The following is a 72089-nucleotide window of genomic DNA, read 5'->3' on the forward strand; positions in this document are numbered from 1 at the left end:
GAAAACTCATAAAAGTTGTTTATGATATGTAAAAGATGTTTTACATAGTTAAGAAATTTGGAATAAATTGACACATATGTTAGTGTTAAACCTTAAGTATTGGAATATCGTTCAGGTGATATGCCTATCTATAAGCAACTTAAAAGTAGTATATTTTTCAAGTAAGAGAAAATCAAGTGTTTGTGTTGACAAATGCTAATTTTTTTTTCTATAAAAGTATATGAGATCACCATGTATTATTTAGTTTCCATTAAAAGCAAAGTGTATATCAATAAGAGTTATTGATTAAAGCTGACATTGTAACAAAAGTTGTTTGGATAAGTCAGATGCATCTTACTCAAAGAGTTGAGAGTACCTCAATATAGTGGGAGGAATGTATAACAACCTAGCCATTATCTGGGTTTAGTGGAAACTCAAGTCATCAGGTCTTGGTGACAATATAGAGAAACAAGAAGTTATGGAAATAAGATGCATTCTTTATATTGTTTTGAATCAAAGTCCACTGTATACTAATATGTTTACAGCGATCCTCTCGACTAAATTGTTTGAGGATCACCTAGTGAGACTAGAACTACGGGTTGTATAACCTAGGGCAAGTGGGAAAAACCCATGGGTATGTGATACCTAAGGATGGGTATGTGATACCTAAGGATAGGTTTGTGATACCTAAATGAAGGAAATCAAAACAGAGATCTCCATTAGCAACAGAAGTGGATCGTTCCAAATTCCATTTATAATGAACACAACAATTACAGTCTCCATACCATTCTTATTTCACAGTGAACACAACAATTTTCTATTGAACCAAAACCAATCTCCATACCATTCTTGAAAATAAACATTTTATTCTCAGAAAAGGAAACGGTATAACCTTGTTCAATCAGACAAGAAACTGAGATTAAGTTCCTCTTGATATGAAGAACTACAAAAACATTATCCAGTAATAGATAACGTTTCTTGTCCAAAAATAACTTCAGCCTGGTTACAACAACAGCTGAAACAACCTCACCAATGCCGACTCAAAGAGTCAACTCTCCATCTTCCAATGTTTTCTAGGAACTAAATCCTTGGTAGGAAGAACTTACGTGATTAGTAGCACCTGAATCAAGTATCCAGGTAGAATCATCATTCTCTACCAAACACATCTCCAAGACAAATAAATTACATTTACTGTCTTTAGACTTATTCCTCCTCTGGAGAGTAGTGGAATTAGTATCAAAACCTAAATAAGCTCCAAGTTCCAATTCAGAGAACAATTCTCATTGATGAACTTCATCTGAGTCAGCAACAATTGCTTTCTCTTTTAGTTCGTTGACATTCAAGAAAGACTGAAGATTATCTTTGGAACTGATAATACTGATTTCTTTGTCATCCATCCCTTTTTGCTCAAAAAAAGAGAATTGACATTCAAACAATTCTTACAACGAGTCCATGATCTTACGTGCAATGATCATGTTCTCAATTCTTTTGGCCAATGCATCAGGTATGCTAGCCAAAATGTGAAGTCGGGCCATCGAATTAGCCTTCATCCACACCTCATATGCACTAGAATATTTCGTGGTGCATCAAGGGTCGGGACTTGAGGACATTCCTCAACCGTGAGAAACTCGAGGTCGTTTACCATGAAAAATGTTTTAAGAGACTCTTTCCAATGTATGTAATCGGTTAAATTAAAAGAGGCAACTAACGAAAAATCATACATGTTGTTGAAAGTACAAACACATCGATCTACATTAGATTTTAGCAAATACTCTTTAAAATAAAATCCAATCTAGTTTAGCAAAATTTAAATAAACCCCATATGACATCTAGTTTTGCAATGACGCTTCAGTGGTTTAGGTCAAAAGCCACCGAAGGGTAGTCAATTTATCCCTCCTCTGAATTGAGACACTCTCAACCAGTCATTAATACCAGAACAACTTTTGTTCCTATTACGACTAGCCATCATTGATTTGGTCAAGAAATCATTAACTTACTTAACAATTTCCCGTAAGTGTGACCTTGCATTTTAAATCCTAGAGTTCCGCCCCAAGCAGCCAATCCGAACGGAAAAAATCTGATTGGGGCAAAAACTAAAGCAACCCTATCCATTTTTGGAGTTCACCTTGATATTGACCAACCACACAAACCATCTGAAGGGGGACGCTCTCAGGGCGCCACAAGGCCCTGCAAGAAGATCTCACGATGCAAACAAATGAACAAGATCGCAGGACATGCTGACACACATTCTTCACCCACTTACTTTAAACACTCTCTCCATCCACCTTGATATTGACTCATGCAAACACCATCCGAAGGGGCATGCTCCCAGGGCACCACGGGGCCAATCATGAATCTAACGGCGTGAACATTCAAGGAGAAAGGTGAGTGGAATTGACATATCATATATATCTTTTCCTCCCACTGAGTATTTTATAACCTAGTGTTTAGTTTACTTAGAAAAAACACGGTTAATGATTTTAACTAAGTGACTTTTTAGGTTTGCCCAAAAGTAACTCATTTGCCCAAAAGTAACTCTTACTTTGGAAAGTTAAATTTTTTTATCATCATTCATTAAACTCTTTAACAAAGTCTTTGACCAATTGTTGCATGCTTACAGTAAATCTATCTTATTCACCTTTCCAGGTAGGTTCCCAAGTAGGGGTGTTCCATTTCCGTCAGCTTAAATATCCCAGCCTAGCCAGAACTAGCCTTAGACAAAAAGCCCCTTATAGATAGATTTAATACAAATTTAATATTTTATTCAAATCAATTTAATCCTATTAAACCGATTCAAAATATTAAACTTTGGTAATCTCATTAGAACCATGAACTTAGGTCTATCTCAATCAAATTTTAAAACATGAGTTCACCTAAGTTCGTGTACAACTCTTTCTTATTGATTTTAGTTCTAATTTCCATAACTCTTATAACAGGAAACAACTAAAACCAACCACAACGTGAAGCAACACATTGAAGGCATTCATAACTCTTATAAATAAGCCTAAGTGTCATGCTCCATGCATTGCTCATTCGTTACTACTGGTATATAACACTTATATAATAAAGCAATGAATCAAACAGACATGCTCTCATACACCCTTATACTATAACTCTTATAATATAAAGATGATGCATGAATATGCTTAATGCATGCATAAATATAACTCTTATATTATATGATGCATGAGCATGCTTTCTTGTAATTTCATCATGCCATTTACTATATTATAACACTTTGATGCATGAATAAAATGCATAATCTAAGGTGTGTTTTTAAATCTATATGTCATACACTATGGCATATAAACAAACATACATCTCATGTACATTAAGTAAAAGTTGATGAACCGGTATAATTAGCCTCAAATCCTTAAGAATAAAGCTAACAATTATAAAGAGCATTGAGTCCACCAGTTTAAACAGGCGAATCGGGTCTTGAACCGTCCGAGTGAAGATCGCGTCTCCTTGATCATGTAACAACTCCTTGTGATCGTCTAGCAATGCTGTATGAGCATAAACGATCGTTTAGCAATGATCGGGTACTTTTGACTATGCGATGAAGCATGAAGGTTACGCGATCGTGCAGCGCACATCATGTAACACATGCCTTAAACGATCAAGTAGACACAACAATGCGGTGAAGCATAATCGTCTAAATTATCGTTGAGCAAGCATCAAGTATCGTATACCAGGTGATCGTGTAGCCAGTGACTATGCGATGAAGGATGCTGGACTACACGATCGTTTAGTGCGCGCATCTATTAAACGGCAAGCATCAACAACTCTATGCGATTATTTACCTCAAGCGTCTACGCGATCAAGTAGCCAATGCTACACGGTAGAGNCGCGCATCTATTAAACGGCAAGCATCAACAACTCTATGCGATTATTTACCTCAAGCGTCTACGCGATCAAGTAGCCAATGCTACACGGTAGAGTAAACTCTTTACTCAATTGTTTAGCATTAGCTATACGATTGTCTAGTTAATACTACACGATCAGGCATAACTTTTCTATACGATCGTTTAGCCAAATCTGAACGATCGTTTAGCCTAGGCTACATGATGCGACCAACCTAGGTCTTCATCCTCGATGAGAACAACATCTCCATGCTTCAAAACTTCATCATGAACGACTCACAAAACTTCAAACACTTTGAATACAGACTCGATTGCTTGTTAATTATACCCAAAATTGCATAGGCCCTTGCAAATTAACACTTTGTAAACTTAAAGAAAGCTTTAAACAGAGGCAATCATCCTGTAAACATCCATCAACACATCCACAAACACATTTAACTCTTAAACGCATTGTAGAATACTTAAAACCCACCACGACTGTGAACGAAGTTCAATATAACAATGGAATTTAGCATATCAGAACAACCTGGCTCTGATACCAATTGAAGGAAATCAAAACAGAGATCTCCATGTGCAGCGGAAGTGGACCATTCCAAATTCCATTCAGAATGAACACAACAATTATAGTCTTAAATGGAAACGAACAAATTATGCATAAATAGAAATTACCGCATGCTACAAGAAAATACAAGGGATAAGTATGCGTACCTTTGAAGAACTCTTCTTCAAGTTTCCCTCGATTGAATTCTAATGCGTCCAACATGAAGGAACTCTTATCAAAGAGAATCCATGAGTGGAAACATAATCGATCCAAACTCATTGTGACAAAATTACAAGCATTCACACACATACAAACTAGTTATGCATCTTTAACAAAATTACAACATGCTTTAGAAATTAAATAAAATAGGAGTGAGAGACTTACTTTTGAAGAACTCTTCTTCCTTAGATCTCTCGCTCTCGTGAAGACTTGGACCAGCAACCTTTCGTTGTCTTTACAATCGTCTAGTCAATCGTCTGGTCAATCACGAACAATCTTCTCCACGAACAAGTAACCTCTCGGACACCACCACTCAGTAATCTTGGTATTCTCAGAGTGAGAATCCAGGAGGTGTGGGCTCTGTTATGAATTTGGTAGAGAGTTAAAGGAAACTACGATCGCACTATACGACCAAGCAAGTGGGAGAATGAACTGTCTTGCGTATATACTTGTGTGCTTGATCGTTTAATAAAACTCAGCAGGTACATGATCGTTTAGGAAAACAGGCATGATCGTTTACACGATCGTTTAGAGAATCTCGCTTGCTACGCGGTCGTTTAGTAAAACTATTGCGTAGCAAGCGAAAATTTTACTAAAATAGGGTTTAGGGTTTTACTACGTGATCGTTTAGTAAAACTTTACACAATCATTTAGTCAAAGGCGTGTGTACACGATCGTTTAGACAAACACTTGAAGGCTATCATGTAGTCTCGCGTGAGCTAAACAATTAACAGTGTACTTAATGAAGCAATTCCTTTACAAAATGAAAAAAATTTTCATTTTATCCTTCGGTTATAAAAACTAAATACAACCTCGCACTTTCGCGCACGGTCAAAGAAGAAACCACTCACAATTATCTCATAATTGTTTTAATTATAAATAAATATAATAACTAACTTATCATATTGTATTTATAACCTATAGTTTTAATATCACATCATACATAACATTTAAACCATAGTCCTCTTCTCCTTTACTTGATATAAATCATATTCATATCAAATTCCTCCAATTAATGTATCTCATACATTATATCAATCATATATAAATGAACTAGTTTAAATCATTTCGTATATAATCAAACTCCATCTTGTCAATTTAAACACTTCAAACTGACCCAAAAACTGATTCTCAACTTGAGTCATCGAGCTAGCAAGAGGACCTTATGAACCTGTAGCTTGAAGCTTCAACGGTATGTGAATAGCTGACTAAACTCTTTAGTCACGAGATCCATCATCTGTTAATTATCGGGCACTCCACTAAAGACCGACAATTGCACTCTTCTCACTACAGATATATTTCTGTGTCCATCAGATATAACCAGTTAACAATACGATAACCTTTCACAGATGCTCGTAAGTACAACTGGGCCAATTTATCATTTTGCCCCTGTAGTTACATCTAACTTCTTAAGTACCACTGATCCCTTTAATGAACAATACATCATAGTCCTACTATGAGTGGACACCTCTCGGGCCATGAGAAGATGTATGGCGCTACATCGTTCAAGTCTTGGAATTAGTGCTTAAGGCTATGTATAGGACCTGTCTCTTATACACATCTAGATGTGTATAAGAGACAGGTCCTACTATGAGTGGACACCTCTCGGGCCATGAGAAGATGTATGGCGCCACATCATTCAAGCCCCAAAATCAACCCTTAAGGGAGCAATCTATCTACTTACCCCTGAAGGATCTCTTACCGAAGAGTTCCATGAGCGCGTTCGGATCGCTCTGATCTCACAATGACCGAAATACAACAATATACATTCAAATGCACAGTTATGCAAACTAACAGTCAATTAAAGGCATGCTATGAACAAGAAATAAACGAGGGAGGGAGTGCTATACCAGTTGAAGACAGTCTTCAAACTTCGAAACTCAACGCAGCGGAACCCTCCACCCGATCAACCAATGGCCAGCAGCAGCGTCGATTATAGAAAAACGAATGCTGTGGGGATGACACCACGAGAAAAGAGCCCCAGTTATTCTCGAAGTGATAACCCAAAGCGTGGTCTTTGGTGAATATGAGGCAATGGACATGAGGATGCAGATAGGCTTCAATATGGCGACAGACGAGAAAGTCTCCTCATAGTCGACTCCCTCCACCTGGGTATAACTCTTTGTCACAAGTCTAGTCTTGAAGGTTTGCACCTTCCCATCAGCACCCCGTTTCCTCTTGTAGATCCATTTATAACCTATAGTTTTTACCCCATCAGGTTGATCTACAAGATCCCATACTGAGTTGAAGTACATCGACTCCATCTCAAGATCCATGAATTTGACTCATTCATCCTGGTCAACATCCTCCATTGCTTTCTGATAAGACAATGGATCTTCAACCTTGCCATCGACTATCATAGCCAGGATTTCAATGAAACCCATATAGCGAACAAATGGGTTTGCAACCCTCCTACTACGTCGAGGTTCCCTCAACTCTTGAGGTGGATCAGACCTACCAGATGAACGTCTATTAACAACTCTTGTTGACGGAGCAGGCTCTTCAATAACTCTTGATGAAATACTCATAGCCTCCTTGACTTGCACATTCATCAGACCATAAAGGTCTGAATGCACTAACTATAGAGGCTCTTTGGCTTGATAACCTTTTCCAGTAAAAGATCTTTTAGTCATCTTGCCTTCAAGGCATAACTCGCACACAGGTAAAGAATTTTCTTCTAACTCACTTAGAAGTCCATTCTTCACCAACCTCTCAATCCTATTGAGATTGATGTGCCCTAATCGAAGGTGCCAAAGTTGGACATTTTCTTTTGGAGAAACCTTAAGTCGTTTATTTTGAGTTACAACCGTTTTAAACATCTCTATGTTATGGAGGGAATTTGTTGCTAACGGCCTTAGCACATACAAATTGTCTTCTAGTTTACTGAACAAATCTCAACACCATCTTTAAGAATAAACACTTTATTCAATTCGAAGTGAAAAGTATATTTACATTCTATCAGATACTTTACAAAAATTAAGTTCCGCTTTAACTTGGGAACTACATACACATCATTCAAAATGATAAATTTCTTCTATAAAGTCAACTGGAGTCCTCCCACTGCCACAGTTTAGACGACGTGTCCGATGCCTACTCGCATCGTCATCTCTCCAGCCTCAAGCTGCCGCTAGGAGCTAATCCCCTGAAAAGAAGAACAAACATGATTATTGGCCCCAGAGTCAATAATCCAGGCAGAATCATCATTTTTCACTAAAAAAGTTTCCAAAACTAGTAAATCATATTTACCTTGTTTTGCCTTGGCCTTAGCCTTCTTCTTCTCCTTTATCCAACGAGGGCAGTTCCGCTTCCAGTGCCCATCCTGGTTGCAATGGAAATACTTTTCTTTGTCAATTGGCGCTAGTCGCCTACCCCACTGTGCGACAGGCTATGGGTTAGCAGATGTCTTTCGCTTCCCCTTACTACTCTTTTTTTTCTTCCACTTAGAAGTATTAGAATTAGAAGGTGCAAACTTTGTTCATGAGGTCGAACCTTTATGGAACTTCTTTGATGATGAAGTAACATTTTCCCTATCAACCTTTTTCTCCTTACTTTTCAGTAAGGATTAGAATGTCTACAACTCATTGAGGAGAGCTGTAAAGGTATAGTCAACTTTGTTCAGTATAGCATTACTGACAAAGTGCAGGAAGCTATTTGGCAATGAGTGCAGAATGTGTTGGGATTAGTGTCCTAATTCTCCTGGAGTCTCGTAGTTTGTAAACTATACACATTGTTTATTTTATTTGGCATCTACTCATATCCAATAAACAAAGCTCCATGGTTATTGTATGTAAACTTAAGCATGTATATGAGATATACAAGTAGAGCATGCCTTAAGTGATAACCTAAAAAGGTCTGTAGTATAAGGATTAAGGAGGGATACCCGATCCTAGTGACACTACGGATACGACCCGCTTTATAGAGGTTTACAAGTGTTGTGAACTACTACAGATGGTAGATCCTGACCATTCATGTGGAGACATGCGAGTGGGGGTGCCCTATACAAAGAGTTTGTATAAGACCAGACCACGAGATGACTAGTCTCTTTATATAACGTCGTTGATACTTGAGACTTACATCTCACCTAAATGAGCATAGGTGACATGATCTCTGAAGGAAATTGGAACTGAGATTTCCATAAGCAGCGGAACAAGATGATTCCAAATCACAATCATAAATGAACATAACATTTACAGTCGACTTTAAACAAATGGTTATGCAATTCATACAGAAATTACAGCATGAAAAACACAAATGCACAAAAAGCAAACTGTACGAACAATCGAAGAAGTGTCTCCACGCTCCGTTGTGCGACCGCTAGAATAACAACGATGAACACTCGATCTACACGACCGAACACAGCAACGAACACAGCATGAACACTTCGCGCTTGTCTTCAACGAATGCCTCAATTACGAACTCCTCCGCAACATGAACGGCCTCCACACAACCACGAACAGCCTCTAGAAAACCTCGACGGTGTCAAGTTGAGTCTGACACCACCAACAAGGAAACCTTGGTATTCTCGATGTGAGAATCCAGAGGGTGCGCTCTGTTTGGACTAGGTATGAGGCAGACAAAGGAGGAAACACTGATTGCGTACACGACTGGGCAAGTGGGAGATGGCAAAGACCTATCGTATAGGTTGATGCCCAATCGTTTAGATAAATCTAAGTGATCTTCTAGCAAAAGCTATGTGATCGTTTAGCTCATCGTTTAGCTTGGTATGTCGCCTACAGACTCTACACGATCATTTACTTTGGGCAAGCGATCGTCTAGCAAAGCTATGCGATCGTTTAGTAAATACTGCACAATCGTTTAGCTCGCTACTGCACGATTATTTAGCTCACCCAGCCGTCGTTTAACAAATTCGTATTTACTTGACGACTCGGTGAGTTTCTTTTTCACGAGAGAGAAAACGCAAAATCTTTTCAATCGTTTAAAAAACCTTTTTTTTCAAAATAGGAAAACCAAGTTCCTTTTAAACTGGCGGTTACCATGATCCAATAACCACCCACTCATATGGTTATTTAAAAGAAAAAGAATTAATTATCCAATAATTAATATTAATTATAAATATAAATGATAACCAACTTATCCTACTATATTTATAACCTATAGTTTTAATATTTCATCTCATGAAACATACAAACTATAGTTTTTATTCTATTCCATGGTACTTAATGTAAATCTCATTTACATCAATCCTCCACTAGATGCATCTCATACATCATACCAATTATATCACATATAATCAAAATACCTTTTGTCAATTTGAACATTTCAAATCAACACCAAGAACTGATCCTCAACTGAATCCATTGAGCTACCAAGGCGACCTTATGGACCTGTAGCTCGAAGCTCCAACGGTACGTGAATAACTGACTAAACTCTTTAGTCATGGGATCCACCATCCTTTAATTGCCAGGCACTCCACTAAAGACCGACAGCTGAACTCTTCTTACCACAGATATATTATGTGTCCATCTTAACCAATCAGCAGTACGACAACCCTTCACAGATTACTCGTAAGTACAGCTAGGCCAATAACCGTTATGCCCTTATAGTTACATCTGTCTCCTTAAGTACCATTGATCCCTCTAATGAACATAAGTCATAGTCCTACTATGACTAAGTCTTCACTTCCAAAGAGAAGCTGTGGCCACTACGTTCAAGCCCCAGAATCAGCCCTTAAGGGAGCAATCTCTCTACTTATCCCTGCTTCAGGAAAAGAGTGAATTCCATCTTGTGGATTGAGTTCCCAGCTCCCAGATCAGACAAGTCCCCAAAAAGGTAGGCATGTTGAGTTGACAATCTGGCCACTCTCATCCATACTAATCAAAGGACCACCCTCAAAGGCAGAAGTTCCCAAAACACTCAAGATTGAGGTCGTGTCATCTATGATTGTTTAGGTGAGATGTAAGTCATTAGTATCAACGACGTTATATACAGAATCTAGTCATCTCGTGGTCCAGGTCTTATACAAACTCTTTGTATAGGACACCCCCACTCGCACGTCTCCACATGAATGGTTAGGATCTACCATCTGTAGTAGTTTATAACACTTACAAACTTCTACAAAGCGGGCCATATCAGTAGTGTCACTAGGATCAAGTATCCCACCTTAATCCTTATACTACAGACCTATTTAGGTTATCACTTAAGGCATGATCTACTTGTATATAATATATACATGCTTAAGTTCACATAAGATAACTAAGAAGCTTTATTTATTGGATATGAGTAAATGCCAGAATTAAATAACACTTATTTTATTCATTAAAAAATGTGTATCTTTACAAAACAACGAGACTTCGGGAGAATTAGGATACCAATCCTAACAACCTCAATCTTGAGTGTTTTGGGAACTTTTGCCTTTGGGGGCGATCCTTTGATTAGTATGGGTGAGAGTGGCCACATGCCTACCTTTTTAGGGGTTTGTCTGATTTGGGAGTTGGGAACCCAGTTACACAAGATGGAATTCACTCCTTCCCCGAAGTAGGGGTAAATAGATAGATTGCTCCCTTAATGACTGATTCCAAGTCTTGAACATAGCGGCCACAACTTCTCTTTGGAAGAGAGGACTCAATCATAGTAGGACTATGACTTATGTTCATTAGAGGGATCAGTGGTACTTAAGGAGTCAGATGTAACTACAGAGACATAACGGTTATTGGTCCAGTTGTACTTACGAGCAATTTGTGAAGGGTTATCGAACTTTTGATTGATATGGACACAGAATATATCTATAGTAAGAAGAGTGTAGCTGTTAGTCTTTAGTGGAGTGTCTGGCAGTTAACGAATGGTGGATACCATGACGAAAGAGTTTAGTCAGTTATTCACGTACCATTGGAGCTTCAAGCTACAGGTCCATAAAGTCCCCTTAGTAGCTCAATGGATTCAAGTTGAGAAACAGTTCTTGATGTTGATTTGAAATGTTCAAATTGACAAGAGGAAATTCGATTATATATGATATGATCGGTGTGATGTATGAGATACATCAAATGGAAGATTAATATAAATGTGATTTACATTAAGTACCATAAAATAGAAAAAGAGCTATGGTTTATATGTTTCATGAGATGAAATATTAAAACTATAGGTTATAAATATAATATGGTAAGTTGGTTATCATATATATTTATAATAATATTAACTATTGGATAATTATTTCTTTTTCTTTAATAACGAATTGAGTAGAAGGTTATTGGTGGTTTTATGGTAACCGTGAGATAAAAAGGAAAAATATTTTCCTAAATTTAGAAGAGTTGTTATCTCAGAAAAGGAACTCACAGTTTGATGTCAAGTGAATTGGATTCACTAAATGATAGCTAAAAGAGAGACTAAACGATCGTGAAGTGTTACTATACGATAGTTCACTCAGCTAGTCGTAGCTAAATGATCGCAGGGCATTTGTTATACGATAGCTTGCCTTATTCTACACGATTGAGCATTCGTTTATACGATAGATTCTTGTCATCTCCCACTTGCTCAATCGTTTACACGATTGTTATTCCTCTGGTCTCTTCCTTTATCAAGTCCACACAGAGCCCACACTTCTGGATTCTTACACCGAGAATACCAAGGTAGCCATTGTGGTAGTGTCCTCACTCAACTCGACTGAGTTTGAGGTTTTAAAGGCCGTTTGTTAGGTTCGTGATCTTGGAGATCGTCGAGTTCATGTTTGCTGATTGATCTTGCTGTGTTGCGGTCATTTTGTTCGAGCGTTCATGTGTTGCTATCTTAGAGACTGAACGGGTATTCGTGATCGAGGGAGTTTGAAGCATGAGTCTTCAAAGGTATGTATTTGTTATCCCTTGATTTTATTGTAAAGCATGTTGTAATTTCGTATTGTGCATGACTTTTAAGTTTCCGTTTCTTGACTGTAATTGTTAGTGTTCAATTTTGAATGGAATTTGGAACGATCATTCCACTGCTCATGGAAATCCTCATGTCTGATTTCCTTCAGAATGATGCTAACCTGGCCGCTCTCATCAATGCATGACCCATTCATCTCTGCCACATTGAAGTGGACCATCATGTTCAAAACATGTTCACGAATAGATGTGCCTTCTTCCATTTTGGAGTTGAAGATGCATTTCAGAGCTTCATGCTTGAGATGTCCAAACGGTTGTCCGAACATTCCCCGCATGGACTTCATGATGTCACGCGCTGAGACCATAGGCCCATGCTTCTTGGCCAAAACGTCGTTAAGACTGGCCAAGATGTAAGCTCAGGCCTTCTCATTCGCCCATGTCCATCTCTCATAAGCCTCTCGAACATTTCGAGTGGCGTTTTGAGTCAGAATTGGAGGACACTCCTCCATAAGGATGAACCGTAGATCATCAATTTTTCGGTCCAGAACTGTTAACCTTTAACAATTCCATGTAAGTGTAACCCCTGATTTTCGGCCCTAGAGTTCCACCCTAATGCGTCCACCGTAGGGAAAAAGCAGATTAGAACAAGAGACTAAAACGACCTTATCCTATACAGAAGATCAGATAAAGAGTCGTGCAAAACTGCCATTCTATAAAGGGGACACTCCTAGAGGCGATGCACATAAACATTATCCAACCTAATGAGAGAGACTGTGGGATATGTTGTCACACGTCCTGCTCCCACTTACTATGAATATTCTCTCCATTCACCTTGGTATTGACCTACCCAAACATCATCCTTTAGGGGGACACTCCCAGGGTGCCTCGAGGCCAAGGATATATCTCATGGTGTGAACATAAAGGGAGAAATGTGAAGAGGTTTAAGTGAAGTATCATATACCTTAAGTACCTCCCACTGAATGTTCTACTTAGGGGTTCATTAACTTAGATCATCCGGCTACTGATTTTATCTAAGTGTGTTTAATTTGCTAAACAAAAACTCTTGTCTTTGAAATTAAACAAGTTTAAGTCAAGTATCATTAAACTTTTTAATGGACTATCCTCAAATTTGCATGCATGCATCAAATCTATCTAATTCACCTTTCCAGGTAGAGGTGTTCCGTTTCCGTCAGCTTAAGTACTCCAGCCTAGACAGAACCCACCTTAGATAAAAGGTCCCTTATATTTGCTACATATTTAATCTTTTATTAGTCAATTTAATCCTATTAAACTTATTAAAATATTAAACCTTAGGTTGCTAATCTCATTAGAACCGTACTCTTAGGTCTATCTCTATCAAGTTTTAAAACTCTTTTGAAAACATGATTCAAGCCAAAGTTCACAGGCATGCCTTTCTTATTGATTTTAGTTCTAATTTCCCTTATAACACTTATAAACGAAACAACCAAAATCATTCATATTCTATGCATAACTAGGTATTTATTGAAGGAACTCTTATTCAAGAGTACCTATGAGTAGAAGCGAATCTTTCTAATTCATTGTGACAGAATTACAACATATACATTCAAACATACTAATATGCATTCATAATACTAAAGAGATCAAGAGATCATACCAGATGAAGATTTCTTCTTAACAGTGAGTCTAAAACCCAACTGTTTACCTCGAACAATCACCACTCGGACAGAAGGAAATGGAGAAGACACCACCACTTAGAGCCCTCAATATTCTTGGAGTGAGAATCCAAAGTGTGGGCTATGTTCGGATTTGGTAGAGGGAAGGAGGAAGAGAGACTGTACACAACGATCAAGCAAGTGGGAGATAAGGTCGTCTATTGCATAGACAAGATGCTTGATCGTTTAGGTGAAGTATACGATCGTGTAGGAAAAAGTAAGCGATCGTCTAAACAATCGTGTAGGAAAGGGTAAGCAATGGTATAAAGGATCGAGTAGGAAAAGGGTGAGCGATAGTCTAAGCGATCGCGTATACAATCGTTTAGTTAATAGCACGCGAAGATGTAATCGGTAAGCGATCGCTTAGCAATATCGTATATGTAAGCGATCGTGCAGGCACTGTCGTATAGGCACTAATTTTCTAAACGATGACACTCTCTTTAACACAATGTCCGCGCCTCTATGCTAAACACACCGTCAGCTATTTATGCATCTCAAAGTGATCTTTCAAAACGCTCATTCGTTATTTAGAACAGAAGAGACGCCGTTCCATTTCCTTTATAACTGTCCATTGAATGTGATCTCATCATATTCATAACATATAAAATTAATATCATATATTAATTATAATATTTTCCTCTACTAGATATAAATCATATTTATATCCAATTTCCTCTAGATTATTGTATCTCATACATAAAGTTAATTATATCATATTTAATTAACTCGTTCAATTATATCATATATAATCGAACTCCCTCTTGTCAATTTGAACATTTCAAGCTGACCCAAAAACTGACCTAAAAACTGACTCTCAATTTGTATCCAAGCTACCAAAGGGACCTTATAGACCTATGGCTCGAAGCTCCAACGGTACGTGAATAGTTGACTAAACTCTTTAGTCACGATATCTACCATCTGTTAACTGCCAGGAATTCCACTAAAGACTAACAGTTGAACTCTTCGAGGTCAAGTCTTATACAAACTCTTTGTATAGGATGCCCCCGCTCGCATGTCTACTACACGAATGATCAGGATCAGACCATCTGTGACAAGTCACAACATTTGTAACAATTCCACAAAGCAGGCCACGTCCATAATGTTACCAGGATAAGGTGTCCCTCCTATATCCATATACTACAGACTATTTTTGTTGTCACTTAAGACATGATCCACTTGTATGTCATTACATACATGCTTAAGTTACATAAAGACAACCAGGGATATTAAGTTTATTGGTTTGTGGTAAAATAAAAAACATCTAAATGTGCAAAGTCAAGTAGTGAAGTAAATATAATTTATATTATACATCACAAGTGTCTGTACAAAGTTGTTTACAAACTACAGGACACGAGACTTTAGGGCACAAATCCTAACAATCTCCCACTTATCCTAAAGTGAAGTGGGGAGTACAAGTAAACATGTACAAAACAATAAACTAGGGCATAAAAACCCAGTGCAACAAAATCTCCCACTTGCCCTAGTCCAGCCGCGGGTGGTCCTGTAGACCCATGCTCTGAAGGTGACCCTCAAACATTGTAGTCGTGAGAGCCTTCATAAATAGATCAACAATGTTTTGATCAAAGCCATACGATTTGATCGCAGCATCAAACCAAATATTCCAAGATCGAGACGCCTATTTCACCCATAAATGGACTGATTCAGTTTGAAAACTTTTTGCTCTTGACTTTGGGCAACGAGTCCTTCGAGTTGCACCATGTAAATGGCCTCCTCAAGATTGCCATTCAGAAAAGCCATCTGGACGTTCATTTGCCAAATCTCATAATTATAATAAGTTGTAGTGGACAAGAGGATGCATATTGACTTTAACATGGCAACATGTGAGAAAGTCTCCTCATAGTCGACTCCCTCCACCTGGGTATAACCCTTTGCCATAAGTCGAGTCTTGAAGGTTTGCACATTCCCATCAGCACCTCTTTGTGCTTATAGATCCATTTACAACCTATAGGTCTTACCCCATCAGGCTGATCTACAAGATCCCATACCGAGTTGAAGTACATCGACTCCATCACGAGATTCATGGCTTTGACCCATTCATCCCGATCAACATCCTCCATTGCCTTTTTATAGGACAACGGATCATCAACGTTGCCATCTGTCACCATAGCTAGGATTTCTGTGAAACCCAAATAGCGATCAGGCGGATTTGTAACCCTCCCACTGCGTCGAGGTTCCCTCAACTCTTGAGGTGGAACCGACCTACCAGATGAACTATCATCAACAATTCTAGTGGATGAAGCAGGTTCTTCAACAACTCTTGTTGAAGTTTCAGTAATTTCTTTGGAAAGCTCACTTAACACGACTTTACTACGTGGCCGGTGCTCCTTGATATGATTCTCCTCCAGGAAAGTAGCATTCGTGGAAACAAACACCTTGTTTTTGGACGGATCATAAAAGTAACCTCCTCGTGTACCTTTGGGGTAGCCTACACAGAGGCATAACCTCGATCGTGATTCCAACTTCTTGGAATTTGCTTCAAGCACATGTTTTGGGCAACCCCATATGCGGAAGTGACATAAACTAGCTTTACGCCTGTTCCACAACTCCAGAGGTGTTCTTGCAACACTCTTAGAAGGAACACAGTTGAGAATGTATACCGTAGTCTCCACTACGAAACCCAAAATGAGTACGGTAAGGAAGTGTAACTCATTATCAAACGAACCATGTCCAATAAGGTTCTGTTTCTCCTCTCTGCTACACCATTTTGCTGAGGTGTACCTGGTGCCGAGAGTTGGGAAACAATTCCATGTTCTAATAAATAGTCTTAGAACTCAGAATCCAAAAACTCTCCACCTCGATCTGATCGAAGTGTTTTTATTCGTCTATCCAAAGCATTCTCAACTTCGGCCTTAAATAATTTGAACTTTTCAAAAGATTCAGACTTTCGTTGCATCAGATAGATATACCCATATCTCGAGTAATCATTAGTAAAACTGATAAAGTACTTATAGACTCCTCAAGCTCGCACATTCATAGGACCACGAAGGTCAGAATGTACTAATTCAAGAGGCTCTTTGGCTCGATAACCTTTTCTAGTAAAAGGTCGTTTAGTCATCTTACCTTCAAGGCAAGATTTGCACACTGGTAAAGAATTTTCCTCTAACTCGCTTAGAAGGCCATTCTTCACCAATCTCTCAATCCTACTGAGATTGATGTGCCCTAATTGAAGGTGCCAAAGTCGGGCATTTTCTTTTGGAGAGACTCATTGCGTTTAGATTGAGTTATGATAGATTTAAACATCTCTATGTTATGGAGGGAACTTAAGGCTAAAGGTCTTAGCACATACAAGTTATTTTCCAGTTTAGCTGTACAAATTTCAAACACCATCCTTACGAATAAATGCTTTATTCAATTTAAAAGAAATAGTGTAATTTTATTGTAATAGACACTTTACAGAAATAAGGTTCCTTTTTAGTTCAGGAACTACAGAGACATCTTTTAATATAAGAAACCTATTCTGTGAAGTAAACTGGATGTCTTCCACTGCCACAGCTGAGATGACGTGCTCGGTACCTACTTGCAATGTCATCTCACCAGCCTCCAATTTTCGCTAGGATCTAATCCCCTGAAAAGAAGAACATATATGATTAGTGGCACCCGAATCTACTATCCAAGCAAAATCATCATTCTCCACTAAACAAGTTTCTAATACAAGCAAATCATATTTACCTTTGTCTACCTTGGCCTTAGCCTTGGCAGCCTTCTTTTCCTTTAGATAACGAGGACAATTCCTCTTCCAGTGTCCGTTCTAGTTACAGTGGAAACATTTTCCTTTTTCAACCGGCGGTAGACGCTTCTTCTGGGCGACAGGTGGCGGGTTAGCAGGCGCATTTCCTTTCACTTTACCACCCTTCTTCTTCTTCCCCTTTCCAGAGTTAGAAGTTGAAGGTGCAAACATTATTCTTGAGGTCGAACCTTGATAGAACTTTTTAGAGGACGAGACAACATTTGTTTCACCTCTCTTTTTCTTCTTACTTTTCAGCATGGATTGGTAAGTCTGCAACTCGTTGAGGAGAGTGATAATGGAGTAGTCCACTTTGTTAAGAATCATATTGCTAACAAAGTGGAGGAAGCTCTCTGGCAATGAATGTAGGATAATGCTAACCTGACTGCACTCATTGATTTTAGATTCATTCATCTCCATCACGTTAAAGTGGACTATCATATTTAGCACGTGTTCACGAACAGAGGTGCCTTCAACCATTTTGGAGCTGAAGACGTGTTTCAGAGCCTCATACTTAAGTTGTCCAGACGACTGTCGACTCCATGATCTCACGAGCCGAGACCATGGACTCGTGTTTCTTAGCCAACACGTCACTAAGGCTGGCCAGAATATAGGCTTAGGCCTTCTCGTTTTCCAGTGTCCAACGCTCGTACGTCATCCGAACATTTTGAGTAGCGTCCTGAGGTGGAATAGGAGGACATTCCTCCATAAGGAAAAACTTCAGATCCTCGATGATGAGTATCGTCGTGAGTATATGTTTCCAACTTGAATAGTCTAGGCTATTCAGTTTTTCGGCGCTAAGTAAATTTATAGTGGCTAATGACATTAAAAATCGTTGCCGAAAAAAATGAATAACCTTTTATAAGACTTTGCAAAAACTACATTTTTTTAATTAACCAATTAATTTTTAGCAAAACAGATTCCAAGTACCCTAATTGAAAAGACTTCTGTTTTGCAATGATGCCCCAGCGAGGCAGGATAAACGTCACCGGTGGGGTGATCGGATGTTCCTTCACTGGGATGAGACATTCTCAACCATTAGGCAGAACCAACTCTTGGAACTAAACCTAATAGCCACCATTTATTCAGTCAAGAATAGTTAACCCTTAACAATTTTGCTTAAGTGTAACCCCTCATTTTCGGCCCCAGAGTCCCACCCTAATGCGCTCATCGTAGGGAAAAAAGCATATTAGGACAAGAGACTAAGTAACCTTATCCTCTTACAGGAGATCAAATAAAGAAACACGCAAAACAACCATCCTATAGGGGGACACTCCAAGGGTGCCTCGAGGCGATGAGCACAAACTTTATTCAATCTAACGAGAGAGACCGAGGGATATATTGTCGCACTTCTCACTCCCACTTACTATGAACACTCTCTCCATCCACCTTGATATTTACCTACCCAAACACCAGGGGACACGCCAAAGGTGCCTCGAGGCTGAGGGTAGATCTCACGGTGTGGACTATGAGGGAGAAACGCGAGAGGTGAAAATGAAGCATCAAATGCCCCTAGAACCTCCCACTGAATGTTCTACCTAGGGGTTTATTAACCTAGACAATCTGACTACAGATGATGATCTAAGTCATTTATTAAGTTTGCTTAAAAACAACTTTTGTCTTTGAAATTAAAAAAAAAAAAAAACAAATCCAAGTAGTCACATTAAACTCTTTAATGGACTGGCCTTAATTTGCATGCATGCATCAAATCTATCTAAATTACCTTTCCAGGTAGGTTCCCAGGTAGGGGTGTTCCGTTGCCGTCATCTTAAATACCCCAACCTAGACAGAACCTGCCTTCAACAAAAGGTCTATTATAGATAGACTTGCTACATATTTATCTTTTACTAATTATTTTAGTTCTAATTTCATTTTATGACCATTTATAAAATAAACAACTAAAACACTCATCCCACATAACGAAGTATTTATAACGCTTATAAATATAAAGTTAAATAAATAAAGCATACATAAATATAACCCTTATATTAAATGATGCATGAGCATGCACTTATGTAAATTAAATCATGCTTCACTAAATCATAATACTTATAATAAAGAGAATATGCATAACCTAAGGTGGGATTTATCTATATGTGCATACCATATGACATATTAAAAACATACATCACATGTAATAAATAAAAGATTAATGGATCGGGATGAGACTTTACAAAAATCGGAATGAAATAACCTTATCTATTACATTTTTCATCGACCAAACCGGTTCACAGGTGAATCGGGTCCCAGGCGGACTCCATCGTGTAGTAAACGCTATAGGCAGACGATCGTCCAACACGCACTAGGCGATAGAAGCAAAATTAAACGATTGCGTAGACGACAATGAGGCTGCGAAGCCTGATCGTCTATGCGACGTTTAACGCGGCGACAGGTAAACGGTTTACCTTGCATTACTTAGCGATCATTTAGTCAGTTACTAAGCGATGAAGCTTGCTGACCTAAATGATCGTCTAGACGATTCGATACTCAGTGATCGCGTAACCGATCGTCGACACGATGCTATCAACCCTTGATCGCTTACCCGATCGTCTACACAATACGATCATCAGTGATCCATACCCTATCGTCTGCACGATGCGATCAACAACGATCCCGTACCTCATCGTTTGCACGATACATCAGCCCTTGATCGTCTCCTTTCTTGAAGAACTGCAATGCTTGCTCCGATTTTCTTCATGAACAACTCCAATCTCAAACAGACTTTGAATACAGACTCAATAATGATTATTAATGCCTAAAAACGCAGGGGCCTTTACAAACAACCGCAAATGTAAAAGAATTAAATCAAACCGAGGCTAGCATCCATGAAACCATCCATAAATCCGCACATCCATAGCAATTTAACGATTAAACAGTGTAGAAATGCACCCACAAAGAACGTATTTGCAATTCTTTTGCAGCGATGAATTGGAATATCAGAAAACTAAGTGCTCTGATACGAAATGAAGGAACTCTTATTTAAGAGTACCTACGAGCGGAAGTGAATCTTTCCAATTCATTGTGATAGAATTACCACATATACATTCAAAACATACTGATATGCATTCATAATGCTAAAGAGAACAAGAGATCGTATCAGATGAAGATTTCTTCTTCACAGCGAGTCTAAAACCCAACTGTCTACCTCAAAAAATCACCACTCGGACAAAAGGAAACGGAGAAGACACCACCACATAGAGCCCTCGATATTCTTGGAGTGAGAATCCAAAGTGTTGTCTTTGTTCAAATTTGATAGAGGGAAAGAGGAAGAGAGACCGTACACAACGATCAAGCAAGTGGGAGATGAGGTCGTCTATCGCATAGACAAGATGCTTGATCATTTAGGTGAAGTATACGATCGTATAGGAAAAAGTAAGCGATTGTCTAAATGATCGTGTAGGAAAGGCTAAACGATCATATAAACAATCATGTAGGAAAAGGGTGAGCGATCGTGTATGAAAAAACTAAGCGATCGTCTATCGATTGTTTAGTAAATATCAGGAGCTAAACGATCGCTTAGGAAAAAGGTAAATGATCATTTAGTTAATAGCGCGTGAAGGTGTAATCGGTAAGCGATCGCTTAGCAATATCGTATATGTAAGCGATCATGTAGGCACTATCGTATAGGCACTGATTTTCTAAACGATGACACTCTCTTTAACACAATGTCCGCGCCTTCATGCTCAACACACTGTCAACTATTTATGCATCTCAAAGTGATCTTTCAATACACTCATCCGTTATTTAGAATAGAAGAGACACCATCCCATTTCCTTTATAACCATTCAATGAATGTGATCTCATCATATTCATAATATATAAATTAATATCATATATTAATTATAATATTTTTCTCTACTAGATATAAATCATATTTATATCCAATTTCCTCCAAATTAATGTATTTCATACATAAAGTTAATTATATCATATTTAATTAACTCATTCAATTATATCATATATAATCGAACTCCCTCTTGTCAATTTGAACATTTCAAACTAACCCAAAAACTGACTCTCAACTTGTATCTAAGCTACCAAGGAGACCTTATGGACCTATGGCTCGAAGCTCCAACGGTACTTGAATAGCTGACTAAACTCTTTAGTCACGAATCCACCATCCATTAACTGCCAGACATTCCACTAAAGATTGACAGTTGAACTCTTCTTGCCATAGATATATTTCTATGTCCATTGGATATAACCAATCATCAGTACGATGACCCTTCACAGATGCTCGTAATTACAACAGGCCAATTTACTATTTTGCCCCTGTAATTACATCTTCCTCCTTAAGTACCATTGATCCCTCTAATGAACAATACAACATAGTCATACTATGTGTGAACACCTCTCGGGCCATAAGAAGATGCGTGGCGCCACATCGTTCAAGCCCCGGGATCAGCTCTTAAGAGAGCAATCTATCTACTTACCCCTACTTTGGGAAAGGAGTGAACTCCATCTTATGAAGCTGAGTTCCTAACTCCCAAATCAAACGAATCCTAAAATGGTAGGTTTGAGTTGGCGCTTTGGCTACTCGCACCCATGAAAATCAAATGACCGCCTTCAATGGCAAGAGTTCCTAACTCACTCAGGATTGAGGTCATGTTACCTATGGTCATCCTAGTGAAGTGAAGTCTCAGTCATGAACGGAGTTATATGACAAGACATTAACACTTCGAGGTCAAGTCTTATACAAACTCTTTATATAGGACGCCCCCGCTCGCATGTTCACTACACGCATGATTAGGATCAGACCAGATGTGACAAGTCACAACATTTGTAACAATTACACAAAGCAGGTCACGTCCGTAGTGTTACCAGGATAAGGTTTCCCTCTTATATCCATATACTACAGACTATTTTTGTTGTCACTTAAGACATGATCCACTTATATGTCACTACATACATGCTTAAGTTACATAAAGACAACCAGGGATATTAAGTTTATTGGTTTGTGGTAAAATAAAAAACATCTAAATGTGTAAAGTCAAGTAGTGAAGTAAATATCATTTATATTATACAACATAAGTGTTTGTACAAAGTTGTTTACAAACTACAGGACACGAGACTTTAGGGCACAAACCGCAACATTTATAACTCTTATAAATTTAACCTATGTGTCATGTTTCATGTTTCATGCAATGTCCATTTATTACTATATATAACTCTTATATACTTGTAATGAACTAAGCATACATGCTTCCATACACTTATACTATAACATTTATAACAAAAGGATGATGCATGAATATGCTTAATGCATGCATAAATATAACTCTTATATTATATGATGCATGAGTATACTCTTGAAGTAATTTAAATCATGCAAACTACTATATCATAACACTTACAATTTAGAGATGATGCATGACCAATGCATAAGTTAAGGTGGGATTTAAACTATATGGCATATTATATGACATATAATAAAACATACATCTTATATACATTCATAAAACTAATGGACCGGGATGATTAACCTCAAAATCGGAAATTAAATTCTATCTAATACATAAAACCATCGAGCAAACCGGTTCACAAGCGAACCGGGTCTTGAACCACCTGCGCGAAGTCTTCCCTGATCGTTTAGTAAGTCGGATGAGTAACCACGATCGCTTAGCTACGATCGTGTACCATTTACAATGCGATGAATCCCATATATATATTTTGCGAAAACACAACTTTCAGAATTAAGAGAACATAATGAAGGGATCGAATCCCAATGCTAGAGTGTGTGAGTGTCGGTGCCAATGAATTTCAAATTTTCAAAATCAAGGAAAAAACAGAGAAGATATAAAAGATACATGATAAACATTCTAAAACATGCATTTACAGGGGAAGAAATCTTACCTTTGAAGACCGCCTTCAACGAAAATCCTTCCTGTACGAACTCTCACAAACTCCAAACCTCTTCCTCGATCAAAATCAAGAAACCACTACTTGGCAACCTTGCTAACCTCTAGCAAGACTAGATTGTGGGATCCGTATTTTGGAAGAACAAAAGGGAATAGAAAGTCTTTGCAGAAAAATCTCTCTGTAAAGTTAGATGAGAGATTTTTTTTAGAGAGTAATTTTGCAAAGAGATTCTCTTCTTCAAAAATGGATGATCCCTCACCAAAATGTAAAACTATTTTTACATTTGAAAAGAAAGAGGGAGAGTTACATTAACTCCCCATTCAACCTCCATCCATTACTCCCATGCCATTAGAGAGTTAACGTAAAATTAAATTAAATAAAAAATAAATTAAATCATATTTAATTCAAATTTTAATTTAATTAAAATATTCCAATTATTTAATTAAATAAATAATTATTTAATTATTTAAATATCTCATATTACATAATACTTTATTTGAATCATATGCAAATAAACATCTCCCATATAACCTATAGTGGTTTTAATATGAATCATGTTCATATTAATTTTAACTTATTGTTTTTATATGAATCTTATTCGTATAATTACTATTTGAATCTTATTCAAATATTTATCTCTTTTATATTATTTAGTTTAATGTTGAATCATATTCAAAATTTAATTTTATTTATAATGCAACCATATATATTATGTTAGTTGCATCTCATACAATTAATTTACATTCCCTAATATAATTTGAACAATTCAAATTATTCCAAAATTAATTAATCCTTGTTTTACACTTAATAAGCTAGCAAGGGACCTTATGAACTTACAGATTAGAAGCTCCAATGATTCAAGACTAACTAATTAAACTCTTTAATTATGTTAATCAAAATTTATTAACTGCGGGTCACTCCGTTAAAGACCAAGAACTACACTCTTCACACTATAGATATATTTCTTTGTTCATTGATATAACTAATTATCAGTAAGTCAACCCTTCATGAATTGCTCGTAATTATAGCAGGGTCAAATTATCATTTTATCCCTGTAGTTTACCTCTTACTCCTTAAGTACCATTGATTCCTTTAATGAACAATCAGTTTATAGTTCAACTATAAACTAAATCCCTCTCGGGCTAATGAGAGGGCCAGGCCTCATTGTTCACGACCCAAAACTAGTTCAATTCATCTACTTAACCTAAAATGGGAAGGAGTAAACTCCATCTTGTGTAGCTATGTTCCTAACTCCCTACTTGGACAAATATCCAAAATGGTAGGCTTATTGAGTTGGCGATTCGGGTCAATCTCATCCATATAAATCAAAGAATTGCCCTTATAAACAAGAGTCCATAACTCACTCAGAATTGAGATCGAGTTACTTATGGTCATCCTATGAAATGTTAATCTCTTCAATCAACGGTGTTATAAAGATAGATTAATCATTTTGTAGTCTGGTTTTATACAAACTCTTTGTATAGAATACCTCCACTGACATGTCTCTACATGAATAATTTGGATCACAAAGATAAGGCGTCCAACCTTATCCATATACTACAGACCATTCAGGTTATTACTTAAACATGATTTACCAGTATGTTTACCACATACTATTCAAATTACATAAAATAACCTTGGGTCTTAGTTTATTAAATTGAGTTATGCACAAATAAAATAACTCTTTATTTTATTAATTAAACAATTTATTTATATAAGATTACAAACTACGAGATCCATAAGATTTAGGACACTAATCCCAACAGAGAAATCAACATTTTTAAATAAATTTGGAAACAAGCGTCTAAGATAGAAAAAATTTGGATGTCCTAACCTACGATGCCAAAGCAAGAGTTATTCATGAACGGTAATAAAATTGATGCTCCTAAGACCCTGAGGTTTTTTATTTCTGGAAAAACTTGCATCGAAGTAATAAAGATCATTAAGCATTCTAGCGCTTCCAATTATCCTTCCTGAATCCTAATACCGAGGAGATTAAAAGAAAGTAACACGACAATTAGAATCTTTACAAAGTTTACTGATAGATCAAAGATTACAAGGCAATTTAGGAACATAAAGAATAGACTGTAAAAAAATAGAATAAATCAATTTAATAGTTCACTTGCCTACAATAGGAGAGAAACTACCATAGACAACTCTTATTTATTTTTTTTTTATTTTCATAAGAAACCGAATACGAATCAAATTGATGAGATGATTTACATAGATAAATTATTACAAGAAAAGACATGAGAAGTTATCTATTTGTGCCAATGAAACACAAGGATTACCAGATGATGCATTGTTTCGTAACTATTGTGATAGTTGATGAATTTGCTCCATTCTAAAGTGTCACAAAAACCACAAAAAAAGTAATGAGACATTACGGTTCTTGCTTGATAAAAGAAGAACCGAACAGAAGAAAACCAAACCAACTGAACCAAGTTAAACCAAAACTGAATGAACTACTTTTTTATATGTATATATAATGAATGGATCCATTGGTAATACGACAAACCTTCTAAATCGTGTAGACCACAATTATGGCAACCGACTCGGGTTAGACGGAATCGATGGCACATCTAAGGTCCAATGATCTGGTCCATATTGGAGTTATGACACCCACGAACGAACGATGCAACGACCGAACGGACAAACACATGAACTTCTAATTAAAGCTCGCGCAAATAGAATGAGAAAAAAGGGAGATCTAACCCACACACAAGTGCCACTACTGAGCAACAACGACAAGGAAGAAGCACGACTACCTGGTAGTCCCGTGGCTATAAATGGGGTGTTCTTGCAGCTAGGGTTCGTTCTTTCTTTCTTTCTTTCTTGACATAAACTTTTATGATTTTGTTATTGGACCACCTAAAAAACACATACCAATATAGATAATTTTCTTCATTTATATACTCATGATCACTCTATTTCTATATGATGTAGGAATTTGTTTGAACTTCTTGCATTCATGACCGTTATTGAGCTAAAACAAAGTTGCATTAAAGAAGATATGATATTTGCAATTGCATAAGGCTAAAGCAAAGAAGAATAAGAATAAAACAATGCCTTCATGCAATTGCACATGAGTGCCTGTGCGACCGCACAGACATGCATCAAGCATGAATTAATTTATAGACATTTTTTTCCATGCATTGTGTATATTGTTAAAAAAAAGAAAGATAATAAATTGACATTTTTTTAAAAAAAAAGATTAAAATAGACTCAAAACGAGTTAAAATGTTGACTATAGAAAAAGACAAATAAGTCAAAAAGTAGGTAATGCACTTTTATGGATAATAATTAAGTCTAATAACATTTTTAAAGAATTGTGAAAATAGTAAAATCTAAGTGATAGACTTTATCGTTGATATAGACTCCAATATTGCTATCATTGATAAACCGTAATAACGATATGATCTATCATAAATAGGCTTCAAAAATAAAATATAAATTTTACTTTTCTTTTTATTGGACTACATTATAAATATTTTAGATCTCATAATTATCTCTAGAAGAGAGAGAGAAACATTTAAAAAAAAAAAACCCTAGAAATAAAAGAACGACCAGGAATCGTCCACGTGGCTTCACGTCTTTGAACATTCAACTTCATCGTCTTCCTCATGACTGTTTCCTAATTTTCCTCCCTCTGTATTTCGGAGCTCAACTTCGCTCCCAATTCTCAGGCGCCAAAAATGCCTTTCAAAATCTTCCATTGTTCTTCTTCACCCATTCCTCGAATCCATTACCCTAATATTCTCAGACCATTCTCTCCCTCTTCCTTTCCCTTAACCCATCAATCTCTCTCCTCCCCCACCATTTCCTTTCCTTCCTGTTCCTCCCCTTTTCCGATTCATTTCTCGTCGCCGCTTCGCCGCCGACTCCCCGTTCCTCGCGTCGATATTGAGAGCGAAATTGGCATTGAAGTACAAGAAAATGAACAATTATTGGGGACTGGAGGAGAAGAATTGGGGAACCAAGGGTTGTTGAGTCAAATGAAGGAGATTGTAACGTTTACTGGGCCTGCTATTGGATTGTGGATTTGTGGACCATTGATGAGTCTCATTGACACTGCGGTTATTGGCCAGGGAAGCGCCGTTGAGCTTGCTGCTTTAGGTATTTTTTTCGTTAATTTCATTTTTCTTTTGCTTCTCTATGATTCTCGTGAAGAGCAAGAAGTTAATAGATTGGAAGGTATGAGTTGATTCTCGTTAATGGATTGAGAAAACAATAGGTTCTTACTGCTTACTTCCAATCTATTGAATACAATTCAACCGGCCACGATGATTTGAGCTGGTTACTTATTTAGAAGTCTAAAAACTATGTTAGATGTCAATTTTCCAGATTCAAACTTTAATGTATATCTGGTGGTGGGTGGGGACTGTGAGTTTTAATTTTTTGAACTTCATTTGTTTGAAACTTTTGACTGGCAGGCCCAGCGACAGTTTTATGTGATTATACGAGCTATGTGTTCATGTTTCTTAGTATTGCAACTTCAAACATGGTAGCCACAGCCCTTGCCAAACAGGTTTGACCCATTATGGAAGAACTTTGAGAAATGGTTAGAAATAACCTAAAAAAGTATTCATCTTTTACAATTAGCACCTTTTTGCAATTCATATTTCATTATAATAGTTTTTCTCAGTCCTTGGTCAAAATTGATCCTGAGATTCGATTCAAATAAAACTTCAACTTCTTTTCATCACACATCTAAGCTATCAAAACTTTTAGGCTCTCAATGGAATCTCGGTCAAGATGATGACGGGATTGTATGTTATTTTTTTGAAAAGGAAACAAGATGACAGGATTGTATGTAGTAACCCACATCAGAAAATCAAGAAGAAGAACTATGAACTCACCACCACCATTTTTGAGAAAGGGCTCAATTCAAGAAACAGCATTAGGAGTTGGGTCAGTTGTGTTTTGAAGAAGACTATGTAAGATTTGGGGTAGATTACATTAATCCTAACCTTCTTCCCTGTCAAGATTCTACTGAGAAAGTCCAGAAAAGTCGATAGTTTGGATGTGTGATGAAAAGAAGTCAACTTTTTATTCGAATCTCGGGATCAATCTCCGCCGGGAAGTACTAAGAAAAACTATTATAATGAATTACCGAAAAAAGGAGCTCATTGTGAAAGAAACTTTTTAGAGTTATTCTGACCATTTCCCAAGAACTTTTTAATACAAATATGGAGTAATTGTGCTGCATTTCTTGACTAGAAGGGTTGTTGCAGGATAAAAACGAAGTGCAGCATCACATATCTGTATTGCTGTTTGTTGGGCTGATGTCTGGCTTCTTGATGCTCCTAATTACCAAACTATTGGGTTCAGCATCGCTAACTGGTACTCAACGTCTACGTTATTGCTTAGTTAAATGAAGAATCCGTTAGTTTCATCAATTTTATGAACTATTTTTTTAAGTTCTTCACCACGTAGACAGGTAGAACTTTTTGTCTCCTAAAAGTTGGAGGAATAACGTTACCAGGATGTTATTGAAAATTTTCAGCTTTTGTGGGGACAAAGAATGCAGACATCATACCTGCAGCAAACACGTACATTCAGGTTTGAACTTGGTATCTATATTCAAAAGGTGCAATAGGAGTTTGTTCAGTTTTTTAGGAATTGATCATTTTACTTTCATTGGGGCCTGTCTACGTGATATTGGATTTTTTTTTCCCCGAATCTTTATGTTTCCTTTTCATTAGTGCAATAGAATCATTATGACTTTAAGTTGAACATAATCCTTTTCGTTGGTAGATTCGAGGTTTGGCATGGCCCGCAATTCTTACTGGCTGGGTCGCTCAAAGTGCAAGGTTCCTATTACTAGATCCATGCCAATGCTCCATCTACTTTTCCTGTCATGGCTTTGGTCTGTCTGTTTTATGATTGCTGTTGGCATATGAAACCATGGGCTTGCTTGCTTTGTCATCCTTGCATTGAATTTGAAAGTGAAAGAAGTAAAAAACTGATATCCTTTCAAAGCTATTGGTTTGCCTACTGGTTTTATTCATGAGTTTGACATCTTGTCCAATGTAGGTTTTAGACCTGATGCCCTTACAATTGTGGTTTATTTCATAAGTTTTGTCAGTGAACTTGAGCACAGATTGCAATGAGGTGTTCAATTATTTTCTTAATTGAACCGGGGTAAATCCCATACATTGTTCACAACATTGTCGAAATATTTTCATAAGCTTTCAGATGAGGTGCCAAAAGTGAAATAGTATAAAACACCGTTTGTGCACAGCTCCCGATAACTCCACCAGTTGCTTGATAATTCACCAAATTTATTAACTTCCAATATTTTCTTTAGTCTTGGCATGAAAGATTCTTGGGGACCTTTGAAAGCTTTGGCAGTTGCGAGTATTGTAAATGGTATAGGTGATGTGGTCCTATGCATGTTTTTAGGATATGGTATTGCTGGTGCTGCATGGGCAACTATGGCATCACAGGTATGCTTCTTTCTATTTATGTTAATGTGCCTACCTTCACTGCATTTGTACTCGTTCATACCTCAAAACGATCTCATTTGTCCCCTGCATGGTTTTTAGGTTATTGCAGCTTATATGATGATAGAAACACTGAATAAGAAAGGATATAATGGATATTCTCTATTGGTTCCCTCATCTGGTGAATTCTTGTCAATACTTGGACTTGCTGCTCCTGTATTTCTAACAATGATGTCAAAGGTTCTATTTTATAAACTTTTTTACATTCATCTGTTTTTCTTTAAATGTCTAAGATTATTTTTTCTTTTAGGTGGTTTTTTATTCTCTCCTCATTTATTATGCTACATCTATGGGCACACACACCATGGCTGCTCATCAGGTTATGTTACTTGGTTCTTTTCATTGTTATCTTCCTATGCAAGTATGCCTCTTCCTTTTCCATTAAAAGTCATTGGCCATGTCAAATTGATGTCTTGTCATGTAATTTCAGGTCATGATTCAAACATTTTGTATGTGTACCGTATGGGGTGAACCTCTTTCTCAAACTGCTCAGTCATTTATGCCTGGATTGATAAATGGAGTGAATCGTAGTTTGGACAAGGTGAGAATTGCAATTTCTAATGATATGCCTATTTATTTTTCTGATAATTTTGGTTGCATGGTACTATAGCAGTTACACCAATTTCATGTAGCTTAAAACAGTTCCTGTTAGGTATCCAAACTTCCTGCACACAGAAATACACAAACATTTCTAAAAAGGACACCTAAACACCACCAAAACAGGGGATATCAGTCTCCCTGTGTTCTACTATTATATATCAACAAGAACTACAAAAGTTCAATGATCAACAAGCCAAAATATCACAAGATCAGAGTAAATACTAGAATATGGAAACTAGCATGAAAACAAAAATAATCAGTTGGCTATTCGAGAGAGCCGTCTCTCCCCAAATGACCTCTCACTCCCAAAACATCCCCCCAAATGTACAATATTCTTCCGCTGGCCCCCCCTAACTTTCTGCTTGTCGAGTTCCCTTCTTGCCCTTCTTTCTTTCATACAGTTTCATAATTGGAGGTCTCATACATAGTTATGGATACTCATAATTATTAGAAACTTCCTTGCATTGACACTCAGTCAAGCAACGGTGGGTAGTTTATGGCTGTAGAGCCTACAATGGACAGTCATTGTATTTATTGTGGAAATCCTTTATATTGTGTAGGCTTGGATGTTGCTAAAGTCACTCTTGATCATAGGAGCTATATTTGGCTTGGTATTAGGGACTATTGGAACATCAGTTCCTTGGTTGTTCCCCAATCTCTTCACACCCGAAGAGAAGATTATTCAGGAGGTCAGTTATTAATATATATATACCCTGCCATTTCAATCTATTCTGTTCTTCCCTCCCCCCATTTTTATGACAAACAATGGCATTATTGCCACAGATAAGTTTTCGAAGTTCAGATTGTTCTATTTCTTGAGATTTTGCATGAGAAAATGTGTTTTATTTGTAGGCTCAAACTACATTTAGAATTCCATCTTCAACTGATGACCACTCGGAGGCCATTCAAAGTCTTTTGAACGTTGTCTAATTGATATGTATATCAATTCAAGTTTATTTTTAACAATGTAAAAATTAAAATGGTGGTTGTTATTTAATCACAATGTGGTCCTATTTTATCTCAATAATTATGATGGTAAAAATATCTCATGGTGTTAAGGATTATGTTTTCTGTTTATTGTACATGCAGATGCATAAAGTGTTAATTCCATATTTCTTGGCGCTAGTCATAACACCTCCGACTCATAGCTTAGAGGGGACATTATTGGTATGTTTGCTCGCAACCCATAACGATTTTTCTGAAGTTTTTTTTTTTACTGAGTTGTACGTTCACTTGTTTTTCTTATTGCATAGAAAAGATGAATCCTCTCTTGTAAGTCGTAACTGATTTTTCTACATGCAGATTCATACCCATATCTGGTAAATTATTCACTCCTCTTTAATTTTATATCAAAACTCTTTACCGATAGTTAATAACCTAAAAAGCACAAACATTGACACGCCAACATGTCGATTTCTAAAATAGTAGGACACGACACATTATTATTATTAAGCTACCGGGTGGTTCGATCACCGGTGCCCTTGGTTGTTGAGTTTTGGCGAAACAAAAAGAGAAAGGAAAGAATATTTGGGTTTAAACTTTTGAGGATGGATGAACAAGTGGCTAGTGTGTTTTGAGGATGAAAACGCCAGTGGGCAAGTGCTAAAAACCCCCCCGACCCCTTAAGTGGGTGTTTGGGATGCTAAGTTGAGTTGTGAAGCATGAAGTTAATATGTTGGAGTCAGAAGTTTGTTTAGGGTGGAGAGTTATGAAGATGGAGTTATTTGATAAATGTGAAATCTTCAATAATGAACACTATTGGAGTTTGTGAAGTTGAGTTATTTAACATTGACGTATGAAGTTGATGGGCAAAACACCCCTAAAGATTGAAAGAAAAACGGGTTGGACCTTAATGACCTGACAAAACCATCGTTTTTATAATTTTTTAAAAAAGAAGAAAAATAGCAGTCGCATGTCCCAATGTATCCTCCATGTGGATCTAGTATGCCGAAAAATAAAAATATTATTGTTACCATTACAGATATTGTTATATTGTAACAATAGAAGAATTATGAATCTATCACAATTACTGTTATCGTTACAGATATCGTTACCGATTGACCCTCAACGGCAACGGTAACGGTAAGGATAATGGTAAGAAGACAATGGTACCGGCCAATGCAAAGTAAATAGCCTCAATCACAATCAAATTATGTTTGCAAAATGCTTAAGTAAACGTGATCAAAAGCAATCTAACTAAGTTTGCGATTGAGGATCATTATGATTGATTCATCAATGGAATCCTGTTATGGTTATACCAATTTTGATAATGGATTGGTAAACATGACCTTAATTCAATAGGAAATGTAAACTTTCTAGTTGCATGGATGCAACTTTACATAAGGGGTAGAACAATTCATCACGACTCAGAAAATCTTCAAATATACTTCAGGGGTAGAAAATAAACAAAAAATACCTAGTTTTGTGACTAAAATGTTCTCCGTTGTTTGCTCAATGTTTTGGCGCACTTCATTAACATCGTCTTATTCTACAAAATTTAGTTCTGTGCTGTAATCAATGAAAGAGAACTTCCATTGAAGTTAGATTTTATGCTTATGGGGGATTGACTTCAACCTCTTCATTCTCGCAGGCTGGACGAGACCTTAAATATATTAGTTTGTCAATGACTGCATGCCTTTCTCTTGGTGCCCTTGTATTGCTGGTAATGTTTCATCTCCAAAGTGTATATTTCGAAGTATTATAAAATTGTTAAAATCACTTTTGTCAGAGAGAGAAAATCACTTTGAAACATGCTTTTAATTACTCAAAATCAATTTAATATTTAATTTCACACTTTTAAATGTTCATCAAAATTGGTTTTTGATAAATTAAAAGCATGTTTAATGATTTTAAAAACGACAAAAGTGATTTAACGGTTTTGGAATCACACCTAAACATATTAGAATCACTTGTGTCATTTTCAAAATCACTTGGAAAATGTATTTAATCGTTCAAAATCAATATTGATAGTATGAAAAATGTGTTTAAAAATGTAAAATTAAATATTGGGGGCTTGTTTGGATTGAGTAGAGAAAAAAAATGTTTTTCAAGAGTCATTTTTATTTAAATTCTCTTGATAAAAATTGTTTAAAATAAACTTTGAAAGTATTTCAAAATCTTTTTTGAGTGGTTGCCAAACATTTCAATTTTTTTCCAAAATGTTTTTTTTTAAATTAAACACTTGAAAAGTTAAACTAAACGAACCCTAAACTGATTTTGAATGATTAAAGGTTTGTTTCAAAGTGATTTTGAAAACGACAAAAGTGGTTTTAACAATTTCAAAATCACTCCCAAACATGATAGTTTCACAACTTTTCCCATCCTATTCCTTCCTTTCTGCTTTAACTTTGGTACTTCTTCCAGGTTATTAGCAGTAGAGGTTATGGTTTGACAGGCTGCTGGTATGCCTTGGTTGGATTCCAATGGGTAAGAATAAGATATCCCCTACTTTGCTTATGTATAGATAGATAGCTCTTCTCACCTTCTAGAATCACTTTCGTTTGCATAGGCTCGGTTTCTTACCGCTCTTCGACGCATCCTCTCACCTGATGGAATACTTCACAGCAGTGACCTAAGCCAGTATAAACTAGAAAAGCAAAAAGCTGCATAGGTTAACAGTTCATGGGAGCTGGTGTTAACATTATTTGATAGTTTTTCGATGACTTTGCCATCCGAGTTCGATAAAGGAATGAATCTAAACTGAAAGGTTGTGTTCGCATAAGAAGCATACAATTTTGCCAGAAACTTTTGAAGGTTCTGCTCCTGAATGAAAGGTAAAACTGAAAGTAGAACAAAACTTTATGTCTGTTGTGAAGCTCTCTCTTGTGCATCACAAAAGAGTGTTGTATTTTAGGTTGCTTTTTCTGTCATAATTCATAAATTCTCAACTGTAATTGGAGTTCATATTATAATATTAATAAAAAAAATTGTGTCTCATTAAGATTTTGTTTTTAGTTTTCTGTTTTTTCCAAAATTATGATTTTCATCTTTGTTAAAGAAGCACTTGACTTTCTAATCAAATTCTGAAAACAAAAACATGTTTTTGAAAACTACTTTTTTAGTTTTTGAAACTTGGCTAGTAGAAATTGGATAACAAGACATAGAAACGTATGGGTTGGAGTATTGTTTACAAGCTTAATGTTAGAAAACAAAATAGTTATCAAATGTGATCGAATTTTGAACATTATTGGGATATATTGGTTTAACTTTTTTTGTTTGTTTGTTTTTTTTTTTGGGAGGGTGAGGGGGTGTTTAGAATTAGTTGAATAATATTTAAAATGGATTATCTAATGCTATGTTGGTAACCATTTAGTTTTTTTGTTTTTGTTTTTAAAAAATTAAACCTATAGACATTACTTTATCCTTCCTATTTCTTCATTTGTTATTTATCTTTTACTCTGGTTTAATAAACTAAGCCAATATTTGAAAATTGGAAAAAGAAAAGGTAGTTTTTAAAAAGTTGTTTTTGTTTTTGGAATTGAGTAAAACATTCAACCATTGTACTTAAGAAAAATGCAAGTCATTGTAAGAAATGAGGAAAAAATAAACTTAATTTTTAAAAATAAAAAACAAAAAATGAAATGGTTATCAAAGAGAGTAAGCAATTTAAAAAAACTTTACACTTTGCTTCATAATTCATGTTGATTCCAATGAATCTGAAATGAAATAATAGAATATAGATTGTTTAATTATCCATCAAAATGGCAAAACATCCGTATTTCTCTTGAGGTAGAGGTTTGAATTTCATCTCCATTTGTAATTTAATATTCTAAAAAATTGACAATTGATCACAATTAAGCAAGAAAGAAAGATTGATCAGGTTATGAAGCAAGAAAAAGGAAAAAAAGAAGGATTCCCTCAACATTTTAGCTTCAACAAATGTACAAGTACAAGTACAAAGCACTCATTGAATGGATGATTGGGCACCTCTTAAAGCCAACAGAGCAGCTCCATAGGCAGCCTCTGTCTGACTTGCCCGACTCACAGGCAAACCAAGAACTCTCTCTCGTATCTTCCTCCATTTCTCATTTTTGGATCCACCTCCTGCTGTGAACACTTCTTCAACTTCAGTTGCTCCTAGATCCTTCAATAACCCATAAGCCTTTCCCTGAATGTTTAAAATATACGCATTTTTTATGCTTCTAGTCATTAGATAACGTAGGATTCCATCTCAAAACTAATTGCATGTAGCTCATACATCTTATAAATATTATAGGGTCTCTTGATTTTTCTAATGTGGGATCCTTAACATGTTCCACAATTTTTGTTTTTGTATCAAATGTTTATTTGGCCTTTATATATTCTGATACATATATCTCATAAATATTATTTGGTCCCTTATTTTTTCCGATGGGGGATGCTTAACATAATCAAATGATTAGAGCTAAAGGACATTATGCTTTTTTCCCTTACCTCAATACGCGCAATAGATTCCAAAATTCCATGCAAATATTCGACATCATTTTCTGGCCGTGGATGTAATCTGCAGATGGAAACAAAGAAATCCACAAAGCAGAGTTCTCAAAGGAAGATGAAATCGTAACATAGCCAGGACTTGTAAATTCTTTAAGTGAAGCAGAAGGATGAAACCTGGGAGCCATTTGTGGGTCTGCCTCTGGAAATCTCTCTCCAATTGAAGTCAAGGGATAATAATCTAGAGGAGAACTTTTCATGGGATTGATTTGTTTGCTCAATTCTTCTAATTGCTCATCAGTAAAGATTTGCCTAAGAACAGCTCCTCCTGTGTTTGAAGCACCTCCAACGAGCCACATATTGTCAAGTCGGTGACTGTACACTCCAAACCGTGCATCATCAATCCTATTGGTACTCAATAGTTTGATGGCAAGCGTGGAGCCCAAGGAAGTGACCTAAACAGTAACAGCATTGTACAAGGGTGTGTAAAAATAATATTCCAGCCACAGCGACTCTTGTTAGAGTGTTTTCTTCCCCCTCTTTTTTCCCTTTCTTCTAAGAATTCGTGTCCAAAGATACTTTGAACGAACAGTTTCCACCGAATATTAACCTTGAAATGCATTACTTAACGAGAAAATAGGTTTAGAACAGGAGCTCATCAAAATCTGTTGGGCAAGTTAAACAAATTGTAATTCATTTTTGCTCATTTTTATAGTTAACATAACTCATAATCAAAACTCGTTGACTAAATAGTCAGACCTTGTTTGACAATCATTTCAATCCTACAATAACTATTTGGTTTTTGTTTTTTATTTTTATTTTTTGAAAATTCAACCGGCAAATACTACTCAAATTTTGGAAACTGGTGAGGGAATCCTTTTACCCAAGTGTGTGATAGAAACATTAGGAAAATAATTTGTCTACTCCAAGAAAAAGGAAATCATATAGCATCCTTACAGCTTGCCCTGGCAGGGTTGCACGTGCTGCAAGAAATGCAGCAATACTATCTGTGGTTCCTGTGCATGCAATGCAATCATTTGGAAATCCTGCACAAAGGTTCTAGTTAAACGTCAACTCTTTCAAAATGTCCAAAAACCTTTCACTAGAGGAACTCGAGATTTGCCTGTAATTATTTATGGATATGAGATGTAGCCTACACTTTACAAAGTGCTTGTATTCCTATTTATGTTATTTATGATTTTTGACCCTATAATTTGGAAGAGTGCACTATATATAAATACTCTAACTTTAGAGACATTCGTGTAATCTATAATCTGATATTTTCTTTCTAATAATAAAATTATTCTCTCATTGATTATGGACGTATTTAACATACTGTTAATGAATCCACGTAAATCTCCGTGTCAATTTTTCTACCATTTATGTTTCTATTTTCTTTGATTATCGATTCATGACACCTATAATAGAAGTTGGCCTTTGAAACAACAAACAAACATTAAACTTTTATAAGTCAATAAATTAACCATTAAAATTGTTATGTTATAATATAACCATTACAATTTTATATGTTAAATTTTCATAAAGAATCGATCTTTACTAGACAAGGCGTTCTTCCACTACAAATTATCCTCCTTTTATTCTCCCTTACATATACGAAAATTTCTTGTACTTGTTTGATTTCTGGAGGCAAACTTTTCATCTATCATAAGTGGCAAACTTCACGCAGTTTCACATTTTGGAAAGCAGAAAGTGATTGTACTTTTTAGAGTAAAAGATGGACAATTACCAAATTGTGATCTAATGTCCTCTTTCAAATATCCAATATAAGTTCCAGGAGCTTTGACGTGTGGTAAAAGTTGAGAATATGGTTGAACAAGAAGCCAGGGTGGGTAAGAGTCAATTTCAGGATCGTAGCCAACCTGTGATGCAGAAAGAAAAGCTTAATTAGCTATAGGCTATTCTAAAATGATCGTGATAACATAAGATACACTTAAGTGCAAAAAACTTATAAAGAGCACCTTTAAAGCATTATTATAATCTGAAACCCCAAGCTTTCCATGTAGAAACCACAATAACCAATCTGCTTGATGTAACAATGTAGCAGATTCTTTACTCGAGTCAGTACTGTTCCACCATGAAACCAGCTTGCATAAAGTAGATGACGCAGAGCAGACTGTATGGTTCACTGGAGCAACAGACTTCACCAATGGTAAGGCATCAGGACAACTCTCATTGTACAATAATGGCTTTGACAATGGCTGTCCTGTGTTGCTGCGCAAGTATAGGCTGCTTCAAATACAGACTTTACATGGAAGGAACAGAGTCTAATGAAGGGAAGAAATTTCTAAAGCATGTTGACCTGTCCACGATTAAGGTAGTTGCAGATGTGCCATCTATAGAAATTGATGCCACCAAATGACGATAACGATTTGGAACATCTTCAAGCAGTGAAAAAAGTGTTGTTTTCCACGATCTTGCCCAATCGATTGTTTCATGGTTCTTTCTAGACAACAGTAAAGTAACATCATTCCCAAGAACTGTATTCATGATGCAAATGAATGAAATCTACACTACATGAATTCCTTCTTTAACACAGTTGTTACAGACCAACAAAGTCAACCAGTACAGTCATTATGGAAACAAAATTTTCCTTGCAGTATCGGGAACTGCTTCCTTCTTAAGTATTCTCCATATTCACCAAGGTTGGATCAAACTATCTGGTTTGCCTCTCACTACTACGGTAGGAATAAGTAAAAAAATAATCAAGAAATTAAAAGAAAACAACAAAACTATGAAACATAAGAATTTATGTCAAAAACTCTAAACCAGAAGAAAAACCACTATGTGAAAAATTGTTACAATCATAAAGAATATTTCTCTCCCTGATCCCAAATATAAGAGCACTCTCTCAAAACTTTTATGCTACTCACTCTTTAATTTCACTTTCAAACTAGAGTTAGCACACCAAAACTTAAAGTGTTTCTAATTAGGACAATTTGAAACAAAAGTAATAGGGTTCTTTTATAGTTCTTAAAGTCCATTACTTCCTTCAATTTTTTCGATGTGAGACAACCATTCTTTTAATATTTTACCAAAAATCCAACAAGTGAGTCATCCAACTCCATAGACAAAGACGAAATGGGATACAGGACATCTCACATCAATCTTCTCCTCTTTCGAAGCAATCTTCACTTGCCAAGATTCCAAATAGTTAATTCATAATTGATCACATTTTACTGTTATCACATCGATGTCCCTTCCCCACCAAATAACTCTAGAACACACATAGACCAATTTACGCAAACCTCTATTAAAAACCTTTATATAGGCTGAGTTTAGCTCATCCATCAACTAATTGAAAACAAAAATTCACCTGATATGAAAACCCTAAAAATATAAACAAAACTTCAAAATGATCATCATGATTCGTAACTTCTGTACTCATGTACCTTATAAAGCGGATACTCCCTCTTTCCCTCCGCACAAACATCCCCTTCCTTGTCAATGAGCGCAAATCTTGCGCCAGAGGTACCAAAATCCATACCGAGGTAAAGCCGGTTCCCTGATTGAGGAGACACCACGTTGGTTTCAACACTCATTGTTGTCCTTCTTCGTTTTCTTGGACTTTGATTCCGCGAAATCCAAATCCCTGACGCGTGAAGATCATACGCATTGATGAATTTGAGCTCATCCACTTAGCTTCAAAATGCAATTGTAATTAACATGAAATCAACATACAATTACGGCGAGAAGAAGACTTTGAACGATCAGAACAGAACATTGCTCAGATATAATTCGTTATTAAAATATAACATAACAATACTACAAAAAAATCATACAGTATAGAGAGAAAGAAAGAGAGAACCATGTTTAGAGGGCGAGTATGATGTTGATGGAAGCAAGAACAAATTTTCAGCAGGAGAACGAAGATTGGAAGGAAGCATAATTCTGTGAAGTTTTCCAGTTTCTGAATTCAGCCGTGTATCTAATCGGATGAGAGGGAATTGAGCCTCTCAATCCTCAGCTCGTGGATTTATTATTATTATTATTATTATTTTTGTAAAAAAATTATTTATCTTTATTATTAGTGTTGGTGGTGTGGGAAACTCGCATAGGTCGCTCCTCTTCTGACCCACATCTCGGGTCGAAGTACTTTGTTGGAGCTAATCAGCAAGAGTACTCGGTATCGAGTCGACCGTGTCTAATAGTACACTAATTATTTAGCTCGACTAATTACAGAGAGTATTGCTTACCCCCTCGAGGATGATGGTGTGAACTATTTATAAGGTTCATCCTCTAACTCCCCTTTAGGGATATGTCCAATGTCGATGGTATAATAATAGGTATGATCCTCGAAGTTGAGAGTGTTGACGAGCTTGACTCGATCATTTACCCTTTGATGAAAAACTACGAGCTCGATTGGTAAACCAAAACCTAAGGGTTTGCCTTTCCTTGTGGATCTGGGTTTGGGTCTTAGTTGAGCAACCATCAACAATTATTATTATTAATATAATTGCAATGAATAATACTTTTAGGGTTAAACATTAAGTATATAGCAACATTTTTAAAGAAATGTAAATATAGCAAACTTTATTAGTGATAGAATCTATCGCTGATAGACTCCTACCAATGATATAGACATTTACTGATAACTCCAAGAACTAGATCTAAATTTTGTTGTGTCTGCAAAATCTTTTGCATTGTGTTACATCGATTAATACTTTGAATCTAATTTCTATATTTGCAATTACTCTTTCTTATTATTATTATTTCAAGTTCAACCATTGGAAAAAATTGAACATCTATATTTGCAACTGATGAATCTTTTGCTCCAACATGAATTTACCTGGTTGCTTCCATCTTAATTCTAGATTGAGTGATGAGTTAATTTTGGACATAGTAAATTAGCAGGTTGGTTTGATGGCTTGCTACTTTATTGACTATAAAAAAAAAAAGGTGTTATGAATTTGAGGAACACAACGGTGCACAACGAGAACATAGAAATGGAGAAAATATGATATAATAATAATATATAATACAATAAATAAGTATAATATAATATATAAACATATAAAATAAATAAATAACAAAAAGTAAATAAAATAACAAAGAATGAATTTCTCCACTTTCTCCAATCTTTTTAGATTGTTCACCAATATGTGTATCTTTCAAAACCAAATGTCACTATTTATAGGCAATTTGGCAAGTAGGAGCCAGGAGGTGGATTACATGGACACTAATAGTGTGTAATCTTGAGACACATGAACAACAAATGGGGTAATGAATAAGTGACACATGGCCAATGGACACTAAAAATGGGCATCTACATTACACCTAATTTAACATATTCATAATACTCCCCCTTAGATGCCCATTATATATGAAATATGTTTCGTTAAAATCTTATTAGGAAAAAATTCACTGGGAAAAAAATCCTAGTGAAGGAAAAATAGTACATATTTTATATAATATATTATTCTTAAAAAGTATATTTACTCCCCCTCATAGAAACATCACTTGAGATCTCTGAGTCGCCGCATTTTAATGTTGTGCACTAGTTTTTCAAAGGTTGCGGTAGGTAATGCCTTTGTAAATAAGTCTGTCAGGTTATCCTTCGAATAAATTTGTTGTATAGTGATGTCGCCATTTTCTTCAAGATCATGAGTGTAGAAAAACTTCGATGAAATATGTTTTGTTCTATATTCTTTAATATATCCTTCTTTGATTTGGGATATACATGTTGTGTTGTCTTCATATAATATCATTGGAAGATTTTTACTAGAAGAAACCACATGTTCCACGAATGTGTTGATTCATTGATCTTAGTCATACACATTCTTAACTATCCTCGTGAATTGCAAGAATTTCAACATGATTTGAGGAAGTGGTTGTTATGGTATGTTTCACCAATCGCCATGATATAGCAGTTCCTCTAGATAAACCTATTTGAGATCTAGCTTTGTGTGATTAGATAAATATCCAGAATCTACACAACCAACTATGTCAAAATTTGATTTATTTGAATAAAACATACACATGTCGATTGTTCCTCGGTGATAAAGGAGTATATGCTTAATTTTGTTCCAATGTCTTTTTGTTGGAAAAGAACTATATCTTGTTAATAAATGTAATGAAAATGAAATATCTGGTCTTGTATTATTAGCAAGATACATAAATGCATCAATTGCACTAAGATATGGTACATCAGGACCAATAAGTTCCTCATTATCATCTCGAGGTCGAAATATATCTTTCTTCACATCTAGTGAACGAACTTCCATTGGAATGTTTAATGGATGTGGTTTATCCATATAAAATATTTTCAAAACTTTTCCTGTATAAGTTGACTGATGAACAAATATCTCATATGCTAAATGCTCAATTTTCAAGCCAAGACAAATTTTTGTTTTTCCAAGATCTTTCATCTCAAATTCTTTCTTAAGATATTCTATTGCTTCTGAAAGCTATTCAGGAGTTCCAATTATAATTATGTCACCAACATATACAGTTATAGTAGCAAATTTTGACTGTGATTTCTTTATAAAAACACATGGACATATTGGATTGTTTTGATATCCTTCTTTCAACAAATATCCACTCAGGCGATTGTACCACATTTGTCCTGATTGTTTCAATCCATATAACGATCTCCGTAACTTTATTAAATACAATTCTTGGGAATTTGATTTATATGTTTCAGGTACCTTAAATTCTTATGAGATTCTCATATAAATAGCATTATCAAGAGATTTATATAAATATGCTGTGACTATATCTATAAGATGCATATCCGGACTTTCATATACAGTCAGACCGATTAAATATCTTAGTGTAATTGCATCCACCATAGGAGATTACGTCTTTTCATAATCAATACCAGGTATAATACCAGGTATTTGTGAAAAACCTTGTGTAACTAGTCTTGTTTTATATCTTGTGACCTCATTATTTTCATTTTTTTCTTATAAATACCCATTTGTATCTCACAAGTTTGACACCTTCTGGTGTTCGGACTACTGATAAAAAAAACCTAAGTTTTTTAAATGAGTTTAATTTTGTCTCAATTGCTTCTTTCCACTGAAGCCAATCTTTTCTATATTGACATTCTTCAACAAATTTTGGTTTAAAATCCTCATTTTCAGATATAATATTAAGAGCAACATTATACGCAAAAATGTTATCAATAACTACATGAGTTCGGTTCCATCTTTTTCCTATTGTGGCTAGTTTATTGAAATCTCATTATTATCTTTATATATTCCACCTTCCTCATTAGTTATGTCATGAATTTCTTCATGGATATTTACATCCTCAACCAAGTCTTTTTGACTATTAATTATTTTTCTTTTTCGAGAATTTTTATCTTTGAAAAACACTGATCTACCACGCTTTTAACATGTTCCAGACTCATTGATGACAACTTGCTGCATTGGGATATCAATTTTCGATGGAGCATTTGCAGTTGGTATATGTGACTTAGTTATTTTCTTTGCATCTATAAATGCATCTGGGAACTGACTTGCTATATTTTGCAAATGAATTATCTTCTTAACTTCAAGTTCACATTGTTCTATACGGGGACTAAAATGAGACAAGAACGATGTATTCCATGTAATTTATTTTTCCAACTTCCTCCCCCTAATATTGGAGAATTTGTCTCATTAAAATGACAATCAGCAAATTGTGTAGTAAATACATCATGTCACACTCCCACCCAGATTATCCTCTGAATCCGAAAAGGGATGTGAAGATAGCAGTCACCAACCCTCTTATGGCAACAACTGTCCAATCTGTTCCTGTTTACCTATCTCCTTAGATCCTGTTAAACTTGATTAGCAATTTATAATGTCTACAACTTATCATAATCTCATCATCAAACCACTGCACATATATATATATACCTGCTAATCAGCTACCAAATCAACATACATTAATAGATTTTGAAAACTTAAATTTAATACAACAATAGTTTAACAAAAGTCCTACCTTTTTCCCCCATGACATGTACAGAAAAAACTAGGGTCTAACAGAATATAGTGGACCACTTAAACTATAAAATGTTGGGAAGATCTTGAGTAGTAACTGGCTGGCAAATCTGCAAAGTTTTAGGATGTCGACCGCTGCCTGGGGAGATAAAACATTTAAAGAATGAGCTTAAAATTCCCAACGAGTGACTACTTTAAGAAACATGCTTTTATACATAAAACAACATAAACATGCTTATCATAAAACCATTGCATACTCATTTTTCAGGGTTTGGAAATACAACTAAAAACATAGAAACATAGTATATGGAAGCCCTGAAGTAAAATTCATCATTAGTCTCCTGAGGCATTAGGACAAGTGGGAGATTGTTGGGATTGGTGTCCTAATTCTCCCAGAGTCTCGTAGTTTGTAATCTGTACACATTGTTATGAATAAAATAAGAGTTATTTTATTTGACATTTACTCATATCCAATAAACAAAACTCCATGGTTATTGTATGTAAACTTAAGTATGTATATGAGATATACAAGTGGATCATGCCTTAAGTGATAACCTAAATAGGTCTGTAGTATAAGGATTAAGAAGGGATACCTGGCCTTTGTGATACTACGGATACGACCCGCTTTATAGAGGTTTCCGAGTGTTGTGAACTACTACAGATGCTAGATCCTGACCATTCATGTGGAGACATGCGAGCGGGGGTGTCCTATATAAAGAGTTTATATAAGACCGGACTATGAGATGACTAGTTTCTGTATATAAGGCCATTGATACTTGAGACTTACATCTCACATAAACGACCATAGGTGATATGACATCAATCTTGAGTGTTTTGAGTTTGCAGTGTTCGTGTGGTGGTCGCTGTGATCGTGCTGTGTTGCGATCGCTGTGTTCGAGCGTTCATGTGTTGCAGTCTTGGAGATTGAACGAGCGTTCTTGATCGAGGGATTTTGAAGATGAGTCTTCAAAGGTATGTATAATTCTATCCCTTGAACTTATGTAAAGCATGTTGTAATTTCGTATTATGCATAACCTATTAGTTTCAGTTTCTTGATTGTAATTGTGTATGTTCAAATACGAATAGAATTTAGAATGATTATTCCACTGCTCATGGAAATCCTCATGTCTGATTTCCTTCATTTGGTATCAGAGCCAGGTTGTTCTAATATTCCAAATTGCACTTCTGCGTTTGTGTTAATTTTTAAATGCGTTTGTGGATGCGTTTGTGGTGGGTTTTCTACATTGCGTTTAAGTTTTAAATGCGTTTGTGGATGGCGTTGATGAATGTTTATGGGTTAATTGCCTCTGTTTAATTTTTTTTTAAATTACAAAGTGTTAATTTGTAAGGGTCTCTATGTTTTTTGGCATAATTGACATGAAATTGAGTCTGTAATTCAAAGTGTTTGAGTTTTTCGAGTCGTTCGTGATGAAGTTTTGAAGCATAGAGATGCAAATCTCAGCGAAGAAGAAGACCAAGAGTTGGTCATGTCATGTAGCCTCAGGTAAACGGTCGGTGGGATTTGGCTAAACGATCGTGTAGTATTTACTAAACGATGGGGTAAAGCGTTTACTCTATCGCGTAGCGTTGGTTGCCCGATCGCGTAAATGCTGGAGGTAAACGATTGAGTGGGAGCATTTGATGCTCATCGTTTAATAAAAGATGCGTGCACTAAACGATCGTGTAGTTAGCATGCCTAATCGCATACTTACTTACTACATGATCACACGATATACGATACTTAGGTGCTTGCTCAATGATCGTTTAGACGATTGCGCTTCACCGCGTTGTTGTCATTTAGAGATTGCGTTATGTGTTGCACGCTGCACGATCGCGTACCTCATGCTTCATCGCATAGTAAAAGATACACGATCGTTTAGCTTTGGAAGCGTAGGTAAACGATGGATAAAGTGTTTACTCTTTTGTGTAGATGATCACATGTTTTTTGGTACATGATCAGTGGAGACGCGGATTTCAACCGGATGGTTCAAGACCCGGTTTGCCTATTTGAACCTGTGACTCTTTGTTTTTGTAATAGTTAGCTTGTAGTTTTGAGGTTTTGAGACTAATTATCCTAGTTTATCAACATTTTGTTTTATATACATGAGATGTATATGGTTTATATGGCATAGTGTATGACATATAGATTTACAACCCACCTTAGGTTGTGCAATTATTCATGTATGATGTATTATAAGAGTTATAATATGGCATGTTGAAATTACAAGAAAGCATGTGCATGCATCATGAAATATAGGAGTTATATTTATGCATCCAGTAAGCATATTCATGCATCATCTTTATATTATAAGCGTTATAGTATAAGGGTGAATGGAAACATGTTTTGCTTGGTTCGTTGCTGTTTTGTATAAGTGTTATATAAAAAGTAGCAATGAATGAACAATGCATGAAGCATGACACTTAGGCTGTTTGTAAAAGTTATGAATACCTTGTATGTGTTTTCTTTGCATTGTGAATGTTTTTGGTTGTTTCTGTTATAAGCGTTATAATAGAAATTAGACTAAAATCGATTAGAAATAGTTGCATGCGGACTTAGGCAAACTCATATTTTAAAGGGTTTTAAAACTGGACTGAGATAGACCTAAGTTCAAAGGTTTTAATAGGATTAGCAACCTAGTTTTAATCTTTTTAAATCGGTTTAATAGAATTAAATTGATTGACATAAAAGATTAAAATTGTATTAAATCTATCTATAAGGGACCTTTTGTCTAAGGTGGGTTCTGTCTAGACTGGGATATTTAAGCTGACGGAAACGGAACACCCCCTACCTAGGAAGCTACCTGGAAAGGTGAATTAGATAGATTTTCTGCAAGCATGTGACATTTGGTCAAAAACTCTGTTAAAGAGTTTAATGGATGATGATCAAAAGTTGATAAACAATCCAAGGTAAATGTTACTCTTGGACAAACCTAAATTGTCACTTAGTTAAAATTCTTAATCGTGTTTTTTCTAAGTAAACTAAACCCCAAGTTATAAAATGCTCAGTGGGAGGAAGATATGTATCTGATATGTCAATGATTCCACTCACGTTTCTCCCTAAATGTCCATGCCTTGAGATTCATGTTTGGCCTCGTGGTGCCCTGAGAGCATCCCTCTTCAGATGGTGTTTGCATGAGTCAATATTAAGGTGGATGTAGAGAGTGTTTATAGTAAGTGGGTGAAGGGTGTGTGTCAACACATCCTACGGTCTTTGTCATTGGTTCACATCGTGGGATCATTTTTTACTCCCTCGTGGTGCCTTGGGAGCGTCCCTCTCGGATGGGTTTTGTGCAGTTGGTCAATATCAAGGTGAACTCCAGAAATGGATAGGGCCACTTTAGTTTTTTCCCCAATCAGATTTTTTCCATTCAGATTGGCTGCTTGGGGCGGAACTCTAGGGCCTAATAGCCTAAAATGGTGGGTCACACTTATGGGAAATTGTTAAGCAAGTTAATGATTTCTTGACCAAATCAATGATGGCTAGTCATTATAGAAGCAAGAGTTGTTCTGGTATTAATGGCTGGTTGAGAATGTCTCAATTCAGAGGAGGGATAAATTGACCACCCTTCGGCGGCTTTTGTCCTAAACCTTTGAAGTGTCATTGCGAAATTAGATGTCACACGGGGTTCATGTTAGTTTTGCTAACCCATATTGGATGTTGTATGTTTTTCAACAGTTATTTGCTTAAAACCTAACGTAGGTCAATGTGTTTTTGTTTTCAACAACATGTTTGATTTTCCATTTAATGCCTCTAATTTGACCGATTACATACAGTGGAAAAAGTCTTGTAAAACGTATTTCGTGGTAAACGACCTCGAATTTGTCATGGTTGAAAAGTGTCTTCAAGTCCCGACCTTTGATGCACCGCGAAGTGTTTGAAGTGCATATGAGGTGTGGATGCAGGCTAATTCATTGGCTCGACTTCACATATTGGCTAGCATACTTGATGTTCTGGCCAAAAAGGTTGAAAACATGGTCATTGCATGTGAGATCATGAACTCGTTGCAAGATTTTTTTGAATGCCAGTTCTTACTTTTTGAGCATAGAGGAATTGATGACAAAACCAGTAGTGTCAGTTCCCAAGTTAAACTCTAGGAAGAGGAAGCAAGTGTTGCTGACTCTGTTAAAGTTTATAGAAAATAAGTGTTCTCTAAAATGGGACTTCGAGCTTATTTAAGTTCTGAGACTGATCCCACTACTCTCCAAAAAAGGAGGATGTCTAACGACAGTAAATGTGATTTATTAGTCTTGGAGACGTGTTTGGTAGAGAATGATGATTCTGCCCGGATCCTTGATTCAACTGCTACTAATCACGTCAGTTCCTCTTACCAAAATTTTAGTTTCTGGCAAACATTGCCACAGGAAGAGTTGAATCTTTGAGTCAATACTGGTGAAGTTGTTGCTGTAGGTAGGATGAAGTTATTTTTGGACAAGAAACGTTATCTAATACTGGATAATGTTTTCGTAGTTCCTCATATCAAAAGGAATTTAATCTCGGTATCTTGTCTCATTGAACAAGGGTATACCATCTATTTTCTGAGAATAAAGTGTTTATTTTCAAGAATAGAATGGAGATTGGTTTTGGTTCAATGGAAAGTAACTTATATGTACTAAGGCCATTAGTCATAGAAGCCTTGTTTAATACTGAAATGTTTAGTACAACGAGAACAACTAAAAGACCAAAGGTTTCTCCTAAGGAAAACGACCATCTTTGGCATCTAAAGTTAGGTCACATCAATCTCAATAGGATTGAGCAGTTGGTGAAAAGTGGACTTCTAAAGAGTTTAAAAGAAAACTCATTGTCGGTGTGTGAATCATGCCTCAAAAGCAAGATGACCAAATGACCTTTTACTGGAAAAGGTTACAGAGCTAAGGAAGCCTTGGAACTTGTACATTCTGACCTCTATGGTCCGACGAGTGTTAAAGCTCAAGGTGGGCATGGATATTTTTTCTCATTCACAGATGATTATTCAAGGTACGGGTATCTCTACCTAATGCAACATAAGTCTGAAGCTCTTGACAAGTTCAAGGAGTATAAGTCTAAAGTTGAATATTTGTTATGTAAAAAGATAAAAACACTATAATTTGATTGTGGTGGAGAGTATACGATCTCCAATTCCAGAACTATATGATAGAACATGGGATTGCATCCCAACTCTTGGCCCCAGGTACACCTCAGCAGAATGGTGTATCAGAAAGAAAAAACAGAACCTTGTTGGACATGGTTCGGTCTATGATGAGTTATGCTCATCTTCCAGATTCGTTTTGGGGTTTTGCAGTAGAGACTACATACAACATTCTAAACAACGTTCCCTCGAAAAGTGTCTCTGAAACACCTTTTGAGTTGTGGAGAGCCCGTAAAGGTAGTTTACACCACTTCAGGATTTGGGGGTGTCTGGCACATGTGCTTGTGACTAACTCGAAGAAGCTGGAACCGCGTTCGAAAGATTGCCTCTTTGTAGGCTACCCCAGGGAAATAAGGAGTGGATACTTCTATGATCCGAGTGAGAACAAAGTGTTTGTTTCTACAAATGCTATCTTCTTGAAAGAAGACCACATCCAGGATCATAAACCACGAAGTAAGCTTGTTTTACGTGAGATTTCTAGTGAGACCGAGACTACTTAGGATTCAACAAGAGTTGTTGAATAGATTGACAGATCAACAAGAGTTGTTGAGGTCGGTACATGTAACACCCCGAATTTTTGTTCTTAATGTAATTTCAGTATTTTCAATTATTTGAGGACATTTTTGTCAAAGTTGGATTAAATTTTAGTTAATGTCAAAATAAAGATTTTATTGGGAAAATTGGATTAATTCTGAAATTTAGGGTGTGATGACATAATTTTAATCTAAGCTACAAGTCCATGTTCCCGTTACCAGTTCCCCGGCAACGGCGCCATAAACTTGACACGCAGATTTTTAAGTCTTTATCATCATACAAGCTCATCATAAACTTGTAATGCATGTATGAATATGAATGAATCCTATGTCATACAACACATGGATGATTGCGATGATATGCAATATTACTTCTAGATATGCGTTATTAATGAATGTTCTTATAGTATGTTGTGCGTTGTCACAAGTTTCCTTGCGTTAAAACCAAGTATAATTTCACCACAAATTTTTCAGTGTGATCCGAGGTCGAACACAGGGATTGTTTTAGGTTGATTGCGTCATATTTGTGATATATGTGACCGAGGGTTTTTCAATTTAATAAAAGTGTTGTTTGTACATGCGATAAAGTAAATTGTGCATTAAAGTAAAGATAAGCGATAAAAATGTGATAATAAAGTAAATTGAGATGAAAGTAAAGTGTGATAAAATAAACCTAAATTATGATGATACAAGATACAGGTTACATGATACAAGATATCAAGGTTGAGACTGACTGTGAAGAATATACAAAGATCATGTTATACGGTGGCAAGGCTTATGTGCAAAATAGAAAGAGAAAAGATAATTAATATAAACAGCGCAAGTTTCTTAATTGTGTTAAAGATATAAGTACACCTCTCGGTGATCGACCACATTTCCTACATCTCTGTGGTGAAACAGGGACGAACGTAGTGAACGCAAGGTTGCTTCCATCTCTGGAAGTACTTTTTGCTTTAGTTAATGCATTCTTCTAACCTTCTCTCGACAGACCAGAATGGCATCTTCACTTCTACTCTCACAGTTGAAGATGTCGTCTAGCATGCTTTAGCTAAACATCTTTATTTCTTTAGTACAGATTAATTTACTTGTTTAATTCATATTAATCACTAAGGGATTAAGAAAACATTGTGGAGAAAGCGATTAATGGAGGAACGGAAATAGACAGAAATGTGGAAATGAAAGTGATCATGACATTTAATTATAAAATCAAGCGTCTGATACATGGTTGTGAATGATTTAGACTAAGAAGATGAAATACAATTGATGAATAAGAGTTAGAAACAAATACAGAAGAGTGCCAATGTCTTGACACCGATTTGGATGGAGAGATTGCTTGCCGGCGTAGATGGAGTGAATGGAAGGATGAGCTTCCCTCTCAGGCTTGCTCAATCGGTAGAGTTGATCTAGGTATAGAGCTTCACGGTGGGGATTTAGAATGATTCGCCCTGAGACTCACCTCTCGACCTTGTCATTTTTCTTCCCGGATCTTCTCCGATCAGCACTCAGATCAACCTCTCTCTCAATAGCCTCATATCAATTATCCTGTGTATCAAGTATATCTTCCAGTGAATTCTTTGAGGGTATTTATAGGTGAAAGCTTTGACTCTTTGACTTATGGTCCTCGCTGTATTTTTATGGAAATTTCGAGAATGGTGGAATAAGTATTCCTTCTGTTATGCAAACAGTTTGTCGAAAATGCACAAAGGTTAGTTGTACACGTGTCAAAATCCTCCGTGATTGTGCTGCTCATTTGCATCTTCGATTTTGTGCCTGCATGCAGTGTTGTTTTTATTACCGCATGCGGTTGAAGTTCAGCTTTGGATCAATTGTCGCATGCACCGTCATTGCGTTGATCGTTTATTCATTCTTGAAAGATGAGCGCAATGCGACGTAGATGCGTTAATCTTTCTCTCTTGAGCCATGAGCGATTACGGTGACTGGATATCTTGCAAAACATACTTGAAATATTCTTTTCTACCATCGCAATGGTGTTAGTGGGTGTATTGACGACAATTTATAATTATTGTATTTCTTAGCTAATTTCCATACAATTGATGCAACGTTCCTCTCTTTTGGCCGCAATATTTAAATAAAGTAGTATAAATAACTTGTATTTCTATAAGTTATCACACCCCCAAATTTAGATATATGCTTGTCCTCAAGCATATCTTCTACTAAGGCAATAAAGCTCAATTCCTATCCTATATTCTTGCGTCGATTGGTTGCTCCGAATGCTCCACTTAGGTACATTACTTGACAATGCAATTTCCTTCTATCCTTGCTAATTCATAACAAAGCCTTACTTTATTCTTCTATACTACAAATTTCTGCTCAAAAATGCTTTTCTAGTTTCGAAAAGAATGTTCACCTCTTCTTTATCAAAACAACTTGATGCGTCTGTATGCGGTAGTCAAACTTTGCGTCATTTATTAGAGACTGTTGATCATGGTTACACTCTTCATTTTGTCTTGTTCCCACGGGTGTCATGCGAACATCCAACCACCGTTGTGTGCCAATTTCAACTTTAACTCATGAATTTCAGAGGAGTTGTCTCTTGCATTCTTTTATTTATTTTTTCTTTTCTTTTTTCTCTTTTCATATTGCATTGTTCTTGGAAACTCACCTTCGTTTTGACTTGCTCCCATGGGTGTCATGCGAGCATCCAACTACGAGCAGGTTCCTTTCACAACTAACTCTTATCAGGTTGGGAATGTTTTTGGGTTTTCCATTGCGCTGACATTGGAGTTGATATGAAAACTTTTTTTTTTTTTTTGGAAATGAATGCATTTTTCTTAATGAACGCATAATCTTGATCTCATCTGCTCAGATCTTCCCCACCCCCAAATTTAGAGATGCGCAAGGTCCTCATTATGTTGTTTGGACAAACTAGACAAACACTTAGAAAAAATTTCAAAAAGAAGGTTTGAGCAGAACTTTGAAGGGAAAAAGGTAAAGTATTGCTAAACTATGAATTAACTAAGTGTTAGTTAGAAATTACAAAGTGTGGAAAATGTTACTAAGTGTAAACATATTATACATCATGGCAGGCAATGAATAACACAGAAAGAAAGATTAAGAACATCGCAAATTGACAAAGGATGATAAAGAAAAAGGCACATGCAAATAGAGAGAATTGCTACTTAGTTGTATTGAAAATTAATTAAGTATACAAATAATTAAAAATTAACGCAATACAAAAATTATTGGCCTGTACAAAGAATCAAAGAATTTCATTAACTTAGAAAAATAATGAATTGAATAAAAATACAGAATGGCCGCATAAAAATGTAAAGATTATTGTTGAAGAGCAGGAGGGTCTAGAGGAGGGTTCTGATGCGGTACGGGTGGAGTCTCTTCGAACATCAGACACTGCCTGAGATGCGCAGGCACCGTGGGACCATGAAGATATGCTGTTAGAAAATTAAAGTACTCATGGTTGCGCTCTGCAAGTTGTCTTTGGTGGCGATGGATTGTATAAATGTTGCGCTGAATATTAATCAATGCCTCCATTGACGTAGCAGCACTGCGCTTTTTATTATCGATTTGCTCCATTACCACATCAAATTTCTGGTTGAAGAAGGCCTGTTACTGAGCGAAGAGTTTTTGTTGTTGGGAGAAAAGGGATCGGATTTCTGCTAATTCAGCAGCGAACAAGGTGATAGTGGGTGGTGCCTGCGATGTCTCGCCAGCAACGTTTTGGGTTGGGCAAAGGTGCCTTCACCCAAATCATGTGGGTCATCAATATGCGACGATGGAAGGGAATATTACAGTGATGATGCTGAAGGTGAGGATGGGGCTGCTGGATATGCGGTTGGAGAATTTGGGGCAAGGAGAAGGTTGATAAAGTGCTCAGGAAGGGAAGAAGAAGAAGGTTGTGCGGGAGGGCTTAGAGGGCTTGGAAGGCGGATTACTAAGGGTAAAGGGTCCAAAGGTTCTATCTCTTGCGATGGTAATTCCTGGACCTTTTCTTTTCCCTTATCATCTCTATGCTATCTTTTTGGCTTGAGTTCTTACGGCGCATTGAGATCGATTGCGAGCCTCTTTAAAGGTAACTCTAGGCAATATGGGGAGTCTTTGAGGAGCAACCTCAGGATTTTGATATTGTTGAGGCCGTGGACTTCTTGCATGGGCTCTTCCTCAATGCCTACGCCCATTGACAGGCACAGACTTGAGATAGTCCATGGAAAGAAGTATTGTCCTCTAATGTGCCCCACAAAGCCTCAAATTTGACTTGCGATCAACCGGCCTATATCGATTGGAATGTTGTGCGCAATGCAATATGCGGCCATAACTCGATCTCTTGAAATTGTCTTGTCATGGGAAGTTGGGATCAGCCACTTTTTAACTAAATAATCCCAAAGCCTTGCCTCCGAAAGCAGTGTCTTGGATGCAAGGGTTTTGATGCCTTTTAAAGAAATCGACCACTTAGTGCCCGGTTGCGTTAATACTCGCAGCGCATCTTCCATCTGTTCTTCCGTGGGATCATCAATGACTTTGTTGCTCGGTGCATCTGGGTTATCCTTCATTTGGTATAGTTCATTGATGTCCCTTGCGCTGAAAGACATCACTTGCCCTTTTATGGTCACCACATCCTTGGTGCCATGTAGTCGTCCATGATAGAAGTCGCGCACTACCTTTGGAACAACAATGGCTGGGCACTGGCAAAATGTATCCCAACCATGCTCCACGATCACGCTCGTGATTAGATCTGGTAGTGGCGTTGGCGTAGGGAAAAATCCCATCTCCATCAACAAATCGTCATTCTCTTTCTTTCTTGATGGACGTACCTTTGCCAACGCGGGCTTGCTGCTTTCTGTGATCGCTTTGCCCTTTCCTTTGGCCAACGCAAGGCGGGATTGTTGCCTTTGTTTTCTTTCCCATTCCTTGCATTGTCCCTTCTTTTCTCGCTCGACAAGTTCCTTGCCCTTCTTCTTAATTAAACATTGCCTATTGGCTTCACGCTTCCTTTCCTTCTCTTCTCTCATTCTCTTTTCTTCTTTTGCTTTCTTTTTCTTTTCTTCTTCTTCCTGTTCTCTCACTTCTCTTTCAAACTCTTCCACCAACTGCTTAGAGGCCAACAAAAGGCGTTGTTCCTCTTTGATCCGCCTTATTTCTTCAAGCCTCGAGATCTCGTTATTGTGGCAAACCTTCTCATCATGCAGTCTTCTTCTTCTATCACCTTCTATGGTGATGAGTTTCGCCTGCTCCATTTTCTCTTGTCTCTCTTCCTCTTCCTTTCTCCACCTTTCCTTTTCTTCTAATGCGATGATCAAAATTGAAGGGTCAACGATAGACCCCTGCAACGCATTTTCCTTGCGACGCCGCATCAGGGGGGGTAACTTCTCCTTCTTCGCCTTCATCGGCCGCAACCAATTTCGTTGTTTCAAGTTGCGCCGAGGTTGCAAGTTGCACTGGTTCCCCCCTGTCCTCCCTCACGGAGGTGGATTCTCCATCCATTTCTGGGCTTGCAACCCTTTTCTTCTTTTCTTCTTCCTTCTNCCTGCAACGCATTTTCCTTGCGACGCCGCATCAGGGGGGGTAACTTCTCCTTCTTCACCTTCATCGGCCGCAACCAATTTCGTTGTTTCAGGTTGCGGCGACTCCCTAAGTTGCACTGGTTCCCCCCTGTCCTCCCTCACGAAGGTGGATTCTTCATCCATTTCTAGGCTTGCAACCCTTTTCTTCTTTTCTTCTTCCTTCTTCAGGCGCCTTTCCTTATGCCTGTGCTCTTTCCTTTCTTTCTTCTCTTTCTTTTTCCTTAGCTTGGCCTCCTCATCTTCTTCATCCTCCTTCTTTTCTTTATTCTTTTTCTCTTTGTGATGATGGGATGGCTCACCTTCTCCAATATTCTTTCCCTTGTTCTTCTTTTTCTCCTCTTCCACCTCTTATTGCTTCTCTGCTGTGACTTCTTCTAATGCGACTTTGATGGGTCCGTCATAGGATTCTACTTGCGTAGTTTCCTCAGGATCCCTTATGGCTAGAGTGCTTCTCCTTGTCTCATCTTCCATCATTTTCTCTACCACCACAACTTCCTCCGTCACTGCCACTTCCTCAGTCACCTCCACCGTCACCTGCTTTGTAGACAGGGGTTGATTTACAACCCCTACCTCGGGTAGTCCTCCTCCTTCCTCCAAGTTACTCAGAATGTTTTCGAATACCTCATTGTCATCTCGTCTCTTCTTTTCGCTTTCACTGGAAACTGCTGGAGTTGAGAGTGGGGTGCTTTCAGTACTTTTCCCCCTTTTGAACTATAGTGGTCTAACGGCTAAAGGGTTTCACTAGGGTCTTACGGCGATTCTAGGAACAGTGTGAGGTTGAGCAGCAAGATGGCGACTAGCAGCAAGGAATGCTGCTTCTCGCATGGAAAGTTGGTCTGTTGAAGGTGTTGAGGGTGAAGCGGAAGGTTGGGAAGTTTGGTCGGCCATGGATGTTGAGGTGAAAGAGAGCTGGAAAACGTTAGGGTTTTAGGGAAGAAGAAAGCTCGATATGCAGGGGCACTAGGATTTCAGATTGCAAATGAGGCAAAGTGTGCTCACAGATGGGAAAGTCCTTTTTATAGGTTGGGCCTTAGTGGGCCCAACGCTATTTTTGCAGTGGCAGACCTCGAGACACTCAAAAGGCCCACCATTTGAACTCCCCTCATTTATGAGGTTTGAGAGTAAATGTCCTTTCGTCTGCAGACTCATCATTTCTTTGGAATATGGAACGATTGGACTTCTCAATTTTACAAAAAGAATTATCTTTAATATTTTATTAGAATGGACGCAAGGAAAAGATTAACGCAATGTGTTCACCAATGCAAATGCATCTTTGCAGAGGATGGGCAACAATGCATACATCCCCGCAACACACCCCTCAGCTAAACGCATTTCTGGAGGATCGGGTGCACGGTATTGCTACCAGCGCAACACTACCTCAACATAGTGCATTTTGCTATGGACGGGCGAAGGACACACGCGCGCGCAACACACTCCTCAATGCAATTATTTGAATTGGATGAACGCAAAGTGTACCTTGTTGGTTTAGGATGGGTCCATTATCGCCATGCATATTGGATGTGTTTTATTTTATTATTATTAAAAATTTAATTTAATTTATTTTTTTTTCATCAACGCAAGTTGCTATGACTTACGGTAATAAAATTTCTTCTCATTACTCAATCATTCACCAATTAAAGAATAAGGCATTAAATATAGAAAAGTTAAAGGAATTAAAGCAAACACAGAAATAAATGCACGGACAGTAAATGAAGAATAAATTCATAAAGTCATGAAACAAATTAAAGGAAGCAGTAAAGACAAAGTTCAGAAATTCATAAAGACGAGAATTAGAGAAAGCATTTAAACATAAATGTGAGATATGGACCGGAAGATGACGTTCTTTGCATGAGCATAATCCACACCTCTGCAGGCGATCCATCTTGCCTGCCCAATGTCCTCAGGGACATTGCTCCTTTCCATGAGATCCTGGGGCTTCGGAGTTGCTGGGCAACATACCAGGTGTTCTATTTCTAAGCTCAGAGGCCAGCTGGCCCACTTGAATCTCTAAGTTTCAAATTCAAGACGTCTGCGCTTGCATCACTGCATCATTTCTGTCTATATACTGTTTGAGCAGGGCCTCCAATGAGCTTCAAGATGTGTTTGAAGATGAGGGTTGTTGATTATGCAATTGCCATGGTTGCCCCTGATTCGAGTTATGGTGAAAAGGATGAGGGTTCCCTCGATTTCCACTTTGATGGTTGCGAGGCCTCCCTTGGTTAGGATTCCCTCCCCAACCAAAGTTAGAATGGTTCCTCTAACCTGGATTGTAGGTGTTGCTGAAGGGGTTTTTTTGGATGGCGCATACTTGTTGGATATTTGATGGGCACATTTCTGCTACATGAGCCCCTCCACAATTAACGCAACTTATTGCAGCCACTTGAGCTGGTGCAGCGGGTTGCGCTAATTGTTGGGAGATGGCTCCTTGATTGATTGCCATCGATTGGAGTATTGAGGTCACTGCGGCCATTTGAGCTGCCAAAGTGGTCATTGTCTCCGCAGGGACAATGGCAGTGTCATTCTTCCTTCTTTCAGAGCCTCTGCCTCCATAACCATCATCAATCCAGTCATCCATGTTCCGCGATATATGGTCAAGGATGACCTTGGCCTCGGTATACGTCTTGTCCATAAAACCTACCGTCACGGGGTATCCCGATATGCTAGCAATTCTTTACCAATCTTCGAAATCGCACGCAGGCAGTGCTCAGGGTCTCAGGTCTCATTGTCCATTTTCTCAAAGTTCAGCACATCCTTTCGTCGCCTTTCGTTGACGGCCGAGAGGAAGAACTTCTTCATGAATCGCTCCACCAGCTGATCCCATGATGTAATCTCGTTCGACTTCAGTGAGTGAGCCCACCTCTTGGCTTCGTCCCTCAAGGTGTAAGGTAATAAATACAGTCTAATACCCTCAGGGGTAACGCCAAGTAATGAGAAGTTTTCGCACATTTCGACAAAACTGGTCAAGTGGGCATGCGGGTCTTCACCTTGCAGACCCCCAAATTGCCCTGTGCTCTGGATCATTTGAAGCATAACCGGTTTCATTTCGAACCTTGCGTTCTCCTCTACTGTAGGCCTCGAAATTCCAGGCGAAAAATCGTAAAGGTTAGGCGCCGCGTAGTTCTTTGTGGAACTGTTACGATCAGCGGCAAGGAAGACTGGGTCCTGCGCTGGCCGTACCGCCCTTGATTTCCTACGGGAGCCGCATTGTCCATATTATCTGCCATATCAGCTGCTCTCTTTCACCTTGCTCGATTCTGGCATGCCCGTGTGCGAAAGGTATGCTCGATCTCTAGGTCAGCTACGAATTCTGGTTCGGTACCAGTACTCATAAACTGTCAGACTGCTCTCCGTGTTGAACAGCCAGTACAAAGAGATCTGTCCTGCAAAATACCACAAACATACTTAAACAATAACCGTGACTGTCTCTTATACACATCTAGATGTGTATAAGAGACAGGTATAAAGAGATCTGTCTTACAAAATACCATAAACACATTCAAACAATAACCGTTAACCCATCCCCAGCAACGACGCCATAAACTTGATGACATATTTTTAATCTAAGCTACAAGTCCATGTTCCCGTTACCAGTTCCCCAGCAACGGCGCCATAAACTTACACGTAGATTTTTAAGTCTTTATCATCATACAAGCTCAACATAAACTTGTAACATATGTATGAATATGAATGAATCTTATGTCATACAATGCATGGATGATTGCGATGATATGCGATACTACTTCTAGATATGCGTTATTAATGAATGTTCTTGTAGTATGTTGTGCGTTGTCACAAGTTTCCTTGCGTTGAAACCAAGTATAATTTCATCGCAAGTTTCTCGATGTGATCCGAGGTCGAACACAGGGATTGTTTTAGGTTGACTGCGTCATATTTGTGATATATGCGATCGGGGGTTTTTCAATTTAATAAAAGTGTTGTTTGTACATGCGATAAAGTAAATTGTGCATTAAAGTAAAAATAAGCGATAAAAATGCAATAATGAAGTAAATTGCGATGAAAGTCAAGTGTGATAAAATAAACCTAAGCTATGATGATACAAGATACAGGTTACATGATACAAGATATCGAGGTTGAGACTGAATGTGAGGAATATACAAAGATCGTGTTATGCGGTGGCAAGGCTTATGTGCGAAACAGAAAGAGAAAGGATAATTAATATAAATAGTACAAGTTTCTTAATTGCGTTAAAGATATAAGTACGGTTCCACTTTCCCTTAGCGTATACCTCTCGGTGATTGGCCGAGTTTTCCACGTCTCTATGGTGAAACAGGGACGAACGTAGTGAACGCAAGATTGCTTCCATCTCTAGAAGTACTTCTTGCTTTAGTTAACGCATTCTTCTAACCTTCTCTTGACAGATCATAATGGCATCTTCACTTCTGCTCTCACAGGTGAAGATGTCGTTTAGCATGCTTTAGCTAAACATCTTTATTTCTTTAGCACATATTAATTTACTTGTTTAATTCATATTAATCACCAAGGGATTAAGAAAACATCATGGAGAAAGCAATTAATGGAGGAACGGAAATAGACAGAAATATGGAAATGAAAGTGATCATGACATTTAATTATAAAATCAAGCGTCTGATACATGGTTGTGAATGATCTAGACTAAGAAGATGAAATACAATTGATGAATAAGAGTTAGAAATAGATACAGAAGAGTGCCAATGTCTTGACACCGATCTGGATGGAGAGATTGCTTGTCGGCGTAGATGGAGTGAATGGAAGGATAAGCTTCCCTCTCAGGCTTGCTCAACCGGTAGAGTTGATCTAGGTACAGAGCTTCACGGCTGGGATTTGGAATGATTCGCCCTGAGACTCGCCTCTCGGCCTTGTCTCTTTTCTTCTCGGATCTTCTTCAATCAGCACTCAGATCAGCCTCTCTCTCAATAGCCTCGTATCAATTATCCCGTGTATCAAGTATATCTTTCAGTGAATTCTTTAAGGGGTGAAAGCTTTGACTCTTTGACTTATGGTCCTCGCTGTATTTTTATGGAAATTTCGAGAATGGTGGAATAAGTATTCCTTTTGTTATGCAAACAGTCCGTCGAAAATGCACAAAGGTTAGTTGTACACGTGTCAAAATCCTCCGTGATTGCGCTGCTCATTTGCATCTTCGATTTTGTGCCCGCATGCGGTGTTGTTTTTATTACCAGATGCAGTTGAAGTTCAGCTCTGGATCGATTGTCGCATGCGCCATCATTGCGTTGATCGTCTATTCCTGAATGATGGGCGCAATGCAACGTAGATGTGTCAATCTCTCTCTTGAGCCATGAGCGCATACGGTGACTGGATATCCTACAAAACAGACTTGAAATATTCTTTTCTACCATCACAATTGTGTTAATGGGTGTATTGACGACAATTTATAATTATTGTGTTAATGGGTGTATTGGCCATAATATCTAAATAAAGTAGTATAAATAACTTGTTAGAAATTATGTTAGAAACGAACAAATATATATACCTCAGTTCAGAGATCTTAAAGGTTGATGAAACTATGTAGAGTTATGACTGTTGAGGAATAAAGGTATGTATCTGTTTAAGCCAAGGAATAAATTATCGAGACAAGAATTGATGAAGGACTAGTGTTATGTTTTGTGTTGGCTAGTACAATTAGTGGTAGTATAAATACGCATGTCGGTACTTAAGTATAAGGTTAAAAATTGTTTTATGGATAAGATGGAAAAAAAGAAGAGTCTATAGATTTATTAAAGGTTCTGAGATATTAAACCAAACGTTTTGAGAGGAACTTTGAAAAGGATTAATAAGTCATAAGCACTTTGGCAATACTAGGAACTTGATGGACTAGGTAAAGTATGTGTAGTGCTATGAAGAATTCTTTTGTTATATCTAGCTAAGTTGATGTCATTAAAGGAAGCTAAAATAGTTAGACATGACATGGGACTTAAAGGGGATAAAGCAAGGTGTCATTTGTCTAGGTTGAAAGATTATTTTAGTATACCTAGACTAAACCCAGAGCCTTATTGTGATGAAGAGATCCAAGTTAGGCAAATTTGAAGAAAGAAAAGTCTTTTGGAGTTTAAAAGTACGCAAAATTGGCAAAGAAGAATTCTACAAGATGAAAATTCTTAGTGAGAAGGATACAATTTATGGAGGAGTTAGGTAAAATATAATTTAGCAAAGAGATTATGTTCCACTTGGAAAGTGGGGAGAAAAAAAAAAGAGATGTCTTGAATTTAGTTGTTTTATGAGAAAAGTATCCAAGAAAGTTTACTCTTTTGGAGAGAGAGAAAAATTTAATGTGTTCAAAACTCTTAGTTGAGTATGGTTTGGAGGCTTGGGACGAAGGGTTACAAGGTATTTGTTCTAGTGTAAAAGAAGAATACCTCATTATCATGTGAAACTTTGGGACAATATGTGTTGGATGGAAAAATAGCTTACATACGTGATTGGGTATGGAACTTGATTTTAACACAAGAATCTGTTACCGAAATAGAAGGTCGAGAAGGGATAAGCTAAAATGGAGTTACTAGTAGCATAGATGTTCAAGAACCATTGACATGGTATGTTGAGGCTTCATTAATTAAGAGGTTAATCAATGAGGGCATTAGTAAGATTTAAGGGATTTTGAGTTTATGTGCTAATTGGAAACATGAACTAGAAAGACCATCAAATGGATTGAAAAAGGAAACTAATCTAGCTTGAGGTAGACAAAAGTGGTATATACACATAAGTAAGTAAGTTGGATCTTCCAATATAACCATTGCCATAAGGGATAGACTTGGTAATAAAGTTGAGTTGATAACAAGAAGTTGCTAAAAGTGGGTTTGGAGCATTACAAGATAGTATGTTTTCTCTTGCATGAGCAATGAGTTAACTAGCTTTCGGGAGTACAAGTAATCCAAGCTAGGACTTATGAATCAAGGTTTTATTGTAAAAACTAACCTCAGGGATCAATTACGGTTATTATGAGGTTATGAAAGTGTGTTATTAATTGACTGATGCTTCAGAATCCAGGGACTTCAAAACCTCATTTTTGGAGGGAATTCTAGACTCGTTCGCAGTAGGGTCTAAGTAAGGATATGTGATTGTTTTAAAGCTAAAGAATAATATGAGGATTGGCGCACGTTTTATAGCCTGTGGCAGTATAGAGCCTCATGATGAGTTTCTCATGAATGTGAGACTTAATTAGACAGAGTTATTTTCAAACATGTAGACCCTAAAAAAGACATCACAATCGGTGCTTCTAAGAGTAGAAGCAGTTTTTAGTTGACTAGATTTGTTGCAGTACGTATCTTTAGATGACACATTATATAGTATGACCAGTTTCTCCATAACACATATGAAGTTTTCCCAGTGATAGAATGGTAAGCTTATATATATGTTTTTAGTGGATAATACTTTTTTAAGCTCATGATAGTTTCATCGTTCTCAGCTTGAACGTGTTAAAGTATTGTTGGTTTTCAGCATCTTAAGTTTCATAGTTATATATGGAAGGGGTTGTCACACCTCTTTGATGCTAGTTTCAGCTATGTCAAGCAACGACGCTCGTTTTACATCAAGTTTTTGGAAGGGTCTCCGAGAAGGTGTTGGATACCCAGTCAGAATGTATACAACTTTTAGCTTTCAGACTAATGGTCAAACAGAGCATTTGAACCAGATATGGGAAGATATGTTATGCACCCGTGCAATGAAGCATTGGCAAGAGGCGCTGCCCAAAGGTTGCTTATGTGTTGGGATGATAAGAGGATGCATGAGCGAGAGCGAGAAGGCTAGACAATGAGCACAAGACACTGGGCATTGAAGTGTTGTACGTGCGGACGATCTTGTAGCTACCAGCGTGCTAAATGATGCATTAGACAATGGCACTACACGATAGGCAATAGCACTACATGATCAGCATAAGCACTAGACGATAGCGTTAAATGATGAGCTCGGGTGCTAGACGATAAGCAGAGACACTAGACGATGCATTAGGCGTGGGCGCTGGGCAATAGACTTAAGCTCTACATGACGGCGCTACACGATGAACGTGAGCACTACACGATAGGCAAAGCGTTAGACGATGGGCATTGTGCGATAGACGTAGACGCTAGACAATGGCGCTACACAATAAGCAGACGTGCTAGATGATAAGCGTGATGCGCTAGATGATGGGGTCAGTGCTACACGATAAGCGACAACGATAGATCACTAGATGTTGGAGCTATGCGATGGGTAGGCGTTACACGATGAGTAACAGTGAGATCGTTGGTAATTACTGGAAGATAAGTCATGCGGTAATGCCAGAGCTATACGATGCACTACGAGCCAAGGATATCTGAAGATTTGTGGGCTGAGAAGAACTAACTAGACATATAGCAATGAAAGGGGATGTCTGAAGACCATGCAATTTGAGTTGGGCGAAGGAGAAGGCATGCAAATCAGTTAGGTTGAGTTGGAGGAAGAAGAGGTAGACACTTCAAGCTGGTGGTGGCAAGGTTAGGCATTGGCAACCAGAAAAGGGAATGCCTGGGCATGTTGCAAGCTTGAGGTGTCAAGATAAGGTGAAGGATGAACGCCTATAAATAGGGCTAGAGGCTTCACTTCAGTTCACAAAAAGCAGTTTCATTTCGAAAGATCACCTAAGAGGAGTAGTTAAGAGTAATTAAGAAGAAATCTTGCATTGAACTGAGGAAGAGCACGTTGATCTGAGCGGTGAGAAAAGTAAGGATGTTGGGCGGTGCAGACTCTACGGACAGACGATAGTGCTAAGTTCAATCGAGGAATTCTTCCAAATTACTCGTGTAAATCAGGTGATTCATGGACCAAAAGCTTTTAAATTGAATGCAGTTTCAGTATGAGTGCTGCTATGAGAAAATTCTAAGTTTAATGCTGTCAAATTTAAGAAAAATTGAGAGGTGCTAACGAATAAGGAGGCATCAGTCCAAGTAGAGAAAAATTGAGACTCCAAACTCTTGAGAGGGAACTTCAAGGCAAAACTTTATAGTAAGCTAGTTAAGACATTTCTAAACATTTTTGTAGAAGGAAATGTCTTGAGATATGGTCCGGAATGAGGAGTAAGCTAAGCTTGGAGTTGAATCTGAAATAAGATTCAATAGAAGGCCAAAGGAAACCGGGTGAACTGGGAAGGAAAAGTAATCCCAACAGATCACTGTGAGTGATTTCTTATTTTAGTCTTTTAGCATATTCTGTACTAATATGTTATTGTTTTGAATGAATGCTTGTTACCATGAAAAGAGCAAGGGATTGGGATAGTCAGGGGGTCAACAAATCTAGCTTCTGAGCCCGAAAAAGAATCTCATAGGATGGTTAGGGGACCAAGAAGTCTAGTTCTTTAGCCTACAGGAGGAACGTTGCATGGGATGGTTAGAGGACCGACGGGCCTAGCTTCTGAGCCCATGAGAGGGAGAATTATGTGCACATAAGTTTATGAATGTTATAAATGTGAAATGTTATCTATCTACCATTTGTGTAGGTAAGTTTGTGAAAAGCTTTCATTCAGGATGGAGGTTTTCTTAGTAACCTCATGTTATGATGTTTATAAGTTGAAATAGATTTATAGAGTTATGATTCCACTCACTGGACTTCAAAGCTCATGCTTTACTTTCATGTTTTCCTTGCAGGTAGCAAAAAAGTTCAGGTTGCAGAAAGTGGTCAAGGTCTGCCACAAGATAGAATAATTACTAGAATAAAGTTTGTAGTTAGGATGAGGCTGCTGTTGTAAAACACAGTTTAAAACGTATAAGCTAGTTTCCTAAACAAAGTTGCAATTTCCTTTATTTCATTAAGTTTTCCACTGTGAAATTAATTTTTTTAAAGGATACTAGTAAGAATGGGCAATAGGTGTCATGAAAGAGCGATATCTGTTGTCTTCACGCCTTCTTATAGGTAAGAGATGAAACCTGGGAGGGGGTGTGATAGATAGGGTCTCTCCCGACGACGTAATGGACCGTCATAAAGGCCCGTCGGGATTTCTGCGTAAAGAAGTGCATCAGGAGTTCCTCAGGAACTCTCGACAATTAAAAAAAAGCCTGTCGGAAGTTCCTAAGGACTCTAAACACATGAAGAAGTTTGTCGAGAGTCCCTAGGGAACTCCCTATGCCTCTTCTAATCGTTGGAAGTTCTATGGAACTCCCGAAGGATCTCCCAACGCCTGTCGAGTAGTTTTAGGAGATCCTGTCACACCCCGCTCCAGATTACCCTTATAACCTGGATGGAATAGTGACTGCAGCAGTTACCAACCCTCTTACTGGCACTTACTGCTTATCTAACCAGTTAAATTTTGCTCAAACCCTGAATACGTACATATCATCAATATACGAACATATTAACTTAGAACTTAACACATTTACATTACAGGGTTTCGCAGCATTGTTCATACATGAATATTACAACTTAGTGAGCCCCATCAAGAATACTAGTCACTAGACAGACACATGTGTACTAATTAATACAGGTCTTCAATTACGCTTCCTTCAACCTGTTTCTTTGAGTGGCAGAGCAGTAGCAGAAAAGTCTTTTGGGAACTGACCGCTACCTGAAAGGAAAACATTTGAAAACATGAGCTAGAAGCCCAGTGAATGACTTAATAAAAACATAAATCTCATGCTTAAACTGAAAGCTTGAAAACATAATATTGGAACTAAAATATGTCAAGCACACGTGTACATAAAACCTTTAAAACCATTGTATCTGAAACCTGAATCTTAGTTGAGAATAAACATTCATCGCTCTAATTCCCAACGCCAAACCATGGCCAGATGAGACCCCTACCTCGATCTGCTCATACTGAACTATGGCTAGGAGAGATCCTTATGTTAAACTCTTTAAATATACTAATGGGCATCTCAAGCAACTTCCTTTAAACATAAACATTGATAACAACTCTTAAACACCATTAGACATCATTATTCCCTAGTTGAGAACGAGCATACATCGCTCTAGCTCCCAATGTCTGTTACTGGCCAAGAGACCCATACTTCGGCCTCCCTTTGTTAGTATATGGCCTAGGAGACCCATACTTCAGCCTCTTATTCAGAACTACCTACGTGCACGTCGAGTTTTCTATGTACCGTCAACACCTTAGGTACATTTATTTAGATACCTTCCTTACCTTCAGTATCCGACTCACTTAAGCTACCAAATTCTCGAAGAGCATTAAAAGAATAGTTCTCAAATATAGCATAGAAAACTCTTAAGGATAGCTTCCCTACCTTCAGTATTCCTTTTCATTATGTTTAGGAATACCAACGCATGTACTTTGACAACCTTAGGTATTTAAAACATAGTACATCAAGCTTTATTCAACCTTATCTTTAACCCTAACGCATGTTTCATACTTTGTAAAATAAGTTGGCTTAAATCATGTTGAACTAGCTTGTAAAAATCATTAGCATGCGTTAGACATGGAAAACATACTTGGAAAACTCATACATTAGTAAACATCATGCGTTGATCATGCTTTCAATCATAGGAATTAGTTGCTTGGAATCCCATAAAATTTAGCATGAGACTAACTTTGCTCAATCCCTCGACGTCGTATTACTTACGTGCACATGGTTATAACTGAGTAGCGTCATACCTTAGGTACTTAACTAGGATATCTTCTCATTGTCCTTCAGTATCCATCGTATAACTAATCATAAACATTTAGTTGAAAACTAAGGCTTAGTGCTCAAATCACCATACTAGTTCATCATGAAAATGGAGTTACTAAAACATGCTAAAAGTATTTGGACAAGATAACATACTTAAATCATGTCAATTTCCATGGAAAACATGCTTTACTTAGCATGAGAAATAGCTTCAAACATATGTTGCTTGGCACTTCATATAAACACTTAACATGAGAAATAAATTCAAAGAAATCATGGTTTCTAAATTATTAAAACATTAAATCATCACATAGTCACTCACAGTTCGTCGGGGCTCTTAACGGTTTATACACCTCTCCTAGCTCTTCTTGGCCTGAAAGAACATAATTCCCGATTAACTTCCTTAGAATTCTTAGCAAAATACCTCAACTAGTTCGTTTACTAATGGAAATTTCCTCATCAAGACAACATTGCTAGCGAGATAACCTTTATGAGTCAATTCATCCTCATGAACGAGATCAAGCATATCATTAGCAAAACTTCAACCTAGCGATACTTACCACACCAACTAGGTTCCACCCAAATTTCCAGCGAGATTTCCTTCTTGAACGAGATCTTTAGCAAAAAATTAGCAAGATTATCATCCTGAGCGAGATCCCCATCCTCCTTATCTCGCTCTCGCTCTCCACGGTGAGCTGTTTGCTTGTTCTTCCCAAGCAGTTGTCTGCTTATGCACAGATTTCCTGCTTCAACTTCACAAATTCATAACTCAAAATCTTGAACTCTTTTCAAGAAACTTCCTTCTACAAACTTGTTTAGAATCAAGTTAGCAACATTATCTTAAAATTTCAGCTCAAAATTCTTCGTATTTGATCTGGAGATTCAAACCTTCATTATTGGCCCCAATTCAAGCAGCTGCCTGCTTGTTCAACAATTTCCAGTTCAAATTTCAAAAATATATAACTCGATTTTCAGGTATCATCTTAAAAAGTTTCATTCTACAAAGTTGTTTATAACTGAGTTAACAATATTACCTCAAATTTTTAGCTCAAAAAGCTTCGTAATTCATCCTAGAGCTTCAATTCTTCACTGATGGCCTAGATTCATCCGAGAAACGAACCCTTCGTTTTTATTTTGCCCCTCCGGCCTTATTCCTGCGAGTTTTCCCTCCAACCGCATAAACACAGAGAGCTTTCAAATGCCACTAAAATTACACAAATAGCCTAAGTAGTTTGTCTAAACCGACCCAATGAATTCGACCTTCTTGCTTATATCACCGCCCAAAATCCTGTGTGAACCCTCCTTGTGCCACCTTGTCCACTATTGGTGTTGAAGGGCTAGGATTTAGCAAATTTTCTTTTGCTAACTGCACTGACAATATTACTTCAGCACTACACCTCACTAGATGGCATGGTCTCATCCATATGCTTATTATGCATTCCATCATCAAGCATGACCTTTTTTAGCCTAGCCGAGTTTTGTCCTACTTTTACACTTAGCTACCCAAGAGCTTATTTCTTCTTGCTTCCATCTTCTATCCTTCCTAAGACATGGCTTCATTAAGCTCATTAGAAGACATCACATTACTTACTCTTACTTAAAGTAATTAGGGTTCGAGTTTTACAGATCCCATCTGGTAAAAAACCAGATCCCCTTCTCCATTCCCCTTCTTCTCCATTAGTCAAGTTTTTAGGACCCTAGCCGCAGCCCCTTCCCCCTTGCGCCGCCTCCTATTTCCTTTCCCTTCCTCCTTCGTCGTGACCTATTTCCTTCGTCTTTCCCCTTCGCCACCACCTCCTTCCCCTTCCCCCTTCGCGCCACCACCGGCCATTTCTTCTCCATTAACGCTTTCAATTAACCCAAACTAGAAACCCCTTCTCTTCGCATCTCTTCTCCATCTCCTTGCGGTCGTCGTTCCATTGCTTGTCATTCGCCACTCTGGTGTCCTTTGCAAGCTTTCAACAAGTTCGCTCGCATTCCTTTCGTTTCCTTTCTCTTATTTTGCGAATTTAAGCCATTGTTTAATTTCTCATGAATTTGAAATCCGATTAGTCATTGAAATCCGATTACAATTGCTTTGGTTTATTGTCATTTAGCATCTATCTCATTTGTTGTTCTTTAAATTAAATCTAATGTTTCTAGCATATGTTTTTTTTCCTTCCTTGTTGCACTAATTGATATTGACCCATTTCATTATGTTACAATTTCCGCAATTTGGTGGATTGTGGATGTTATTGTGGATTACGAATGTTATTGTGAATTGTGAAATATGGATGTTTCATGTAATTAATATTATGGATGTTATTGTGAATTATGGATTATGGATTGTGAATGTTATTGTGAATTGTGGATTATAGATGTTACAATTTTTGTAATTTGGTGGATTGAGTCTTTTTTTTTTTTTTCCTTTTAATTCTTAAGGTTAGGGATTTAGTGACTAAAACTAATTAAAAATATATTTCAAATTTAGTATGATGTTTATGAGATGTTGACACATGTATAAGTAAAATGATCCATCACATAGTGTTCACCTCTGTTAATTCAACTAACTTAATGAAGGAAAATTGAACCTTATACCCCTAAACACTATACCTCTAAAAAACTTTGGTTTTCAAACCAAATCAATAACATTAGGGGCAAAAAAATGGACCCCTTTTACTTATTACTTAATTTGGACTTAGTTTAAGGCAAAAAAATCAATAACATTAGGGGCAGAAAAAGTCAAATCGCCTATTAGAGATTATTTAAAATTTTAAATTCTCCAAACAAACTTGGAATTTTTTATTAAATTAATCAAGATTCATACTTAATAAAGACTTTGTACTTTGTTCTATATTCCAGGTTATTGTTTTGAATTACAAGTTGGTCAGAAAAGATTTATTTTTAAGGATGAATAAAGAATGGATTAAACTAAGGAATAAGTTATCAGTGAAGTATAAAGAAGGAGTATCCCAGGTTTTAGGTATGACAAAGTTTCATGTCAATGATTCCGGACGAATAAGATGTCCATGCAAGAATTGTATGAATTCAATTTGGGAAAAATTAGATATCGTGGAACGACATCTATTAACATATGGAATATCTCCATCATACTGTGAATGGGTATATCATGGAGAGCCAGTAAACTTATCTAGAGGTTTTGAAAGTCATACAACTCATTCAATACAGAATGTCAAAGTAGATAGTATAGAAGATGTAGCATCATGCATTCATGTAATACAAAAAAAAATGTTAATAAAGAAGACATTTCTGGATTAATCAATTGATCAAAATAATATATTAAAAATATTTGGTCACCATAATTTAATTCTATGAGAATTTGGGTGCTAAAGTTTTATGCAATTACAAAAATAATTTGTGTGTCTAAACTGATTGCTTTGGAATATCTCAATTAATTACAATTTTTTTCATCAAATAGTCATCTCTTCAAAAATAGCTTAAGTTGATGCAAAAGCATTAGGAGAAATAGAAGAACCAGGCGAAGGATTTTGTTTTCTAGAAATGGTGGGCTTCACATTTAAACTTTGAGATGTAATTCGGCCTTTCCTTCTGCTATATGTGAGGTCAATGTCAGCTAGCTCTATATCTTCACAAGGAAACTCAGAACTACAAACAAGTTTGGCCGTGAGCGGATTATTTGAAGTACCTCTGATATTCTTGAAACTAACCTTACTAATCTTGACTTTTGATGGACTCTGAAAGGCAAGAATATAGGACATGATTTTGTCACTTAATTTAAGTATTAAAAATTAAATTAAAAAAAGTTTAATAACTTTCGTACCTTTTTATTACATAGGTTGTGTGGACAGTATTCCTGATCTATAAGAATTGGATTGCTAACATTGACCATGATTATATCTTCATAGTGCATATCAGAAGCGATTCCAGCAGTAGGAGAACTTGGCCATGTTTTGATTCTAACGCCGTTCGATGTATTCATTATTGTACAATTTTTAACTATGATTCCCTCCACAGGTTCTTCAGCATTGTATTTTCCTAGGCTTCCTACACTTATACCATGTCCAGGCCCACATGTCACATTAGTAATTGTTATTTGCTTACTTCCATCCCCAAGTGAGATACAATCATCTCCAGTACCAATGTTTGTATTAAGGACATTAATCCCAACAGATCGATAATGTGAATTCCATCAGTATTAACACTACTTCTTGGTGCATTTATGGTGAAATGTTGGAAGGTGAGGTTCTTACAACCCAATACATTGACATGAAAGTTCTTACTATCTTTAGATGATATATCACTTACTGTCGAATTTGTGATAAAGCTTAACTTCAAACTCTGCATTTTTAAGTAAAATAAATTATCATGCTTATGTATATTTACTTAAAAAAGAGGAAATGTAAATGTTAGTTTGACAGATAAAATTGTAACAAATAAATAATATTTAGGCCAATAGTACTAAAAATGTTTGCTAAATGATTAAATGATGCTTACGATGGGAATTCGATCACACTTTGGGTTTTTATGGCAATCATTTTTCTCCCACACCACTTTTCCTTACCCATCTAAAACACCACCACCTGTTAACGTTAAGTAATCGATATATCTGAAACTAATCCATCCGTCTCCTGTTAGATCCAGTGTTGCCTGCAATGTTCCTTGAAGTTGAATTTCGATGGGGCTTTTGCAAGGGCCCACCAACTTAACTGCACTTAACTTGTAAGTTTCTTTTGGAATAATTACTTTACTTTGGGTTGTTGATGCACAAGCTTCCTTCCATGCATTGTTAGAGCCTATTTAATTTTTAAAATATATTAATAAATTTGATTGATGCCACTAGATATTTTCTTTTTCTCAGTCGAGAGTTGCTCACCAATAAGGAGATAGTTGGGCCAAGTAGAGAAAAATTGAGACTCCAAACTCTCAAGACTTCAAGGCGAAACTTTATGGTAAGCTAGTTAAGACATTTCTAAACATTTTTGTAGAAGGAAATGTCTTGAGATATGGTCCAAAATGAAGAGTAAGCTAAGCTTGGAGTTGAATCTGAAATAAGATTCAATAGAAGGCCAAGGGAAACCAGGTGAACTGGGAAGGAAGAGAAATCCCAACAGATCACTGTGAGTGGTTTCTTATTTTAGTCTTTTAGCATATTCTGAACTAATATGCTAT

The 72089-nt window shown here is 37.1% G+C and overlaps 2 protein-coding genes and 1 pseudogene across 7 annotated transcripts; 1 reads left to right on the forward strand and 2 right to left on the reverse strand.

Moving 5' to 3' along the window:
• The first annotated feature begins 27326 nt into the window (after positions 1-27326).
• LOC120089416 (protein DETOXIFICATION 46, chloroplastic-like) lies at positions 27327-34760 on the forward strand. Of its 3 annotated transcripts, none has more exons than XR_005485168.1 (14): positions 27327-27830; positions 28148-28242; positions 28949-29057; positions 29221-29276; positions 29472-29527; positions 30025-30163; positions 30263-30400; positions 30471-30539; positions 30651-30761; positions 31381-31509; positions 31910-31987; positions 32079-32139; positions 33411-33482; positions 34184-34247. XR_005485168.1 is itself a non-coding variant. In XM_039046874.1 (14 exons), exons 1-14 carry the CDS (start codon positions 27410-27412, stop codon positions 34428-34430), a joined length of 1638 nt encoding a protein of 545 aa, XP_038902802.1. In that variant the 5' UTR covers positions 27329-27409; the 3' UTR covers positions 34431-34760. The 3 variants fall into 3 exon arrangements, 1 of the variants encoding a protein (XP_038902802.1); XR_005485169.1 differs by having other exon boundaries at positions 27328-27830; positions 32074-32139; positions 34184-34201; XM_039046874.1 differs by lacking the exon at positions 32079-32139 and adding an exon at positions 34329-34760 and having other exon boundaries at positions 27329-27830; positions 34184-34246.
• A 781-nt stretch (positions 34761-35541) lies between these two features.
• On the reverse strand, positions 35542-40222 carry LOC120088877 (D-ribulose kinase). 4 transcript variants are annotated; one of them, XM_039046318.1, is made up of 9 exons: positions 40059-40222; positions 39643-39887; positions 38553-38692; positions 38212-38464; positions 37980-38112; positions 37190-37278; positions 36410-36687; positions 36233-36302; positions 35542-35927 (listed from the first exon to the last, which is right to left on the reverse strand). In XM_039046318.1, exons 1-9 carry the CDS (start codon positions 40135-40137, stop codon positions 35724-35726), a joined length of 1491 nt encoding a protein of 496 aa, XP_038902246.1. In that variant the 5' UTR covers positions 40138-40222; the 3' UTR covers positions 35542-35723. The 4 variants fall into 4 exon arrangements, with proteins under 4 accessions (XP_038902246.1, XP_038902243.1, XP_038902244.1 ...); XM_039046315.1 differs by having other exon boundaries at positions 39643-39842; positions 40059-40221; XM_039046316.1 differs by having other exon boundaries at positions 39643-39892; positions 40059-40200.
• Positions 40223-70396: 30174 nt separating this feature from the next.
• Positions 70397-72089, reverse strand: part of LOC120089123 — a 2128-nt pseudogene continuing 435 nt past the window's right edge.

This window comes from Benincasa hispida, chromosome 10 (genome assembly GCF_009727055.1).
Source record: "Benincasa hispida cultivar B227 chromosome 10, ASM972705v1, whole genome shotgun sequence".
Lineage (NCBI taxonomy): Eukaryota > Viridiplantae > Streptophyta > Magnoliopsida > Cucurbitales > Cucurbitaceae > Benincasa > Benincasa hispida.

What these genes read in the sequence shown, in the direction of transcription:
- LOC120089416 (XM_039046874.1), top strand. Translation starts at nt 27,410, where the DNA reads ATGCCTTTCAAAATCTTCCATTGTTCTTCTTCACCCATTCCTCGAATC. An exon ending in CCACAGCCCTTGCCAAACAG is followed by an intron (nt 28,243 to 28,948) that starts GTTTGACCCATT and finishes GGGTTGTTGCAG; the next exon opens with GATAAAAACGAAGTGCAGCA. An exon ending in CCTTGGTTGGATTCCAATGG is followed by an intron (nt 34,247 to 34,328) that starts GTAAGAATAAGA and finishes TCGTTTGCATAG; the next exon opens with GCTCGGTTTCTTACCGCTCT.
- LOC120088877 (XM_039046318.1), bottom strand. Translation starts at nt 40,137, where the DNA reads ATGCTTCCTTCCAATCTTCGTTCTCCTGCTGAAAATTTGTTCTTGCTT. An exon ending in ATTATAATAATGCTTTAAAG is followed by an intron (nt 38,113 to 38,211) that starts GTGCTCTTTATA and finishes TCTGCATCACAG; the next exon opens with GTTGGCTACGATCCTGAAAT. An exon ending in AATCTATTGCGCGTATTGAG is followed by an intron (nt 35,928 to 36,232) that starts GTAAGGGAAAAA and finishes TTAAACATTCAG; the next exon opens with GGAAAGGCTTATGGGTTATT.